The sequence below is a fragment of the Miscanthus floridulus genome, chromosome 10, assembly GCF_019320115.1.
Source record: "Miscanthus floridulus cultivar M001 chromosome 10, ASM1932011v1, whole genome shotgun sequence".
In the NCBI taxonomy this organism is placed as follows: Eukaryota; Viridiplantae; Streptophyta; class Magnoliopsida; order Poales; family Poaceae; genus Miscanthus; species Miscanthus floridulus.
Window position 1 is genome coordinate 128,318,820 of NC_089589.1, and position 72,089 is coordinate 128,390,908.

The 72,089-nt window shown below is 44.4% G+C and overlaps 3 protein-coding genes and 1 pseudogene across 3 annotated transcripts; 2 read left to right on the forward strand and 2 right to left on the reverse strand.

Annotated features, from left to right (window-relative positions):
* Positions 1–29,100: 29,100 nt before the first annotated feature.
* Positions 29,101–33,305, reverse strand: LOC136485664 (phospholipase D alpha 2-like). Its single transcript, XM_066482511.1, has 3 exons — positions 33,145–33,305; positions 29,952–31,914; positions 29,101–29,800 (listed from the first exon to the last, which is right to left on the reverse strand). The coding sequence occupies exons 1-3, from the start codon at positions 33,229–33,231 to the stop codon at positions 29,343–29,345; spliced, it is 2,508 nt and encodes an 835-aa protein (XP_066338608.1). The 5' UTR covers positions 33,232–33,305; the 3' UTR covers positions 29,101–29,342.
* Positions 33,306–35,054: 1,749 nt separating this feature from the next.
* On the forward strand, positions 35,055–36,900 carry LOC136485666 (glutathione S-transferase T3-like). Its single transcript, XM_066482513.1, has 3 exons — positions 35,055–35,193; positions 35,694–36,132; positions 36,219–36,900. The coding sequence occupies exons 2-3, from the start codon at positions 35,704–35,706 to the stop codon at positions 36,807–36,809; spliced, it is 1,020 nt and encodes a 339-aa protein (XP_066338610.1). The 5' UTR covers positions 35,055–35,193; positions 35,694–35,703; the 3' UTR covers positions 36,810–36,900.
* On the reverse strand, positions 36,895–38,392 carry LOC136485665 (protein ALP1-like). Its single transcript, XM_066482512.1, has 2 exons — positions 38,078–38,392; positions 36,895–37,992 (listed from the first exon to the last, which is right to left on the reverse strand). The coding sequence occupies exons 1-2, from the start codon at positions 38,317–38,319 to the stop codon at positions 36,951–36,953; spliced, it is 1,284 nt and encodes a 427-aa protein (XP_066338609.1). The 5' UTR covers positions 38,320–38,392; the 3' UTR covers positions 36,895–36,950.
* Positions 38,393–44,898: 6,506 nt separating this feature from the next.
* LOC136489588 (disease resistance protein RGA5-like) lies at positions 44,899–52,706 on the forward strand (annotated as a pseudogene).
* The last annotated feature ends 19,383 nt before the right edge of the window (positions 52,707–72,089 follow it).

Consider the following 72,089-nt stretch of genomic DNA (forward strand, 5'->3'; position numbering starts at 1 on the left):
TAGATGTCTCATAACCCGAAGACTACCCGCCTCAGCACTGCTGGCTACCGTGCCCTGTTCACCCCACGTGCTCCATAGGCGGAGAAGGAGATTGTGATCATCTTCGACGATGAGGAGATGGCTACCCCAACACCTGCTCCTGCTCCTACTCCAGCTGTCGCACCGGTCTATCATGTTGTAGCTACACCTGAGGAGTCATCGGCTACTTCACCTACACCTGCGCCATCCCCAGCTGTCCCTATGGTGGATGAAGAGATAGGCTAGAAGTGCAAGTACTACTTCAAGCCAGCCCCTGAGATGGCCTACTACCACACCCTCCTCACCCATGTGCTGGATGACTACTATCTCGATCTGCATGCCTCCATCAGCTACCATTATGCAGAGTACCAACATCCTTTGGAGGCAACCTTTTGGAAGGTAGAGCTGGTGGTTACTGCATGGAATGATATAAAGAATGGACATGAGGTGGAGACTATCCACCGTGCCACTGCCAGGAGGGCCCTTGCCTTGGATGGCATGGAAGATGCAGCGCAGGACGCCTACATCTACTACCACGGTCGTCGCTTTGAAGCCATGAGGGAGGATCGTTTCAGGTTCCTTCCTCACAATGATCATGAGGGTGTTTGGTAGGTCTTGGCTCCACCAGAGAGTGACCCAACTCTTGAAGAAATAGTGTAGCATGTCCATGCCATGCAGGGGGTGGATGAATAAGTCAAAGGAGAACTGTGTGCTTCACAGAGGGCCGAAAGACGCCTCCAGAAGCAAGTTGATGAACTACGTGCTCAACTTGGGCAGCCATCGATCTACAAGAAGAAGCGCCGGTCGTTCACCATGATTGACACCGCCCCATAGGTGTTAGGTGCCTTGATTTAGATTACCACGTCGTTAGTTCGTGTTTCATATTTAGTCTTGTTTGGTCTTGTGAACTTGGATGATTAGATGTTTTAATTTGCGAACTTGGTTGATTTAGAGTTTGGTTGTTTGCTGGAAGTTTGTGGGCATGTCCACAACTTCCTTAGATTGGAACCTTAAGTTTAGAGGAAATCTTAATGCAGATGGTTTGTTTTATCTTATCTCTGCTGTGCTGTTTTCTGGAGCAGTCTTTGTTCTTTATCTTGTATCTCGAAATCTGGGCTGTCAAAAATTCTGAAATTTTTGTGGAGATAACTAGACTTCTGTATCTTTCAAATGTCTCTAGAATCACGTCAAAATCTGTTCAGGTTTGTGAGATCTAGCTGTCACAAGTTGTGGTTGCTGCGCAGACTGGAACCCAGAACAGATTCGGTTTAGCTCTATTTTTGACCATGTGTATATCAGAATCTGTAAAAGGGATCTAAATAAAAGTTGTAGCTGATCTCCTAAGCTTTCCAACCGTTCTTGGTACACCTCTGTTGGATCTCTGAAACTTGAGTTATAACAGTTTTACTGAACTGCTGAATTTGAATCTTGTCCAGAAAATTCTCAGCATTGTTTCTTATCTTTTGTAAGCTCTCTATAATTTAGAAAATCTCTAAATTTTGCGCATTTGTTGGAAAACAAATGGCCGCAAGAGGAGAAAGAGGCAGAGGCCATGGTCGTGGGCGTGATGCTCTCATAAATCCACCACCACCGCCACCTGTGACCTTGGAACAAATATTGGGAATGCAAGCGCAGTTGATGCAAGCTATGATGCAGCGCTTGGACAATGAACCTGCAAGAGGACCACCGCCTGTTCAGGTCAGAGACAAGTGTGGAGAGTTTATGAAGGGTCGTCCACCGGTGTTCACTCATGCCTCATACCCTATGGAGGCAGATGATTGGTTGCGTGCTGTAGAGAAGCAACTTAACATAGCACAATGCAACGATCTTGAGAAGGTGTTGTATGCTTCTGGTCAACTCCAGGGAGCAACTCAGGATTGGTGGGATTCTTTCTAGTATGGACGTCCCAACAACGCTCCTGCTATCACTTGGCAGGAATTCAAGGACAATTTTCGGTCTTATCATATCCCTGATGGACTCATGGAATTGAAGCAGGAGGAATTCAGGTCCCTCAAGCAAGGATCCATGACTGTGGCGGAGTATCATGACAGGTTTGCTCAACTGTCACGTTATGCTCCAAATGATGTAGTTGAGGACAAGGATAAGCAACGCTGTTTCCTCAAGGGACTCTATGATGGATTGCAGCTTCAACTGATGTCCAACACCTACCCCAACTTTCAGTCATTAGTGAACCGCGCTATTGTGATCGATGATAAGCGCAAAGAGATGGAAGCCAAGAAGAGGAGGCTTCAAGGGCAAGCTTCTGGAAGTAACACTCGCCCGCGTGCATATCCACAGTAGGGTTTTCAACAAAGGAATCAAGGACCATCCAACCAGGGAAACCGTGGTCAGTATCCTCAACGTAATCAGTTCTAGCAACGCTCTTAGTACCAGCAACAGTATGGTAATCAGCGTCCCCCGCAATAGACTGGCAATCCAGCAACACGCCAGGGACCATCCAACAATGCTCCTATGAAGAGTGGTGCACCCAATAACCCCAATGCATGCTATCGCTGCGGAGAAGTAGGTCACTATGCTCATCAGTGTCCTGAGAAGCAGAACCAATAAGCACCTCAGAACCAGACTGGCAATCAGAAGTTCAACGCCCGACCACCTCACACTGCGAAGGTGAACTATGTGTCATCTGATGCAGCTTAGGAGACACCAGAGGTCATGTTGGGTACATTCAGCGTCAACTCTATCTCTGCTACAGTACTTTTGATTCTGGTGCTTCACGTTCTTTTATTTCCCAAGCTTTTGTTAGAATGCATAGCATACCTTTGTGTGCCATAAAAAACCCCATACTAGTAAATTCACTGGGAGGTAGTATGCCCGCTTCATATTGGAGTCCCTCAACTAGCATTTCCTTAAGGGGGGCAGACTTCAAAGTGAAACCAATTGTGTTGAGAACAGTGGGAATTGATCTTATTCTAGGAATGGATTGGATGAAACAACACCGGGCAGTGATTCAGTGTCAGGAGAAATCTGTGGTTATGACATCACTTAATGGAGATAGAATCTGTGTAGAAGTGGTAGTGCAAGCTTAGCCTACAGCCACAGTGAATTAGTTGGACGGTGAAGCGAATGAACAAGATCATGTCATGGAGTTCTCGGATGTCTTCCCCGATGACTTGCTAGGTATGCCACCTGACCGAGACATTGAATTCATTATTAAATTATTACCTGGAACTGCACCAATAGCTAAACGTCCATATAAAATGGGGGTTAATGAATTAGAAGAGCTTAAGAAACAACTAAAAGAGTTGCAAGAAAAAGGTTTCATATGCCCCAGTTCTTCCCCATGGGGGGCACCTGTGATCTTTGTGGATAAGAAGGATGGTAGTCAATGGATGTGTGTGGATTACCGTTCACTTAGTGAGGTTACAATCAAGAATAAATACCCTTTGCCTAGGATTGATGATTTGTTTGATCAGTTGAGAGGAGCCCATGTGTTCTCCAAGATTGATCTCTGCTCAGGGTACCATCAGCTAAAGATTCGAAACTCGGACATACCCAAGACAGCATTCACTACACGGTATGGATTGTATGAGTATACTGTTATGTCTTTTGGATTGACCAATACACCTGCATACTTCATGTATCTGATGAATAAGGTGTTCATGGAGTTTCTGGATAAATTTGTGGTTGTATTCATAGATGACATACTGATATTCTCTAAGACTGAAGAAGAACATGCTGAACATATAAGGTTAGTCTTGCAAAAGCTTAGAGAACATAAGTTGTACGCTAAGCGGAGCAAGTGTGAGTTTTGGCTGAAGGAAGTCTCTTTTCTGGGTCATGTTGTCTCCAATGGTGGAATAGCAGTGGATCCAGGCAAAGTGCAAGATGTATTGAATTGGAAACCACCAACCACTGTAAGTGAGATTCGTAGCTTTTTGGGATTGGCTCGATACTACAGGAGGTTCATTGAAGGATTTTCCAAGCTTGCTAAGCCTATGACAGCTCTGTTTGAAAAGAATGCTAAATATTTATGGTTGGATAAATGCCAGGCAAACTTTGATGAGCTAAAGAAGAGATTGACTATAGCTCCAGTATTAATTTTGCTCGATTTAAGCAAGAACTTCTCTATATATTGTGATGCATCCCGTTTGGGCCTTGGATGTGTGCTTATGTAAGAAGGAAGAGTGGTGGCATATGCATCTAGACAATTGAGGAAGCATGAGTTGAATTACCCTACTCATGACTTGGAATTGGCAGTTGTGGTACATGCTTTGAAAATCTGGAGACATTATCTAATTGGGCATAAGAGTGATATCTATACGGATCACAAGAGTTTGAAGTATATCTTTACCCAATCAGATCTGAATCTGAGACAACATCGTTGGTTAGAATTGATCAAAGACTATGACTTGGAAGTGCATTATCACCCGGGAAAAGCAAATGTCGTAGCTGATGCACTTAGTAGGAAGAGTTATGCTAATGGACTTGGGATGACTTTTATGTCAGTAGAGTTGTGTGCTGAAATGGAGCATCTCAACTTGAGTTTTGTCATTAATGCAATGGAATTGGTGATAGAGCCTACATTAGAACAAGAGATACGCAAAGGTCAGTTGGAGGATGAAAAACTAAAAGAGATAGCGGAGAATGTAGTGCTTGGAAAAGCACCAGGATTCAGGATGGATGAGAATGGTACTCTTTGGTTCAGAAAAAGGATATGTGTACCTGAAGTGAAGGCTATCTGTGATGCAATTCTGCAAGAGGCCCATGAGTCTGCTTATTCTATACATCCCGAAAGTACCAAGATGTATTTGGATCTCAAGGAGAAGTATTGGTGGTATAGTTTGAAGAGAGATGTGGCAGAGTATGTGGCTTTGTGTGACACTTGTCAAAGAGTGAAAGCTGAGCATCAAAGACCTGTAGGGTTGCTACAACCAATGGGAAGAAGTTGGTATGGATTTTATCGTGGGATTGCCCCACACTCAAAGAGGTTATGATTCAATATGGGTAATAGTGGATCGACTCACCAAGGTTGCTCACTTTTTACCAGTCAAGACTACCTATACGGGTGCAAGGTTAGCAGAGTTGTACATAGAAAGAATAGTGTGTTTACATGGTGTTCCCAAGAAGATTGTGTCAGATAGAGGCACTCAGTTTACATCGCAATTCTGGCATAAAGTACATAGATCTTTGGGGACAAAGTAGAATTTCAGTTCTACTTACCACCCGCAAACTGATGGACAGACTGAAAGGATTAATCAGATTTTGGAAGATATGTTGAGAGCCTGTGCACTGTAGTATGGTGATAGTTGGGATAAGAGTCTGCCATACGCAGAGTTCTTGTACAACAACAGTTACCAGAAGAGTCTTAAGATGGCACCTTTTGAGGCGCTGTATGGACGTAAATGTAGAACGCCTTTGTTCTGGAATCAGACTGGTGAAACTCAAGTGTTTGGACCTGATGTCCTTAGAGACGCAGAAGAACAAGTGAGAATGATTAGAGACAACTTAAGAGTGGCTCAGTCCCGACAGAAGAGTTACGCTGATACTCGTAGAAGAGAGCTGACTTTCGAAGTTGGTAATTATGTGTACTTGAAGGTGTCGCCAATGAGAAGTGTGAAAAGATTCAATATGAAGGGAAAGTTAGCACCAAGGTATATTGGACCATTTAAGATCCTAGAGAGACGTGGAGAAGTAGCCTATCAGTTGGAACTACCTGAGAGTTTGTCAGGTGTGCATGATGTGTTCCATGTTTCTCAATTGAAAAAAGTGTTTGAGGGTACCAGAAGAGCAGATTCCTTTGGAAGAACTTGCTGTTAAGGAAGATCTTACATATGAAGAGTATCCGATAAAGATCTTGGAAACTACTGAAAGAGTTACAAGAAGCCGAACTATAAAGATGTGCAAGGTGCAGTGGAATCGGTATACAGAGGATGAGGCTACTTGGGAAAGAGAAGAGGATCTGAGAAAGTATTATCCCCAACTATTTGAGTAAGCAATCACCCGAATCTCGAGGACGAGATTCATCTTAAGGGGGTAGAATTGTAACACCCAAAATTTCAGTCTTTTTGAAATAAGAAAAATTCGATTTAATTATGTTAATATGTGAGCATTGAAATATAGGAAAGAAATATTTTTTTTGAAAATAAAATCAAATATAAGGTTAGTAATATGTTGATGCATTCATGCTGCTGCACATTTGTTTTTGTAATGAATGGCTTTGACTAGAGTTTGAATTGGATTCAAATTCAAATTGAAAATGGAATTGGAAAATTTATTTGAAAAAAGGGGTTTTCTCTTCTTCCCCTTCCCTTCTTCTAATTCGGCCCGCTGGCCCCTTCCTTCTTCCACGTTAGCCCAGCCCAGCTCGGCCTCCCCCTAGCGCATCGCACTGGCCCAGTTCCGCCGGCCCAGCCGAGCCGAGCGGCCTTCTAGCAACCACTGCCGCGTCCTCAGCCCTATGCCCAGCCACTGACCACCTAGCCCCGTGTGTCAGTGCCGCCCCCTTCCTCCCGCTCATCCCGCAACCGCAGCGGCGGTCAAGCTGCAACTGCCCCGTGCTCCACTTGCGTCGTGGGAGCGCCCCCCCTGCGCAGGCGGTGCCAAGCCCGTTGCCGCCCCTCTCTATTGCCCCCGCTCCATTTCTTCGCGCTCGTCGTGCACGGAAGCCGCAACCATCGAAGAATGCCGGGATCTACCGAGCTCGGAACCACCGCGAGACCCGCCTTCCTAGAGCCGTCTTCGACCCCGTTTGTTACCACGGTGAGCTTCATCGTGCTCCCCTCTTTCTCCCCATGTAGTTTATTTCGCGTTTTGTGGCTTCTAGCGCCCAATCCGTGAGCGTCGTCAACCTCCTTGCCGCCGGTCATGGCCACCACCTTGCCAGCCGCGTTCCCTGGCCGTGCTCTAGACCTTGGCGAGTTCCCCTTCACGCCCGCAACTCCCCGGTTCCCTCGGTTGTGAAAACCATGGACCCTAGCCCCTGAACGGCGCGCTCCGGTGAGTCCTTGCCGTCGGCCATGGAGCTTGTCGCCGAAGTCACTGTGCCGGCCGACGTCTCCTCCTCTCTCCCCCTCACTGATCTGATATGGCCGTTCATTTCAAATCCGATGGCCACCAGAGGCCGATACCCCTTCGTGGGTCAAATTTCTAAAGAGCCCCCCTATTTTCGCTTAATTGTACCCGTAGTCCATAGCGCAAACTCCCGAGTATGCTTTCTTCTTTTGAAAACGTAAACTTAATTGTTTTAGTCCAAAGTACGTTTTCAGTATTTACAGAAATGTCATTTGTACTGTTTTGCTTATAAAACGTCATTTTAGCTCCGAAATGATCCGTTCAAATTGTGTTAGCTTCGTAATTTCGTAATCTACATGTTAGTACCACTGTTAATCAAGTTTGCAACTTTTAAATTTCATGATTAGTTTTAATTACATAAAGTGCTATAGAAAACCCCGTTTAATTCATAACTTTCGCGCTTTAGCTCCATTTTTCATGAACTTCGCGTTGACGTGATCGTAGCTAGATGTAGATTATTTTCATAAACATTTTATCTTGTTTTCTATACTGTTGGTGTACTATTCTAACTGTAGGATTGTTTGCTTTACATGAATGCCTATGGAATGTTGTATGTTGTCGTGTTTGTCGCGTTTAGACGGTGAGGAGAACGTTGGAGATCAAGAGTTCTTCGATGACCAGCAGGACCAGCAAGAGTTTGTGAACCAAGGCAATTATAGCATGGGCCTACCTTGATGTCCTATTCACTTTAATCATTTACTCATGTGCATGTGTCTAATTTTGATAACCATAAGGACATTCTAGTCATTTGATGACTTGTTCCCTTGACTCCTATGGGTTAATTGCATATGGGTAGATTGCTAGTGCTCTAACTGAACATGATCTATACGATGGTGAATGGTTCTATGGAACTAAAAGTATAACATGATTGATAACAACTGATCCATAGGGCGAAGGTGCAAATGACTTTTGATCATGTTGCTCCCGACCCTCCATAAGGACTTATCAGTCGACAAAAGCTGGGACTGACAGTGCAACTGTGAGAGTCATATGGCTCTGACTTTAGCTCAGTAATAGGATCTTTTCTAGCTTGTTAGAGGTTACCTTTATGGCGCAAAAGGGGCTTGCCACGTTGGGTATAGGGCTGCCTCTGTTCCAATGTGTATAGCCACAATGGATATGTGACATAGGTAAGGGGGGTTCCTACATCTGCCTGCTGAGGAAACCTAGCGGCCCTAACTTGTTAGAGAAACCTATGAAATGGCTTTATAGTGTACCCTGCCCGCTCACCTTGGCAGTGACATGGGAGTAATTAACCCGGGCATATGGGAATCACGACTCGCGGTGAATGTGCACCACCTCTACAGAGGGTTACAAATTGTTATAACAGCCGTGCTCACGGTCACGAGCGGCCCGAAAAACTCACAGAATAATTGGATACTCATTATGGTTCATTTATGATGGTTTACGATGATAATATGATGCAAATAATCTGATATCTGATTATGTGGGTTTAAATGGGAGCTTAAGCATAACTTGATAATAATTGGTAATAAAATTCTGACTTACTAAAAGTGCTAACTATAGTAAGCCAGTGTCGTACTTTTTGAGCTACATAACCCCATATTATCTTGTTAAGTACGGGAAGTACTTACGCTTGTTTATTTCTTTATTTGGACGAAAATCCCGGTTGGGTAACAGATGACAACGGGTATGAGGAATTTCCTGTGGATTATTAGGCTTGTGGTCAACTAGTTGACCTTCCCTGTGATGAAGTCCCACGAGAGAGTTATCTTTTTATATTCCATTGTGTGATGTAAGACTAAGTTATATTATGGTCCTTGATGTAAGAGACACCGTGATGATATGTTTTGTAATTTGTCAGCTTGTGTGTGTGATTGATCCCTGGGCACACATGAGTTAGTGCATTCAATTTTATCCTTAAAATTGGGTGTGACATTGCGCTTCCATTCTACCTAGGAGTCACGCTACAAGCCCTCCATGGCGATAGCAGCATTCATCATCACCCCAAAGGTCTGATAGTTCCCAATATATAACTCCTTCTGTAGGCTACAAGAGAGGCCGTGATAAAAGCGGTCCCTCTTCTTCTCATCTGTATCAACATGAGTCCCAGCATACTAGGACAAGTGGTTGAACTTATTGACGTTGTTCATCATGGACATACTCCCTTGCCGAAGGTCCAGAAACTCTATCAATTTTCTGTTGAGAACACCAATAGGAATATAATACTCTCTGAAGGCCGTAGTGAACTCCTTCCAGGTCACCCAATGATCCACCTGCTACATGGCATTGAATGTATCCCACCATGCGCTCGCGGACCCCAACAATTGTTGCGCTGCAAAGCGCACCTTCTGCTCATCAGTCACGGTGAGCAGCAGAAACTTTTGTTCTAGAATGCAAAGCCAATGCTCTGCATCCAGGGGCTCAGCCGTTGGTGTGAACATGGGTGGGTGCATCTTTAAGAAATCCTGATAAGAGCAGGGTCCCTCAGGACCGCGAACACCACCCCATTCCCACCATTACCCTCGTGGCCTCCACGGGCGAAGCCACCGATAGCTTGTGCCGGTAGCTCCATGGCATGAGCGGACTCCCGATGAGCAGCCAACATCTCCACCATCATCTATGCATGAGTCATCAGAGGTGGCGGTGGTGGAGGAGGAGGAGCTAGACATGGAGCCTTATGGCTCTCCCCATTGTTGTGCTCATTGCCCCGGCCACTTTCACACCAATAGATAGATAGCATTTTTATGAACCTAACAAATTTTGTTTCACTATTTTTGGACACCTATATATTTTACTACAATTTTACAAAGATCAGCTCAAAACTAAATTGAATAAACATTTAATAATTCACTGGAAAAAGGAAAACTGAATCCACCCGTGCGGCCCACTGCACAAGGGGCTCGGCCCACTCCGATGCCTCGCGCGCGCACACGCGCAACACTTCAGCGCGGCCCACGGGGCTTAGCCCATGCACGACCATGGCCCATGGAAGGGAGACCCGAGCGCACCGACGATTATGCAAAACAGACCCTGGCTATCAACCAAATGGACCCACAGTCCTTTCTACTATTTTCCCCTCTCTCTAACGCTTTCACGAACCCCCTGACTTACTTTGAATTCCCATTCCCAAGTCCCCAGCTAGAACTAAATAAGGCCGCAGCATCTCCAGCCAAACACCGGCGAGCATGGACCTCTCCGACCTCAATCATCACCTCACTAGCACTCTACGAGCGAAGCGCAACTAATCAAGGTATCGAACACCAAAAATGGTGCAGCGCGTAGATGTGGCCATGTGCCATGGCGGGGTCTGGCCATGGCAACACCATCGCCGGCAAAATCACCTAGCCCAACACCTCTATCGCTACCCTTTTATCCATCTATAGGCTATGAGCAACAAGATAGAAGCCCTATTTGAATCGCTACTACACCCAAACACACTGGCCATGGGAACGGCATCAAACCTAGTTCGCCGGCGGCAGCGAACGCGTCCCAGCGATCCTAGACCTCAACCGGTTCAACTGTCTACCCTAGGAGCGGAGGTGCCTCACCAGAGACATGAAGGGCGGCCTAGATGAAGTCACGAGACTCAGCAAGGTGGTTGGCTACAAGCATGGGGTGGCTTTGGTTAACGGCAAGCGTGGCGACGGCGTCCTCGGTGACCTGTTGCTCTGCTGATGAAACTGCTAAACGGGCAAGGCAACCAAGTCAACACGACACAAAAGCTCTGCTCAATTGAAACAACAGAGCACGGAGCGACACCCTGGTCAAGCATCCACCTCAACGGGCATGGCGGACCATTGTGAGGAAAATGCCCCGCATTACCTCACTAGAGGATGAAAGCTCGTCAGGTCGACTCCAATCATGAGCTAACTACCAGAGCTAGTTGGGTGCATGGTTAATTGAACGAAGGTGGACGATGCGAGGCCAATTAGGTGGATGATGCCATTCGGTTTTAAGAGGGGGGTCGACGGCGGGGGAAACTCAAATTGAATCCTGACATCATATGGCTGCAGCAGTGGTAGGCTTGGCACGAGGCTAGACTCCAAATCAAGCTCCAGGCATGCGCAATTACATGGATGGGGCCAGGCGATGCGGGCTAGCTTTGGCGTGGCTTGACCGGCCGGCACGACTCCATTTAAGGCGACTATGATAGGAGCGTGGCGTGGCGCAGTCACTAAATGGAAGAGGAGAATGTCATGATAGATGACAGCTCCATGTACGCCTATGAGGATAGCACAATGACGAGTGACCACAGCGCATTGACTCGCAAAACAACGGTGACCAGGCCACGCGACGGCACAGTGAGGGGAGCAACTCCACGTGCGGCAAGGCGACGGTTCGGGCAGGACCATGTACCAGCCGTAGCAGGCCAAGCGCGCATGGACCCATGCAGGCAAGCATGAGGTGGCAGAGCCACTAGGTAGACGTGATGGTGGTGGCAGAGCGGCTAGGCGAACGTGTCAGTGGTAGCGGGACACACGCATGTGGCTTTGACGTCATAAAGGCAGAACGACAGCACGACGATGAACGACGCTGGCGGTGAGAGCGCACGTGGGCAACCCTACGAGGTAGACGACAGCGGCGGAGCAAAGCGGTAGGACCCCGCCGGCCCTAGCTTCCTGAGTGCGCGTGAGTGCATGCTTGGGTGTGGTAGCGGGTGGCAGTGACCAGTAGCGTGGCCCCAGCGGTAGTCCCGGCCAGCGCGGTGGCACGCGTGCGGGCGTGCGTGCACGTGCGTGTCGGCGGTGGGCACGGCGACACCGACGAGCATGGTGAGCACACCCACACAAAGGACTCGGCCCAAAACATACCACGCATGCTTTTTAAAGCACCCCAAAAACCCAACTCGATGATCCAATTGCTAAACCACCAATTCTATACTCGAGATGGCATGTTAGGCTACTAAAACAAGCCCTAAGACCAAGCCACTACTTAACCCGACCCTCCTACAAAAATTACCAAACTTAACTTCATCACAGCGTTTTCCGACTTAAGAAATTTGACTAAGCCTTGATTGGTTCGCGTCGAATTCAATTTCCAAGCTACCAACCATGCTAGCTAGGGAATTCTGTTCTCGACCACAAGTATTTCACTGCCACCTACGAAGTTTGTACTATAAACTTTATTAAAGTTTCGTATATGCATTCTATAGCATTTTCGCTCAATAAAAATTCGTTTAGAACCCTAAGCGATATAACGCGACATGAAATATAACATTCGTTTCGCGTTTCTGATGAACGTTTCAAGTTACGTACATTGCTTTACAACCTATATTACACATGTTTACACACAAATATGATGTTGATGTAGTGTTTTAGCAAAAGACTTTATAGTGTAACACCGTGGGTGTTACAGACGACGAGCTAGGACAGCGGCGCACGGTCGGAAAAGCAGAGGACCTTGCCGGCGTTTACCAAAACGGTGATTTCTAGGCTCAATTGATTCAGTGAATAGCACGGGAAGACAGAGGGGAAAATGGTGAACTTGATGGGGGTATTGGTTGAGGTCAGGACATGACGGAGGCGGCGGCATGCGTGATCTTGCGGCTCGAGTGTCCGACGAAGCTCCAGCAAGCGTGAACAGCAGATAGGAAGCAAGAAGGCGAGAATTTCTAGTACTTGCGGCATCCTTACCACGGTGGGAAGGCCGGAGAGCAGCTTAGAGTGTCAGCGGAGCGGCAAGGTGACGGGGACGTGTGCGACAGCGGCAAGATACAGTTCGGCGTGGCTAGGGCTCGAGCAAGGCGACAACGCTGCTCTAGGGCTAGGCGAGGGAGAGGCGGTGAGGTGCATGTGCTATTTATGAAGCCAAAGGGCGTGGGGCGCACGCCACCGAGAGGGCATGTAGCTGAGACGGACACGGTCACAGCGTGGTGTCCGGGTTGGTGACGAGAGGTATGGGACGGAGCTGATAGGTGGGTCCCATCTGTCGATGAGAGAGAGGATGCGGGGCCACGGTGCAGTGACGACGCGAAAGGGAGGCAGGTGCGCAGCTTCGCGCAGGCTACGGGCTGGCTCTTGGCTGGGCCAGGCCTAGTGTTGGGCCGGTTTAGAGGGGAAGGCGTGGGCGCGGTTGTGGGCTGCTGACGCATAGTCGCCAGTTGGGCCGTGCAAGAGAGAGGGGGAAGAGGGCCGCACGGGAGAGAGCGCACTGGGTTGCGGGGGCTGAGGCAGAGCTAGGCCAAGAGAGGGAGAGCAGGCTGGTTGGGCCAGAAACCGAGAAGGAAAGGGGAAGTAAAAGAAATTCCTTTTTAATTTCTTAAACCCAATTTTCAAATCCAAATTCAATACAAATTTAAATTCTTTTGAAGTTTTGATCAAACCCAATCATCCAAATAAATCAAATGCACCGGCATGTATGCACAACCATGTTGCTACCTTATGATAAATTTTAAATTAATGAAAAATGTTATTTTCCTGTGTTTTCATGAGCACATAATTTCCAAATTAAATCATTTTAGCTCTATTTCTAAAAATTCAAATTTTAGGGTGTTACAATCATTACGAATATATTTTTATATACATTTGGCAAAACTTTGAAAGATTTGACTTCTTAAGAAATGAGATGTATGTTTACTTTGGGACCAATGGAGTATGTAGTACCCACTAGGTCCACGGTTAGTTAATCTAATCTGATGGAAGGTTAATATGTTAATAAAATATGAGAGACGAACAAACAAGATTTTACCTATGCTATTGGACTGTTTTATTATATAAATGGTAAAGAGGTGGCATTTTTCGTCAACCACACACAAACTGAAATTAACTTTCCAAATTTACATCTAAAATATGCACCATTTAGAACTAACAGAGATAATATAAAGTAAAACTTTTGATTACCTAAATTATCCACCTTGACAATTCTAAAAATAAATAAAAATACCTCTAAATCTTTGTGTAAATACTAATATTATTGCGACAAATAAATTAATAACCATAGTCATTTTAAATAAGTTTATTACTGGTTGACCAAAATATTATGCCATATAGTAATATATTTTTAAAACAAATAAAAATAACTCTAAATCTATGTGTAAATAATAATATAAGTTATTTTGATAAATAAATTAATAACCATTTTTATTTAAATAAATGTATTATATATTGATTAAAAAATTGTGTCCTAATAATAGTACTACACAATATTTAATTATATCATATAATAAATTAAACATCTTGATTTTCCCTTTCCAAGCTGTATTGACTTTTTATGCCATTATAGTAGCTAGAGTTAGCCTAAAATCTATACTATTTTTCAAAAGAAAGATATTATACTAACATGTTGAATCTTCCAGCCAATTGGATCTTAAAGAATCAACGTATTCATGTGGAAGACATCCAATTAATAAAAGTGAACCAACATCTGACAAAAATCTTAAAAAACACTGCCACCAGCCAAAAAAAGTGCTCTCTCTATATCCTTTAATACAGTGTACTCTACAGATTTTAAGATAACCTAAGATATAATGCAAAAGAAAAAGACTTTCATCCGCGTGATTTGAGGTACCTACCATTTTTATATTTTTATTTTACAAATCCTTTATACTATAATGCACTATATATATCACACGGGAGTATGTCCAACCTATACCTATAACTAACTAATCTATGCTCCGAATTTGGTCAAAAGAATCTAGAAAGAAATATATCTGACAGTTGTGGAATCGAATCCCACTAATAAATACGGACTACAAGCAAACATCAGTAAGGCTTCAATGGCACATTGATGCACAACAGTCACATGTGACCTTCGAAAGTTGAAACTACAACGATGTTGCCGAGATGAGCGAGGTAATCTACCAATGCTCCTGCTTTCTTCTACATGTAACTTTTCCATTAAATACTACTTTAATTAATATGAGGATCCAATTATTGTCATGATATCTATTGATCATATGTATAGTAAAAGCAACATTGGAGAGCATCATGGCAACCTAAGAAGTCAATCTACATCACAAGATGATTCTGAAAGAAGCGGTAGAACATTTGACCAGGATGGAAATATAATAATGTTGCCACATCCTTTTCTAGGATGCAAGAGATACCTATCAAATAATTTCAAAGATGCAAGGAAAATGCACCAAGGAGTTCAGAGCGACCACTTAACAATGTCAACAACAGCTGTTCACAGAGCAAAAGATTAGAAACCAACAAATGAGAAGCCAAACACCAATGGTATGGACTTTCAGATTAACCAAAAAGATTTTATCAGACAAATCAAACAAAGACTACAATTTATGAAAGGGCCAATTGCATTATTGCACTTGTTTTCAACTCTAACTACACATTTACCCCTGTTTTTCTAACTTTGCAGATTTGCCCCTGTTTTTTTAATCTGAAGCTGCCGTCTGCCCCTGTTTCTCAACTCCGTATGCTGCTGATAAATAATGAATTAAAAAATGTTTGGAAAAAACAAAGGAAGGGGAAAAATGTTTGGATTCAAAAAAAAAAACATGCAGACTTAAAAAATAGGGGCAAATGTGCAGTTAGAGTTGAAAACGAGGACAGTAATGCAATTGTCCCTTTATAAAAACAGTAGAAGGAACGAACCTGAATATCCAATACTCAATCATGTTATTAATTAGTAAAAATTACTTCATACAATTAACTTTGATTGGAATCCAGATTGAGTTACACACTGGTCCGCCATTTCTATTAAACATGAATTTCTATTGCTTAAGTATCTCAAAGATAGTCCATGCTCACGGGTTTAAATTGTAAAAATAGAATTCAAATAAAATGACAGGAACTGATTTTTTTGAATCTAGAAAGTAATTAATGGAGGCGCACGCCTTAAATGTGCCCCCTCTATTAATCCATCAATGGATATGGTCACCCTAGCACGGTCGCCTTTGTTTAAGGTCTAACGGAGACGCACGTCTTCTGGCGGTCGCTTCTGTTAGTTTTATTAATGCAGGCAGTCGACTTAAAGGGACTGCCTGTGTAACTGTGTTATAACTGAAGCGATCAGGATGCCTGCCTATGTAAAGTGCAGGCTTTGTATTGCAATGGCGCTAGTAGACCCGTTTTACAAAACAAGCTCATCGCCTCATAACAAAAGCTGACTTATGAAACAGGCTCATCATTGATTTGTTTGCATCTCGGTGATTAGTATAGCAATCCAAGTGACGTGGTGGAGAGATTAGTCTGCAATTTTAAGCTAGCCAGTCCAATTTTTATGTCATCGTATTCCTGCTCTGCAGATGAGGACTAACTCCCGGTGCTGCACGACTGGGTTCAGCGTATTAATTGGGGAAAAAACCACATTATTTATTGAGGCTACCATGTACGTTCCTGCTCTGCAGGTCTACACCAGCTCTGCAGATCTACACCGGCGAAACCGCAGCAGCAAGAAAAGTACAACGATCTAGCTGCACAATTTGGCGAGCCATTTTATTTATTTTTTGAAATAAGATGATACATATATTAATACTATTTGTTAGTTCAGTGGATCGACACAATAACCACATTACTCGAATGTTCATAAACATGAAAGTAGTAGCTCAGAATCGCCGTACATACAGCCTTAGAATACACTTGCGCAGCAAATGTAGAAGGCGGTACTGAACTGTTTATCAGGACGCCCGCCTTTTTAAAGTTCAGGCTTTGTATTAGAGACGGACGCCTTAAGCTCCTCTGTTAAGCTAAAATGGCTGCTGCGATAATGTTTACGGTAGTAGTGCTAGTAGTAGTCCCTTTTTACAAAACAAGCTTATCGCCTCATCAAAAAACCTAACTTATGAAATAAGCTCATCATAGATTTGTTTGCTTCTCTGTGATTAGTATAGAAACCCAAGTGACATGGAGAGAGTAGTGTGTAATTTTAAGCTAGCCATCCAAAATTTTATTGGGGGCCTTTGGATCCTAGAGCAAACTGTTGGGGGAGCCCATATGGAATATGGGCCAACTCCCCATTGAAGAGGCCCAATAGAATTTAGTGTAGTAGCTTGAGATCAGTCGAAGTCCGTGGTGCCAAATCAGAGGCCGGGGCACTATGAAGATTAGTCGTAGGCTGTGGTGCAAAATCAGAGGCCGGGGCACTATGAAGATCAGTCGAAGGCCATGATCCAAAATCAGAGGCCGAGGGAATATGAAGATCAGTCGAAGGCCATGGTGCAAATTCAGAGGCCGGGGGAATATGAAGATCAGTCAAAGGCCATGGAGCGACGAATAATGGGCTGAAGGCCCACGCTCGATAACAACCCATCAACAAAGAAGGTTGCAAAAGAAAAAGACAATAATACCCTGGAGGCATGAGCACAGTATACAGGATCATACCGGAATATACGTTAGTTGCCCTACGGACATTTCTTTACTCGACGGATGATGTAACCGTACCCTATAAAAGGGGAAGATAGTCATCCCCAAGAGAGGATGGTGTGTAATTCGAAACCCTAATTATTGCCTCGGTAATTGTGTGAAATCCATTTTTGTACCCGTGCCACCGCTAGTCGAAGGCCTCCGCCCCAAAGTGGAGCCTTCAACCCCTTAGTGTCGAGCTGCAGTGAGCTCGCCCCTCTCTCACTCTCACTCTCTGTCGGGATCCCCATTTCCAACATTGGCACCCAGCGTGGGGCTCAAACCCACGACCACAAGGTTTCCTCAACATTTCCCCAGTTTCCTTAGCTACACCAACAACCGGCGCAGGAGCCTCCGCACCGCGAGACGACACGGGAGCCTCTGCATCAACAGCTGATGCGGGAGCCTCTGCACCAACAGCCGACGTGGGAGCCTCTGTACCAATAATCAACATGGGAGCCTCCTCACCCCGAGCCAACGCGGGAGCCTCTGCATCAACAGCCGGTGTGGGAGCCTCGACACCAACCGTTGACGCAGGAGCCTCCGCACCAAGAGATGCCATGGGAGCCTCTGCATCAACAGCTGACGCAGGAGCCTCTACACCAATGGCTGATGCAGGAGCCTCTGCACCAATAATTGACATCGGAGCCTCCGCATCGTGAGCCGACGCGGGAGCCTCCGCATCAACAGCCGGCGCGGGAGCCTCTACACCAACAGCCGATGCAGGAGCCTCCGCACCGCGAGACGGCGCAGGAGCCTTTGCATCAACAGCCGACGCGGGAGCCTCCACACCAACGGCCAACGCGGGAGCCTCTGCACCACGAGACGGCGTGGGAGCCTCTGCACCAATAGTTGACACGGGAGCCTACGCACCACAAGACGCATGCCGGAGGCTTTGCACCAACAGCCGACCTGGGAGCCTCCGCACCGCGAGATGGCATGGGAGCCTCTACACCAACATCTGACACGGGAGTGAAAGGTCCTAATGGCTAGAGGGGGGTGAATAGCCTATTAAAAAATCTACAAAAACACTTAATAAACTGGTTAGACAATTATGAGGCGAAGCAAGTGTTGCGCTAGCCTACTAAAATAGCAAGCCACCTACCACAATTCTAGTTTATATAGTTTCTATTCACACAATAGCTATAACACTACACTAAGTTAGTGTGCTCTCAAAAGCTAACTAAAGAGCCACACTAACCAAACTAACAAGCTCTCACAACTACCTACACTAAAGAGCTTGACAACTAGTTTGCAGTAATGTAAAGAGAGTGAGCAAGATGTTTATACCGCCGTATCAAGGAAGGAGCCAAACAATCACAAGAATAAATACCAATGAAGACCAATCACCTCGGAATCAAATGAAGAACACAATGATTTTTTACCGAGGTTCACTTGCTTGCCGGTAAGCTACTCCTCGTTGTGGTGATTCACTCACTTGGAGGTTCACGCGCTAATTGGCATCACACGCCAAACCCTCAATAGGGTGTCGCACAACCAACACAAGATGAGGATCACACAAGCCACGAGCAATCCACTAGAGTACCTTTTGGCTCTCCACCGGGGAAAGGTCAAGAACCCCTCACAATCACCATGATTGGAGCCGGAGACAATCGCCACCCTCCGCTCGATGATCCTTGCTGCTCCAAGCCATCTAGGTGGTGGCAACCACCAAGAGTAACAAGCGAATCCCGCAGCGAAACACGAACACCAAGTGCCTCTAGATGCAAACACTTAAGCAATGTACTTGGATTATCTCCCAATTTCACAAACATGATGAATCAATGATGGAGATGAGTGGGAGGGTTTTGGCTAAGCTCACAAGGTTGCTATGTCAATACAAATGGCCAAGAGAGTGAGCTTGAGCCGGCCATGGGGCTTAAACAGAAGCCCCCATGAAATAGAGCCGTTGTACCCCTTCACTGGGCACAACATGGGGTGACCGGACGCTCCGGTCATATTGACCGGACGCTGGACCTCAGCGTCTAGTCACGTGATGCGTGCCACGTGTCCCCTCTCTTCAAATGTTGATCGCCTGATCTCAACAGTCAAGTGACAATCGGACGCAGCAGCTCAAAGTAACCGGACGCTGAACCCCAGTGTTCGATCGTTTCCAGTAAGCATCCAAAGACGACTTTTCACGACCGGACGTGTCCGGTCATGCTCGACCGGACACATGCAGCGTCCGGTCACTCGGTGACTCCTCTATCCACTGCCACGTTAGCAGGACCGGACACACCCAGTCAGCGTCCAGTCACTGAGTGACCTAGCATCCGGTCAGAGACCGACGCTACACGCCCTCTACTGTCACTGACCAGACGCGTCGGTCCAACCAAGACCAGTGCCCGGTCACTTACCGTGACCTCCATCTTTTCTATCTAGGGCGTTGGTGGCACTGTCGGACTGTCCACACTCTATGGGTGGATACTCCGCCGGTGAAGTTCCTAACCCTTGCTCAAATGTGCCAACCACCAAGTGTATCACCTTGTGCATATGTGTTAGCATATTTTCACAAACATTTTCAAGGGTGTTAGCACTCCACTAGATCCTAAATGCATATGCAATGAGTTAGAGCATCTAGTGGCATTTTGATAACCGTATTTCAATACGAGTTTCACCCCTCTTAATAGTATGGCTATCGAACCTAAATGTGATCACACTCTCTAAGTGTCTTGATCACCAAAACAAAATAGCTCCTTTTTATACCTTTGCCTTGAGCCTTTTGTTTTTCTCTTTCTTCTTTTCAAGTCCAAGCACTTGATCATCACCATGGCATCACCATCATCATGTCATGATCTTCATTTGCTTCACCACTTGGAATGTGCTACCTATCTCATGATCACTTGATAAACTAGGTTAGCACTTAAGGTTTCATCAATTCACCATAACCAAACTAGAGCTTTCAGGGAGCCTCTGCACCGCAATACGACATGGAAGCCTTTGCACCGGGAAACGACGCAGGGAGCCCAAGACGACGCGGAAGCCTCTGCGTTGATAGATTTGACAGTTTTGGCTTTATACTTGACATGCGCAGGTTTTCACAAACAAGGCCGGAAATGCGAAGGCTGGGTCTTGAACAATCAACCTTCGACAACCCAGTGCACCTTTGGGTGTTAGCAAACCTTCGAGCTGCAGAAATGTCTCCATCAATCAGATAAGTCAGTTTAAAGACTATCAAGTTTCTACGCTAACTACTTCATTGCAGCTATGTTGTTCAGAACGTGGCCCTGACTCCCTGGTTTGAGAAGCTAGAAGCTGCGAAGCCTAGATACTCAGGTCTTCTTCCTGAGCTCCGGACATCAGCCTTCGATCAGTTTGAGTGGCTTTCGTCAATGAAGCCGAAAATTTTATTATTTCTTTTGGAACATCACCCTTCCATCCGTTTCCTCAGCTTTCGTCAGCAAATCTGGAAATTGAGATTTTTCTCAAAGCCTCAACTTTCTATCAGTTTCATCAATGAAGCCGAAAATTGGATTATTTCTTTTGGAACAACAGCCTTCAATCAGTTTCCTCAGCTTTCATCAATGAAGCCGGAACTTGGGATTTTTCTCGGAGCATCACCATTCGATCAGATTTCTCAACTTTCGTCAATGAAGCCAAATATTATGATTTTTTTGGAGCATCAGCCTTCGATCTGTTTCATCAACCTTCGTCAGCAAAGCTGGAAATTGAGATTTTTCTCATAGCCTCAGCCTTCGATCAGCTTCATCAGCCTTCGATCAGTTTCGTCAGCATGATATTGGATAATTATTTCAAGAAGGCTTCGGTATTGGACCTTTGGAAAACCTGACATGATATTTTGATACCTTCGCTAACTCTTTTCAGGGCTCGCTAACTCTTTTCAGTTTAATATTTGTCTTGGGTGTTTCTGGAGCCCGAGCAACACGCCACTAACCAAGAGGAAATACCCGATCGAGAAAGATTTCAAAACCTAAGTCGAAAGTGGCTAGTAATGGAGCCACGACATTTGACCATAGCTTTTTCAGCGGAAAGAGGACCTTTCGTCACCCCAAGCCGAAGGCTCATGGGTACGAAACGACCTCCATGGCACAAAGTGCCTGAACTCAGCGAGGACCTGGGCGGTTCACAGGCATCGAGGTTTAAATCCAAATGCCCCAAAAAGCCACACACCCGATGACAACCAAACCTACACAGTGGATATTTCTCACCACTTTTAAAGTCTCACCAGCTTATAATGCCTAATGATTTTGCTCTTGTGATTTATTTTGCCACATTCTTGATTTGACCTTCACCTCTCATGGCAAATTTCAAAAACTAACCATTGCCCCTCATGGAAAAATTCAAAATTTAACCTTCGCATATACAACCTGTCACCAATGTGACAAAGAACGTTATTGTGGCCTTTGTCGTGTGAAAAGCATGGTCGGAATGGCTATAGATGCTTGGCTTTAATAGCCTAACTCAAAACACTTTTCATTGAATTTCTTTTTTGTTACTAACATTAAGGTCTCCACCACTGTGAGTATGTCTTACCCTCCCAACCTACCTCTCCCATAGAACATATTTGTCTTGTTGTATACACGTTTCCACCATCCCAAAAAACATTAGTGTACATTAATTAGTAGTCTTAACGAAACTCAGCCTTCGTCAGTCAACGGTTCTCACTAAGCGTTATGTCTTCATCAATATCTGTCCAACATCTCTTGAGTTTGTATCTGTTAGTACTCTCCATCAATCAGCGGTTCTCATGAAATATTCAACCATCATCAGATACCTCAGTGATCCTCTATCAGCTAGTGGTTTTTCATCAGTTATTGGCCTTCAACAGTTAGCGGCCTTCACAGTTATTGGCCTTCTTTAGTCAGCGCCCTTCATTCGACAGACATCGACCTTCATCAGTCAGCGACCTTCATCAATCAGTGGTCTTCATCCATCATTAGCTATCATCAATCAGCAATCTTTATCATTCATTGGCCTTCGTCAAGTCATTGGCCTTCATCAGTCAACAGCCTTCATTTGTCATCGGCCTTCATCAGTCAACTGCCTTCATCATCATCAGTGGCTTTCATCTATCATTGGTTCTCAACAGCCTTAGTCAGTTATTGGCCTTCGTCAATCAATATCTTTCATCAGCAACAACCTTCATCTATATTTGGTCATCATCAGACAACAGCCTTCGTCAGTTATTGTTCTTCATCATCTGTCAGTGGACTTCATCTATCATTAGTTCTCAGCAGCCTTCGTCACTTATTGACCTTCATCACTTGGCAGCCTTCGTCATTCAGCAGCTTTCGTCTATCAGCAGCTTTCGTTATTCAGCAGCATTCGTCAGTTGGCAGGCTTCGTCATTTAGCAGCCTTCGTTATTCAACAACCTTCGTCATTCAGCATCTTTCATCTGTCAGCAGCCTATGTTATTCAGCAGCCTTCGTCATTTAACAACCTTCGTCTGTTAGTAGCCTTCGTCTATCAGCAACCTTCATCAGCAGCTTTCGTCTATCAGTAGCCTTCATTATTCAGCAACATTCGTTAGTTGGCAGCCTTCGTCATTCAGCAGCCTTCGTTATTCAGCAGCCTTCGTCATTCAACATCTTTCGTCTATCAACAACCTATGTTATTCAGCAGCCTTCATCATTTAATAGCCTTCATCTGTTAGTAGCCTTCGTTATTCAACAACCTTCGCCAATTGGCAGCTTTCGTCATTCAACAGCCTTTATCTGTCAGCAGCCTTCGTTATTCAGCAGCCCTCGTTAGTTGGCAACCTTCGTCATTCAACAGCCTTCGTTAGTTGGTAGCCTTCGTCATTCAGCAGCCTTCTAATCAACGGCCTCCATCAGAAATCAACTTTCGACAACCGCCCAACCTTCGAACCCATAAACACTAACATGTTTTCCTCTTTTTTGCAGGTTGTATTATTTAATTTTTTTTAGACTTTTATAATATGCATCAACCAAATTTTATCTGAGCTAACCTTCGTGGAAGCCTGATCCTTTTTATGTCATATCTATGCCTATGTAGGTTCTTGAATGGCAGCCTTCGCTAGCCACCCAAAACTACAACCCTCTCATTGGAATGCATTATTTCTTATATGCAGAGCTTATCTTTTGTTCAAGCATAACTATTATTTTTGTAGGGTGCATGACATGTTTACCCCTTTAATATTTTCATACAAATGCATTCACTTGCATCAACACATATAAACATGCATTACATAAATGCATTCCACTGCAGTAACTCGACAAAGACGTGTCCGCAATCAGGCATCAGTCGTCACTCTCAAAAGCTTCAAAAGACTTGAGATTCTCAAAAGTTTAAAAAACCTTCTCCCAAAAAAGTCATGTCCATAATCAGGCATCGGGACCTTCGTGTAACACCCTAAAATTGCATTGCTTTAAAATAGGTTAAATTGATTTAGTTATGCAATTTACTTGAGCATACAAACCTAGTCAAATAAATAATTTTATGAAATTATCAAATATAAGGATAGCCACATGTTTATGCACTCATGCCGCTGCATTTTAATTTTTGGTTTTAATGGTTTTTGTCGAAACTCAAAAGGATTCAAAATTCTTTTGGAAAATAGTTTGCAAAAATTCTAAAAAGAAAAAGAAAGGCAATTCTTTTCTCCCTCCCTCTCTCTCCCCCTTTTCGGCCTGCTGGCCCAACCCCTCCCCCCTCCCTTGGGCTCTCTCTTTCTCTCCCTCCTCAACCTTTTGGCCCACGTGGCCCACTCCTTTCCCACACGCACAGCCCGCAAGACAGCCCTCGGCCCACCTTGTCGAGCCGGCCCAAGCATAGTCGTAGCCCAGCTGCAGCAGCCATCTCCCCTCCCGCCGACAGGTGGAGCCCACTCGTCACCCCCCACCTCCAGCACTTCCTCCCACATGCCATCGCCATCACCTCCGTGTTCACCGACGCCCGCAGACCAAGCGAGGCCGCCCGACCGAGCCTCCTCGATATGTGCCCACCGGGTCCACGCACCCCGCACACCTCCCTCCATGCCCCCGTGACCCTTTCCCCCTCGCCTCGCAGTCGCTCGCCCCGGTCAGCGCTACCGCCATGAGCGGCGAGCCGAGCTCGCGAACCCGGCCACCCCGCTCCTCCCTGCCTCTTCACTAAGAGTGCCTTGGCACCGCAGGCTTGTCCCGCATCCACTCGACCCTTCCCTACTCTCTCTCCCGCGCCGTAGCATCGCCGCTTCAAGCTCACCGGCGAAACTGCCGCCGCACCGCCGTTCCACCGCCACCACACCTCCTTTGGCCGAGTTGAGCACCGAGGTGAGCCCGCAGTGCTCCCCTCTACCTCCCCATGCCATTGGTTCGCCCCGTTGTGGTGCCTAAGGCTGTTTCCGCGCTCGTCGGTGACCTCACCGCCGCCGGCCATGGCAAGCCGCCGCTCCTGGCACTGTTACGGCCGGTAGGTTCCCCCTCTCCACCTCCTTCTTATCTAGGCCGTTCAGATTGGATCCAACGATCCCTAGTGACTGATACCCCTTCGCGTGGAAAGTTTTCTAAAGAGGCCCTCCCTTTCTTCGTTTTCAAACCCACCGTCCAAGGCGCCTTCCATAATTACATTTTAAGCTTTGAATGAGTATTTCAATTTCAGGAATTTACAAAAATGCCATCCCGTCTTGTTTTATTCATAAAATCTCCATCTTTACTCCTTTTTGACCCGTTCAAGTTGCGTTGAATTCATAACGACGTAATCTATGCATTAGTAATAATGTTTACCTTGTCACCAACTCTTGAATTTCATGGTTTAAATCCTAACTTGATTAATGCTCATGCAACAAGTTTATAAATAAACTTTTGGTATCAGTATCTTCACCGTTCTAGCTCCGATTTAAGTGATTCTTGCGTCTATGTGTTCATAGTGACGTGTAGAATAGTTTTATAAGCCTTTCATCTTCTTTTTCCTCTATTGGTGTACTGTTCTAATTATTGTTCTTGTTTGCTTCGTGCATGATTGTCTCTGGATGCTTGTATGTTGCTGTATTGATCGAGTATAGATGGTGAGCAGTTCGTTGGTGATTAGGAGAAGTACTTTGAAGACCAGGACCAGTAGGGAAACTTTGATCAAGGAAAGTGTAGCATGGGATCATCCTTGTTGTCATATTCACCTAAATAACATTAATCATATGCATGTGTCTACCTTGATAACCGCAGTTACTTTTCCTATTTATTGAATCTTGATTCCTTATCACCTATGGGGATACTTGCATATAGGTAGCTGATGCTAGTGCAATCGATTATGATCATGAACCGTGACTTGATTAATGGAATATGCAACAAAAATAAAAGATGCTTTTTAGCAACGTGAATTAAAGGGCGAGAGCATTTGGCTTTATACATGATGCTCTTGTCCTCCCTAAGGACATATCTGTAAGTGATCACTCGAGACTTACTGTACAAACATGAGTACTATATGGCTCTGGCTTTAGTCAAGTATGAGGGCATTTTCTAACTTGTTAGTAGTTACCGAAAGGCGCAAATGGGGTTTGCCGAGCTAGGTATAGTGCGGCCTATGTTCCTAAGAATACCTCTGCGTGAGTATGCCTATCAAAAGGGGAGCTCTACATCCCCTTGCCACTGAAACCATGCGGCTACTAACTTGTTAGACACGCCTTTGAAAGACTACATAGTAAACCCTACTGACCTTCCTTGGAAGTGGGTCAAGAGGCTAGCTACCTCAGGCAAAGTGTTAAAAAATTGTTATAACAGCCGTGCTCAAGGACACGAGCGGCATGGACTCCTTTTGGAATAGTGACAAATGTTTCATCGATGTTTTTCTTAAATGCTATTTCATTATTCATGTTATCAGTTCCATGTGATTAATTATTGCTAACTTGTTGCTACTTAATGGATAAAATTGTGACTCATTAAAAGCTAATCGCAGTTAAACTAGTGTCAGCCTTGTTGAGCCTCATGAACCCCATGTTATATTTGTTAAGTATGAGATGTACTTATACATGTTTATTTTCATTACTTGGACAAAAATCCCAGATGGGTAACAGATTATGGCGGTTATGATGTCTTTCCAGAGGATTACTAGACTTGTGGTTCACCAATCAACCGTCCCTATGGAGTTTGGAGGCTTTACATGAAGAATAGAGATTCAGTTTCTGCTACATTGATAAACTTTTGTTCCCATGTATGGATTATTATATCAATATGTAATAAACACTCGTGATGATACTTTGTAATTTGTCATTTTATGTGTGTGACTTTCCTGGGCACACATAGAATTCTACATTCGATTTTTTCCTTAAAATCGGGTGTGACACTTCGTTCTTTCAAAAGCTTCAAAAAAACTTCACCCCTTATGCATACTATATGAAATGATTAACCATCTTTTGCAGCAAGTAGAAAACTAGTGTCTTTCTGAGCATCGAAAAACTCGCCAGCAAGTTGATATTCAATGAAGTTACAACGCTTAACCTAAGTCCCTGACAAATGCACCCTATCAACTCAGGCACATTTCATGTGACTTACATGGCCTTCGGCATGCGCCATTGGCGTCTACATCGGCTTTGCCTTCACCTTCGCCATGCTCTTCGGCATGAGGGGCTTCACAACCATCTTAGGTGACTTCACCAACATCACCTCCGGCAAAACACATTTATTTTCAGGAGGGCCTTTGACAAAACCATGATGACTCGCCTCCGCCAACACATCAGCACGAGGGGGTTTCACCGACACCTTTGGTGTCTACACCAAAATCGCCTCTGCCAAACACCTTTTGCATGAGGGCCTTCGCAAACATCGTCAACGAACCTCTACGACTGGCCTCCACCAACACTTTTGCAAGAAGGGCTTCACCATCATCTTCACCCACTACAAACAGCTCGAGAGCCTCCATCGACACCTTCGACATCAACACCTACGATGACTTGCCTCTATCACCAAACTCGAGGGGCTACGTCAATGCCTTCGGCACCAAGGTCTACTACACCTTCATCAACCACTCTAGCTCAAGGGGCTCACTAACAACTTCTGTTTAGACATCTACTTCCACTACTATGACTACATCGACTACACCAAGCGTGGCTGAGGATTTAGTCACGACCGCCAGCTAAGAGGGGCTAGGGGAGTGCACCGGAGGACCATCCACTCCGAGGAGTGAAGTCTTGCCCGGCGCTAATGAGCGAAGATTTGAAGGCCTCAGAGACAAAGACCTCCACTCTAAGAAGACCCAGAGACGAAGACCTCCGCGCCAAGAAGACCCGGAGATGAAGACCTCTGCGCTAAGAAGACCCAGAGATGAACACCTCTATGCCAAGAAGACCCAGAGACAAAGGCTCACACATCAAGAAGGCCTTGGATACATACCTGCACGCCGAGAAGATATCAGAGGCAAAGGCCTCGAGGATGAGGACCTATGCATCAAGAAGGTCCTAGAGATGAAGACTTGAGCACTGAGCGAAGCTGATGAAGCATGTTACAAAAGTAGCAAAAAGACCCAAAGGCCAAAGATAAAGAAATCCGGAAGATCAAGGCACTTGGAGCTAAAAGCCTCGAGAATTAGAGCATGTATAGGTTAGAGTCATGCATGTGCTCTTGTCTCCATGCCCTTTTTTCCCGATAGCGTTTTTGGGAAGGAGTTTTTAGCAAGGCGCGCACGTACAGGTTGCGAAGGACGATCCTTGCAACCAAGGTTTGAGTTGTATTGTGCCTCTTCTTATATGAACATATACTAGGTCATGTAGTACCGGCCATAACCTAGTAGCTGAGGGGCAACTGTTCAGGGAGTCCATATGGAATATGGGACAACTCACCCTTGAAGAGGCCCAATAGAATTTAGTGTAGTAGCTTGAGATCAGTCGATGGTCGTGGTGCAAAAGCAGAGGCCGGGGGAATATGAAGATCAGTCGAAGGCCGTGGTGCAAAATCAGAGGTCGGGCATTATGAAGATCAGTCGAAGGCTGTGGTGCAAAATCAGAGGCTGGGGCACTATGAAGATCAGTCGAAGGACATGGTCCAAAATAAGAGGCCGGGGGAATATGAAGATCAGTCGAAGGCCGTGGTGCCAAATCAAAGGCCGGGGGAATACGAAGATTAGTCGAAGGCCGTGGTGCGACCAATCATGGGATGAAGGCCCACGCTCGACAATGGCTCATCAACAAAGGCGGTTGCCAAAGAAAAAGACTCTAATGCCTGGTACGCATGGGCACAGTAATATACCGGAATATGCCTTAGTTGCCCTAGGGACATTTTTGTACTCGACAGATAATGTAACCGTACCTTATGAAAGGGGGAAGTCAATCATCCCCAAGAGAGGATGGCGTGTAATTCGGAACCCTAATTATTGCCTCAGTAACTACGTGAAATCCATTTTTGTACCCGTGCCTCCGCTAGTCGAAGGCCTACGCCCCAGAGCGGAGCCTTCGACCCCCGGGTGTCGAGCTGCAGCGAGCTCGCCCCTCTCTCACTCTCACTCTCTATCGGGATCCCCGTTTCCCAACACAAAACTCACCTTGCCTTACCCAGCAAGGATGCACTGGAGAGGTCCTTGTTTGGTTGATAGGTTGGCTACCTTGGAGTCTGCGCAGGCAAGGAAAATCCTTGCTAACTCAGGTGAGCCAATTTGGCTCACCCAACCTGGTAAAGGAAGGCTTGCTCTTGCCAGGAAGACAAGGCAAAGCTAGCCTTGCAACCAAACTGACCCTACGTTGCCCTCAGTCTCAATTCATGCCATCGGCCATCGCGTTCCTGCTCTGCAGATGAGGAGTAACTCCCGGTGCTGCACGAGTGGGTTCAGTGGTATTCATTGGGGAAAAAACGACCCTATTGAAACCACAACAACAAGAAAAGTACAATGATCTAGCTGCACAATTTGCCGAGCCACTTTATTATTTATTGAAACAAGACGATACATATATTAATACTATTTGTTAGTTCAATGGATCCTAACAATAACCACATTATTGGAATGTTGGTAAACAGGAAAGTAGTAGCTCAGAAACGTCATACATACAGCCTTAGAATACATTTGCTCACCAAATGTAGAAGGCGGTACTGAACTGTTTATGGGATAGTGTATGTCTTGCGCCTGCATGCTATTTTTTGGCCCCTCATGTAGTAAAGACATAATCTGTGAATGGACTGCCAAGCTGTACATGCAGGGGTACCGTGCCGAGTACTGGAGCTTCTGTGTCTGGGAAAAATTTCACCCCTTTACGCTCTGTCACCATGCCATCATTGGTGACATCAATGGGGTAACTCAGCAGGTGTCCATGTAGGTTATCCTCCAATTTATCGCTGGTGTAGATCTTCCAGAACTCCTCGGCCCTCTTGTTCACCATCTGAACGCACTTGAGGGTACCCGGGTCCTGGAACTCCTCCTGCAGCTCGCCAAGGTGCTCGTACCACAGCGACATCCGAAGGCCATGGACCTGTCCTGTGGCAACATCACCATTGGTGTTGAGGTGGGACGGCTGATACGCACCCATGGCGATTTCAGAGTCCCTTGCTCCGTCCATGGACCGCTGGTTGATGTTGGCTGATCCGATAATGATGTATTCGTCGTCCACTGTAACAAAAACAAGAAGATGGATTACATGTTACATATATTAAATGTGAGAAGAATAATTACAACTTGAACCACACGATGATTAATCCAATGGCATAGTATGTAGTGACTCTAAAAAGAAGATATGGTGAATATATGTGATTTGGCATACCGATCATTAGTTTGGAGTGGACATAGATCATAGAGCGCCGTGCCTTCTGGGCCCGGTCATAGTCGGTCCCAGGTGTCGGATGACGTTTAGGTTCATATTCACCTGGTACCTTCACCTCCCTGTTACCCAAGCAGAAGAAGGAGAGGTAATCCTTTGGGTTTGCATCGATGTTCTTCGCCTTGAGCGCTTTGGAAATGTCGGTGTACATCATCTCCATCGTCCTACTCTGCCAACTCAGCATAGCCTGGATGTTCCAAGCCGTTGGAACGCCTTCCGGCCACATTGGAACAACAATATACACTGCAAAGGGTTCGCCGGCTTCGATCTTGCTCACAATCTTCAATGACAGCTCTCTGGGCACCAGCTGCACTGCTCCGATATCCTCGGGCTTTATGCCGTCGGGTTTCCAGGCAAACGAGCTGCCAAGGAAGTACTGGTTCTCGATGTAGATGAAGCGCTTGGCGCGGCGAATCGCGTGGATGTAGGCGTCCTGGATGCTCCTGTCAATGACGTGGTTTTTGCCACTGATAAGCCCTGACTGAGCCGCCTCCTGCGGGGTTTTGGGAAAGCCCGAGCAGGCGCTGCCGTCGATGGACCTGAACACTTGCACGTTCCACGCCTCCTGGTCACCGTCGGCGCCCGCCGGCGATGACTGCGGCGCGATCACGTTCTCCATACCTTTCAGGTCGACGAGGAGGTCACCTTTGTTCTTCCACGGCCAGAGCACGTTGTGCAAGATGTCGTCCTTGCCGCCTTGCTTCCTCCACCGCTGCTCGAAGTTGTGGAGCACGTCCCACGCGGCAGGGCCTTCGATCCTGCAGTGGATGTCGTGCCACGGCTCCCTCGGCCCACCCTTGTTGATGGACGCGCCGTCGATGTTGTTCTGGTAGAAGTCGTTCGAGTGCGCCGTGTTGAGCGTCCTGAACAGGGAGTGGGACTGCGTGTCGTAGCGGCCGTTGGTGAGGTCGATGCCGCCGACGAAGCTGACAACGCGACGGAGGCCGGAACCGCCGCCGCCGTCCTCCGCGTCCACGATGACGGTCTTCTGGTGGTGGCTGAGCGCCACCGTCTTCCGGAACTCGATGGGGTACTCGCTATCGTCGAGGTGGCGAGGGCAGGGGACGCAGTGCACGCCAGTGCCCCTGAAGTAGTTGAACGTCTGGGCATCATTGGTGCCCAGCTGGCTCGGAAGAATGCCAAGGTTGAGGAGCGAGGTGGGGTCGTCCCACACCAGCATGAGCACCCGCACGCCCTCTTTCGCCTTGCGCTTGAGGAGCTCGCCGAGGGTGGTGCCGCCGCCGGGGTGCTTCCGGCTGCCGTCCCGCACCAGCGTGATCTCGGCGTACACCGACCAGCCGGTGACGTACACGAAGTGGCGCGCGCCGTCGATGGCGTCGTAGACGTCCTCCCAGCAGCGGCGCGGCTCGTACGCCCGGCCGCCGGCGAGATGGATGTCCGGCCTGAACGTGTCCAGCACGTGCGCGTCCTGGTACAGCGTCACCCTGCACCCCTGCCGCTGCTTGAAGAAGGTCCCCGGCACGCCGGCGTACTGCGCGCCGCCGACGCCCCTGCCGAAGCTGGAGTCCACGGCCACGTCCGTGAACCGTGCCCGCACGTGGATCTTTGGCCCGTGCGGGAGTGGTTTCTTGTGCTCGTCCAGGACGTCCAGCCACCTGTCGATGTCCTGGTCCTTGGGGGTGAGCGACAGGAGGTCCTGAACGGGGAGGTAGGCGCGGCCGATGAGCACGGCGTCGATGGGCAACCGCGCCTTGATGGAGAAGACGATGTCCGTGCTGTAGTGCGCGCAGTAGACGTGGAACGACTCGTTCCACCGTGGATTGTCGGGGTTGCTGTCGTCGATCCGGGTGCGGCCCACGCGTGCATTGTTGAGGTCCACCGTTGCGTACATCTGTGGCAGCCCAGTGGGCCGGCCCTCGATGTGTGGCACCAGCCCCTGCAGAAACTGGACACAAAGCAAATACATTATTATTATACCACATCCTGTGAGACTGGTGAGCATATCACTCCCATCTGTCAAACAAGACCCATCAAATACTGCACACGAGTAGTATAACTGAATACAAATAATATTCGTTAGAGCATCTCTAGGTGTCTTGTAAAACAACTCCCTAATTTAATATTTTAGTAAAAAGACAAAAAAAAGTGTCCTTCAACAGTTTTATAAAATAAAAGAGATCTTTAAAAATAAAAAGTTATCAAATATCCTCTCTAAATCCTAAGTTTCCGCAGTTAAGAGAAACTCCATATCTGCTCTCCATCCGGCATTATTTTGGGGGTTCGAAGTAAATTGGACGCTTGTGTAAATTAAGAAAACAAAGGATTAAAGATGAGAAATTAAAGCGGTAAGAGACAAAGAAACTATTAGAAAAGATTTGATTGGTTAGAATGAAACTACATGAAATTATTAATGTGATAACAATATCATTAGATTTGTCATATAAAAAATATATATTTTTAAAAGGAGATGGAGTGCCGGTTGAATCTGAGAAAGAAGAGGAGGTTAAGTGCGAAATGTGCTTGGCTGTCCGTGCTGACCAGGTCATTGCAGACTTGGCCTACCACATGGCGCGCTGTAGTTGGCTGAAGTTTGTGAACTGGTGGTTGACTCAGACAGTGGACCGGTTCACGGTGGGCTAATTTCACAGATTGAAAGAGTATGACATCAGGGTCTTTTGATCTACAGATGAACTTTAGCTTCAGCATGCCTAGAATAAAAATGGCAGAGAAGGATATTTTGACAGCATATACTGGAACCAATTACCAAACATAGTACATTGTATTAAATAAAATATCCAATGCCTGTTAGAGTCTACTGAATATATGGATCTGTGTTTCTGATTCTTGGGGTAATTTTTAGGATTTACTCAATCCTGTCACTGTCACGTGTCATGAGGATTATCGTGAGGCTTCAAAAGGAGTCTCTACATAGTAATAGTAAGATATTAACTTGGCAAATAAAAACATTTTCGCACCAAAACGTGTAGGGTGTAGTTTTCACAAGCTGAAAAACATGCATGGCACAATAATGATAGTACTAGCCGGTGTTTCGGTTTCATAAATAAAGAAATTACAGCTTCTAAATAAGTTGGGTAATTAACAAAGTGAGATTCTAGCAAAGGACGTGCGTATGCAAACATGGGATGTACAGGCGTGAGGGATTAACTGAGCTCACCTTGCTAACTTGGTTGCTGTTGTTGAATTTGGCCTCGAAGATGGTAGCATCGAGGGTTCCATGCAGCAGTGGCATTGCATCAGCCATTGCTAGCTACCTCCTCCTCTCTGGTACTTCCACGACAGATCAAGATCAGGTGATGAACGATTGTAGTGAGCACTGCTACTACTGAAGCTTGTGGTGTGCTCGGTAGCAGGGATGGCTTGCCAATTTATAGTGACACGTACGGCGCCTGGTGATGCTTCAGAGGAAGCTAGCTGCATGCCTTCACATACACTTGCAGTCAGCGAGCAAAATGATCACGTGTTTCTCGTCCGGCAAGCCGTGTAGCAGAAGGATCGAGATAAGGGAGTTGACACGGATCTAGTGGTCTGCACGCGCTATATACATCTGGATCTAAAACCCACTTGCACCCACGCATACGGAAAGGTATCTACTGGCATTATTGAGATTGATGCTCTTCCTCTGAATTGCATCTGCCATTTGAGTTTTAAAAATTAACTAGTACTGGGGAGACTCAAATCAGCCAACTTTTTTTTTCCTAACAATCATCATGCAAGTGGATAGCATATAAAAAATTATGATTGGCATTCCCATGGATCTGTCTGCAGCTGCACCTCTAGATTGCTGCCAAGCAATTGAGAATATTACAAGTTGCCTATTGAAATCTAGCAAGAGATACTCCAAAGGGCCAAGGCTACACAAGTTGCCATATTTTTTTAATTTTAGGATAAGGATTCTACACGTGAAAAATGCTCTGGATGAAATGAAAGGGACAGTTTAGGGCTCGTTCGGTCCTCCCGAAATCCACTCAAGAATCGTTCTAGCTGATCAAAGGTTATATGAATTAGCCAATCCATCCATGTAGGAATTGTTCGAGAGAATGGTTCCCTAGGAACTGAACGAGCCCTTAAGCGAAATCCTCCCCGTCCGACTGGTGGGATAGGAGTCTCCCGCTGATCAGCGCGCACGGTTAGAGCATCTCCAAGAGATAAGCCAAAAAGACTAGCCAAATTTGCTGATTTAGCTACTCTCTAAACTAGATTTGTCAAAAAAATTACTAGAGTATTCCAACAGACTATGTAAAACTAAGAGTCTGGATGGCTAGTGAGGTAGGGCTAACACTGATGGGCTGGATGGAAAAAAAACATAGCCAATTTGCCACGGTGAAGACAGCCCAGTTTACATATATATGTTTGTGCCTAATATAAAACAGTTGCAACCATGCATGTAATATATGGTCCTAACCAATCAGCCAATTTTTTTTCCTACACAAACAATGCAACTTGTACAGAATAAAAAAAATTTAGCATTGGTGTTCACATGGATCTGTCTGCAGCTGCACCTCTAGATTGCTGCCAAGCAATTGAAAATTACAATTTGCCCTGTTGAAATCTAGTAAGAGATTCCAACGAACGGGCCAAGGCTACACAAGTTGCTGTATTTTTTTTTTTAATTCCAGAATAAGCATTCAATAGAGTAGCAGCACACGCGTCACATGTATAAATGACGAGATGGGGCGGGCTAAATGGGCTGCATGAGGTTCATAATTTCGGCGTCGCAGTAAGCACGTCCTAACAAGACCCTAATATAGTGATCTTGGCTGGCACGGCTGGAGTCGTAGTGCTGCTTAGAGCAACTCCAACAGTTTTGCAAATGAGGTTGGCATCCTTGAAAATTTGGCAAAACATGCAAAATTCCTCTCCAACAGCTTGGCAAATGAGGTTGGCAAATTTACGAGCTTGGCATTCTACCCCTCCGCGTGCGTATCTTTCCGCGCGCGGACTCCACTCCGCATCCCTCCCCCGCGCGTCGCTGGCATCGTTCCCGCGCGCGAGACGAACTTTCACCTCCTCCTTCCCGCGCCCAGCTGAGCCCTCGCCATAAAGATCGCGCGCCCGCCCCAATCCTCGCGATCCTGCATCGGCGACTGACTCCACCTCCCCTAGCGGCGACGGACTCGACCTCCCCTGGCGGCGACGGACTCCACCTCCCCTGGCGGCCGTGATCTCCCTAGCTGCATCGGCGACGCGGCATCAACAACCCCTGGTATGTGGCCGCGATCTTCCCCTGCACCATTGACGAACTTCGGCAGCTGCTAGGGTTTAGGGTTTGGTCCTCCGCTTGTGCCATGTATCGATGATGTCTAGCCCAGCCAAGTATACTAGTATTTGGATCAGATGCAAGCCGCCTAGCCGAAGACGTGAAAAACTGCCTCTGATCACCTCCAATCCAGCCAAGTATACTAGTATTTGGATCAGATGCACATATACTGGTATAGTAGTATATAGTAGTATCTCACATGCAGGATAATATATGCCGTACAGAATACAGATCATATGTGCTGCAATTGTGACAGGAGTTGGTGATCATGTTCTTGGATTAGCGTAATGATTGTATATATATATATATATTCTTTCCTGAGTATTCATTCATACAGCATATACATATTCTTTCCTGAGTTTTCAATCGGTGGTGATCATGTTGATGTGTGGGTAATTTCAATTGTGCAGTAATAGGCGTGTTCACATTTGTCATATTTTTTGTAGACTCATTGAAATGGATGGAGATGGTTTTTTGTCGGACATTCTTCTCGATGGACGTGATGCTGAAGTTGGAGGCTTGGACGACCTCACCATTCCTATGACACAAGACACTCAAGAAGTCGATGCGCAAGTGCAGCCAAGTCGCAGTACAAGTAAGGGATCGAAAAGGTCAAAAAATTTTCATTGGAAGGAAGACGAAGTTGTATGCGCCGCCTGGTTGTACGTTAGCAAAGACCCCATCAACGGGGCCAATCAAGCTCGTGGCACATTTTGGGGTAGAGTACGTGCATACTTTGAGGAGCACAAGGAAACCGAAGCTGTGCGGACAGAGAGTTCGATTATGCATAGGTGGCTTACAATTCAGCATCAAGTGAACAAGTATTGTGACTGCTACGAGGCGGTTGAGCGTAGGAATCAGAGTGGACAAACTATTCAAGACAAGGTATATATGTAATTTGTGTTCAATTAGTACCTTAAATTTGTTTTTTTTTTTGAAAAGGTATATACATTGACCAATTCCCTGGACAGATTTCAGAAGCATCGAAGATGTACACCGGATTAGACAAGGACAAAAAGCAATTTACTCTTCTACCTTGTTGGAACATATTGAAGGAAGAAGACAAGTGGAAAGCCAAGAGGATTGAAATTGCCGAGATGGATAAACAAGCACCAACCAACAAAAAACAGAAGTCCACAAAGGTGTCTAGGCCAAGAGATGAAGAAGGCACCAGCAATCAACAAGGTAAAGATGATGTTCCTCAAGAAACCCAAGCAAGGAAAAGGGCAGATGGGATAAAAAAGGCAAAAGAAAATCTTAGGCGAGGAGGTGGGGAAGCTTGCTTGGCTGCGTTGGACACGATGTGGGCAAAGAAGGAGGTTTCTGACAAGGAAAAAGAGAAAGCAAAACATGATAGGTTCATGGCGTCAATTGAGCTAGACAAGGAAGCACTGGAGCTAGAGAAGAAGCGCGCAGCAACTGAAGAGAAAAGAGCTGAAGCGGAGTTGATCAAACAGGAGAAAGAAATCATGTTTGCGGACACGACCTCCCTCAACCCGCTGCAGCGTGAATGGCTTGAGACGATGCAGAAGGAGATTGTTGCTAGGCGTGTTGCAAAATAAATTTAGTTGGTGTCAAATCATGGTTCAAGTACCTTTAGTTTGTTTTTAGTTCATCCGAACCTTTATTTATTCATCTCATGTTTAGCTAATATTGATTTGTCCATCACTATAAAAAATAAAAGACATAAAATTATTATGTAGCTAATATAAATCTGGATGATGGTTCCATAGGTGTTCGATGAGGTCTTCTTTCATTTGCACGTGTGTTTCCTTGTTTCTGATCATTCTTTGCGCCTCAATATATTCATCAAGTGTACGAGTACCCCGGCCACGAGCAGGTTGGACATTCTCACCACCATAATCAAAACGCTCGTTAGGGTCGACCACGAATCCTTCATCTTCCACAATCATGTTGTGCATGATCACACAAGCCCTCATGATCAATGCTAACGTCTCGATGTCCCAAAAACGAGCTGGTCCTCGAACAATCGCAAACCTAGATTGAAGAACCCCAAAAGCTCTCTCGACCATCTTCCTCGCTGCTTCTTGCGCTTTGGCAAAATATTGCCTCTTGTTCCCCATAGGAAGAGTGATGGACTTGACTAAAGTAGCCCATGACGGATATATACCATCTGCAAGATAATAACCCATATTGTAGTCATGGCCATTAACGGAATAGTTCACTTCTGGAGCTCTACCTTCCGCCAGGTTATCAAACAAAGGAGATCTATGAAGAACATTGATGTCATTATGAGACCCGGGCATTCCAAAGAAGGCATGCCATATCCAAAGGTCGTTCGAAGCAACAGCCTCCAAAATTATAGTGGGCTTGTTCACATGCCCCTTGTACTGACCCTGTTTATCATATGGACAGTTCTTCCACGCCCAATGCATACAAACGATGGACCCTAACATTCCTGGAAATCCTTGTTGCTCACCCAATGCAAGTAAGCGTGCTGTGTCCGCCTCATTGGGATATCTGAGGTATTCATCTCCAAAAATTTCAACAACTCCAGCAACAAACCTACGTAGGCTCTCAAGTGCAGTACTTTCGCCAATGCGAACGTACTCATCTGTCGCATCAGCTGGAACCCCATAAGTGAGCATACGCATTGCGGCAGTGACTTTTTGGAAGCAACTCAACCCAAGAACGTTGGCCGCATTCCTTTTCTGCACAAAGTACTCATCGTGTGCTTCAACAGCATTCATTATGCGTAAGAAAAGTTCCCTAGACATCCTATACCTGAAGAAAACAAAACTAAAGTTTGACAACTCTAATAATATTTGAGCACATAAAACAAATTAATCCGAAGTTGAAGAACAACAACCTTCGACGGAATATTTCGGGGCCGTATGTTGGATTGTCCGCCAAATAATCTCGAAACATCCTGTCATGGCCACCTTCTCTATCCCGGTAAAGAACTCTATGACCTTCGACAGAGCCACCGTGTCTTCCTTTGTCATTGGAAAAGGTTTGCACAATTCGAGCAGCCGATAATATTAGGGAGTCATCATCATCGGATGATGAATCATCCAATTGTCTTCGCGCACGGGACCTCTTCCTAGGCATGATTCCCAGGACCGGCTGGTGGAGGAGATGGGCAGCACACAGGGAGGAAAAGATGCCGGCACAGGGAGGAGGAGATGGGCGGCTTCTGTTGGTGTAGGCCGGCAACGGGAGAGGAGAAGGATCGGCAACGGGACAGGAGAAGGATCGGCAACAAGAGTTCCCGTTTTTCTGTTGACCAAGCACAAAAATAGAGAAGGATCGGCAACGGGAGATCGGCGTTTTGCGTGGCGGCGTGGAAGAGGAGATCGCGACCTCTCCTTCGCGGCGGCCTCCTACGTGCGACGAAGGAATCCAGGCGCTCGACCTCCCCACGTACCGGTCAACAGAAAAATATTGGTGGGCCCTTCTTTTTTTAGTTTTGCCAAGTCAAAAATAGGGAACTCTTGGAGATGGTCTATTTTTTCACTTGGCATATATTTTAGCAAGTTGCCAAATCACAAGATTTGCCAAGTTAATTTTGGCAAACTCTTGGAGATGCTCTTAGGCCTTGCTAGTGGCCCATGGGAGGAATCTGCACGGCTCCCATTAAAGGGCGTCTAATAGCGGCCCATTACCCTCATCCAATATATATAAACAAGCACCGACTTCCCCGAAACCATTCCCTAATCCTTGTCACCCACTACGCCAGCACCATAGTTGGCCATGCAGCCCGAGCCCGTCGGCCTGGCCCGAGGCCCATTTTTTTGGCCCGGCGACTAGCGGGCCCAGGCTGGCACGGCCTGGAGGAGCAGGCCATGCCTGGGCCTTACCCTAGGCACGTGGGCCGCCACGTCACGGCCCGCTCTGGAACCGGTGGCCTGCTGGCGGCCCGGCCTGTTGCCTCCCCGCGGCCCCTGCCCGCGCCCCACTCCACGCTCCCCGCTCGCCCCCTCCCCGCGCCCACTCCCCGCTCGCACCCACCCCCGATTCCTCGAACCCTAACTCCCTTCCCCTCCCCCTTCCCGCCGCCCTGCGCAGTCCCCTCCCCACGTGGCCGCGCCGCACTCACTCCTCTACGCTGGTAGCGCCGCACTCCACCCTCTCCCACGACTTTGCTCCCCCGTCCTCCACTCGTCGGCAGGTGGCACCGCCGGCTCCTTCCCTCCTCACAGTCGCGCCTCGGGAGCGAGTGCGCCGGCCCCAGGCTCCACGCCTTGGGTGCGCTGCCACGGCCTGCGAGGCCGCCGGATCTGGCTCAAGCAGCTGCCTGCCTGCCTCGTTTTCCCCGCCTCTCTCTCGTCTCTGCGGCCTACACCGCCGTCGGCCTCGAGCACGGCAGCCGGCTTCGGGCGACCGGATCTGGAGTCCTATTGCCTGCTCCGACGATTGACACTATGGATCTGCCTCGAGGCCAGGGCGAGTGCGTCGGCGTCGACCGCTGCCACCGCGCTCCCGTGTTGCCCCTCCTGTTCTTCCCTTTCCTCTCTCTAATGCCGCCAACACGGTCGGTGGCCCCCTCGACCTTGACGCCGTCATCACCTGCAGAAGCGGACCTTGGGCTGGTCCGGCCTCCCTGACAGGCCATGCTTACCGGGCTGGCCCGACACGAAAAACAGCCCAGCAGGCCGTGCCTGGACTGTCGGCCAGGCATGAAGCCCAGCTCGGCACGGCCCGGGAGGCACGGCGTGCCATACCGGCCCGAACCCCATCGGGCCGTGCCTGGCATGGGCCCGTGTCGTGCCGGGCTGGGCCGGCCCGTTGGACATCTATAGCCAGCACTATTTTTTAGGGACGACTCAGGATGATTTGTAGGGACGGTTTTGGCAGCAGCCTCTACCACAGCGTTGCTAAAATTTGCTGATTTGTAGGGGCGGCTAGCCAACCGCTCCTACAAATCGCATTTGTAGGGGCGACTCTAGATTCAGCCGCCCCTACAAATTAATATCTAGAAATTCACAATTTTCGGTCTAAAAATAGCAGAAAAAACAATACAATTTTTTAATCCAGGGAGGCCCCTATCGGTCAGCCACTTACCTCCTCCATCTATTTTGCAAGTCACGGCATTATTCCGGCGTTGTGTGGCTGTGGGGTTTCGAACCCACGACTTGCAGCACGTGCGCAGCCTCCTCTACCACTGCACCTCACACTCACTTATTATAATAATCCACTGTGGTTCTCTAAATATTATACTAAATCGAACATAAATTGATTGTTTGAGGCCGTAAATGAACTCAAATGAAAAAGTTGTCAACTACAAAGTTTTATAACTTTTAAAGGTCTAGAACGTTCATTTTGGTAGTTTCTCCATCCAAGGTCTTTTACAAAATTTGAATTTCAAATTTGAAAAATTCAAATATAGTTTTCCATGACAAGATGATTTCAAATGAAAAAGTTGTCAACTACAAAGTTTCATAACTTTTCGAGATCTACAACTTTTGTTTTTGCTGTTTGTCCATCCGAGGTCGATTAAATAATTCAAATTTGAAATTTTTTGAAATTCAAACATAGTTTTCCTTGTCAAGATAATTTCAATTAAAAAGTTGTCAACTACAAAGTTTCATAACTTTTTGGGATCTACAACTTTTATTTTGTAGTTTCTCCGTCCGAGGTGGTTTACAAAATATGAATTTCAAATTTGAGAAATTTAAACGTAATTTTCCTTGATAAGATGATTTCAAATCAAAAAGTTGTCAACTACAAAGTTTCATAACTTTCTAAGATCAACAATTTTTTACTTTGGTCATTTATTCATCCGACATAGTAGTAGTAATATTGTTCATAAATGTTACATATTCTTTTATATTTTATGAAACTATAAGAGAGATATGTAAATTTTAGAACAATGTTACTACCAATTTATCGGATGAAGAAATGACCGAAAATAAAAGTTTTAGATCTTGATGAGTTTTACAACTTTTATGTTCATGACTTTTTCAGCTGAAATCATTTAGTATTCCAAAATGACGTTTGAAGTTACCATTTTTTGAAATTCAAAATTCAAATAGATACAACACAGTCACATGAAAAGATGGATAAAATAATAGCCGTAAGAACACAATAAATTGATAGAGCATGATTTTAGAATTTTTTAGAAAAAAATCATCAAATTTAAAGTTAGTATGAGGGAGAAAAACTAGTTACAAGTTTTATCCAAAGATTAAAAGAGAAATCAAAGTTCTTCAACAATTTCAAAATTTAATTTCAAACAATATTTTGAAGTAGTAAATGATTTCAAATGAAAAAATTGTAAATAACAAAGTTTTTCATTATTTTTTGAGATCTACAACTTTTATTTTGGTTATTTCTCCATCCAAAGACATTTGAAAAAATTTAAATTTTAGTGCTTAATTTTTATTATACGACGTTTATTTGTAGGGGCAGCTCCCGCCCCTATAAATTAGGTCATTTGTAGAGGCGCCTGGTTTGACCACCATTTGTAGGAGCGGCTTAATATTGAGCCACCCCAGGGAGACATTGCTACAAATCTTTTCCAGCCTCACCACTCGATGTGCTCTAGTCTTAGACCCGTTCAACCTTCTCCCCCAGCTTATAGATGTGCCAGCTGGCCCCATTCTTGGCATGGCTCCCTCCCAGGCCCCACGCATGGCGGCAGCGCGGCACCCCACGGCTCATGCCACGGTGTCGACGGGGCTCGCTCGAACCTACGCCCAGACGGAGACAGAACCCTAGTGCTTGGGTTATCGTGTCCCAACCATCTCGCTTTGGAAGTGCAGAGGCATAATGGTAGATGTCAAGTGGTCTCGGTTGTCCGGGACCCAGAGGTACGACGATTATTGCCATCCTGCCAATTATTTCTTTTTAATAGTTTGTAGGTTTTACTACAAATTATATGGTGATGTTATTTTGTTTCTCCTTCTCGTATTTAGGGACCAGTACAGATATCGTTCTATCAAGACTACTAGAGCAATGCAATGCAACTCCTCGCCAAGTAACAATTGATGGCAGGTGGTAGTTTAGCAACCGGACTTTCTCGTCTTGATAACCAACTCTTTCTCTCACCTTATATTCTCTCTCCAAATAGTACTTGATAAGTCCCAAATATATGTGTCTCCACTCAATGCTACTGTACTTCATCTGTTCTAAATTGTAAGTCATTCATGCTTTTCTTAGATATACATAGGTTTTACTATGTATATAGACATAATGTAAATTTAGGTGCATACTAAAATATATATACCTAGAAATTCCAAAACAACTTACATTTGGATCGGAGGGATTACTAGCCATGACGGATAGGTGGTTTGTTTAGATGGGTGTTAAGGTAGACTAAATGATCTTTTGGAAATCGCACCTGGAGAACATTAGTGTCTAGATACTGCACCTTTCTTGATAATTTGTAGACTTCACAAGAAGTTGTATGTCCTGTTTCACGCATGGGCATGTTTGCTTTCTCAACCAAAAGATGCATGAGAAACTGAGCAAAGAAATCCAGAGCTGGTCCTCGTCGTTGTTGGTCAGAGTTGTTTGTCTTTGTTGATGGAATCTGTGATATCTACGATGGGTTAAATTATATCCCACAAGTCAGAGATCCGCTATAATCTATAAAGTGGCCTGAGTGCATATGACATTGGTTTCCCTGCGATTAAATTACATCCAACCAGGCAGAGATCCGTTATTAGCGCTGAAGCAGCGTGCTTGCACATGACATTGATTCCCTAAACCCTACTTGTAGTATATATATTAGTACCATAATATCAATGTACCATTCCAGCAATGGAATCATGATGAGGCCAAAACGAGGTGCCACATAATTATCGTTTGTTTCATAAACCTGCAAGTTCTCACTCCTGTTCAATGGATATTGAGCTCATTGGTTTGTGATTCGGATTGCTGTAGTTTGTGCTACCGATGAGCTTTTACCCATTTTATGCATTCATGTAATGTGCATTTCTTAATAGAAGGGTCTGAATGAACGATCATGGTGAGTTTTCTTTCTTTCTTGCCCCAACGCAGTCGTGATGGCAAGCACAATATAGTTGATCAATTAGGTAACAAGCTAGGAAGAAAAGTTCGTCTGCAAGTGGTAGCCCAAACAATCTTTCCGAGCTGAGTCGTCAAAAAACTGTGTTCACATAAAGTTCAGTGAAATACCAAAGTACTAAATTTTTGCGGGATTCAGACCTTCGGAGCAGGCCTTGCCCGCGAGGGGATGTTGTTGGGGATTCGAACTCAGACAAATGCAATCCTTGAAGCTTAATCTATCATTCTCAGACTAATTATTTCTTTATTAAATGCTCGCCTCTCAGTAATGTCTTCTCCTAGCAAAACCGAAGAAGACTTCATATTACGTGACAGGAAGTATGCGAACGGGCTGAGTTACTTCATAGAAGAACGAAGACAAAGAACGAAGGACGAAGGCAACTAATCCACTTCGCTGTCAAGCGAAGTCAAAAGCAAGCAAAGGAGAATTAATTTGTCTTCAGGTTACGAAGACTCATCATCGACGATCCTTCTGCCGGAGTTTTTTAGAACAAGCTGAAATATTGTATCGAAGATGTAGTTGCCCTTAAACACAAAAGGGGTTGTAATAAGTAATAGCATTAGGGGTATTTTAGACATTGTAGTAGGATTAACGAAGGCTTAGACCTTTATAAATACCCCCAACATGTACTGTACATGGACATGAAGCGAATACTCAATTGAGTTTAGTCTATCTCACAATGCTTGTGTGATCACTTTCACCCAGCACACCCCTAAGGCGGTACACTAAATGGGGGATCAAACGATCCCACCAGGGGATCGACCGAACTGCCTTTCCCCTAGGGATCGCCTCATGCATTGCACCCATAGGCAGTGGATCCAACGCCCAAGATGCCCCCTGTCTTCGGTTGATGAACCACCTCCGAAGTTAGGCCTCCAAGGTCGGCCTAGGGGTTCGACCGAGCAGCCCCCCACCACACGACATTTTGTTTGGGATTCCCTGGGCCAAAGAGATATAATTGTTCCATTCCAAGTGAAAAGACCAGCAGCTCCGCATACTATTGAATGCTTGTGGCAGGTTTCAATTCCACTTTTCCTGAGCAAACTAGAAAACATGTACCGATGTTAGGAGATGGAAGTCATGTTGACGTAGGATAAGGCTATTTGGTGAACCAGGCTTTGTCTATCTTAGAGATCAAATTGGATGGTATATTTTTCTTTTTTTGTTTGGAATGGTCAAAACCTTTCATGGTTGAGCAAAATGTCTCCGGTTCGAAAACAGAGATCAAAGACTCTGTCCTCGCTTCAATAGCTCTAGGACAGAGTCTGCATCTTTGGCCACCCCATGGAACTCCTCTGCAGCTACTCCTACGGTCTCCTTGGTGAGTTGAAGCATTTTTCATTTCAAAAATATACACTGGCCTAGATTTTTCTTCAAGTTGAAACAGAAACAATTTAACCTAGCTTTTTGAAAAAAATTGAGGTTGATGTCTTTGTTGTTGAGCTATAAACATTTGATGACCTCAAATCTTTCTTTACAAATCGCTCCAACTTAAAGTTTCTTTACCTTGTTTCAGTTTGATTGAAACATAAAACAAGTGAGGGGGAGCAACTGGAACAAACTAGGAGCACTTGCATTCCCACAACACCACCATACCACCACCTTCAGCCAAGAAGATAACTAGCAGAATGATTGACTAATCTTGAGATACTGTGAGTATGGACCTGGTGACGGGTGCGATGGGCAGGCTTCCCTCCAAGCTGCTCGAGCTGCTCAGGGAGGAGTACAAGCTCCAGAAGGGTGTCAGGTTGAAAGTCCAGTCCCTCTCCCGAGGGCTCGAGTGCATGCACGCCGCCCTCCGCAAGGTGGCGGCAGTGCCATGGGACCAGCTCGACGAGCAGGTCAAGATCTGGGCACGCGAGGTTAGGGAGGCTTCCTATGATATCGAAGATATACTGGACAGCTTCCTCGGGCGTGTTGATGGCCATGAGCAGGCTGATCTGAGCAGACTCAAACGCGCCATGAAGAAGATGGGAGAGCTGTTCAGCAAGGGCAAGGCTCGCCGTGAAATTTCGTGCGCCATCGAAGACATCACGAAGCAACTTCAGGAGATGACAGAGCGGCATGACAGGTACAGGGTCGATGATCCTGTGACCAAGCCTGCTGCCACAACATGTATCGATCCACGACTCTCGGCTCTCTACACAAAAGTGTCACAGCTTGTTGGCATCGAAGAACCAAGGGATAAGGTCATAAAAATGCTGACATCAGTAGCCGGAAGGCATGGAGACGAAGATAGTCTCTATTGTTGGGTTTGGAGGGTTAGGCAGGACTACTCTTGCTAAAGCTGTATATGAGAATCTGACAAAGGATGTCCGTTTCAAAGCTTTTTGTTCCAGTTGGTCAGAATCCAGACTTGAAGAAAGTGTTAAAGGACACTCTCATTGGTCTTGACAGGTGGCATTATACGAAGGAGTTCAATTTAACTATATGGGATGAAAGGCAGCTAATCGATGAACATCGGGAATTCCTCAAGGATAAAAGGTAGTCATATTCTTAATCAGAGACTTTTTGTTAAGATTTGCATGTTGAACAATCATTTGGGGAATCTATAACATGCAGAATGAATCTACTAAAAAAATAAATATATTAGTTTTCATTTTTTTGTTCTTATCTAATCACAAGATAGTATTTTCTAATGTTTTTCCTGTATTTAACTGTTTGTGTCATCTAGAATGATTTATTCCATATTTTTCATTTAACTATATGACACCTTCGTTTCCATGCATATAGGTACTTCATTGTTATAGATGACATATGGGACGTACAATCATGGAACATAATAAGATATGCTCTTGAGGATAACAGACTGACAAGTAAAATAGTCATAACTACCCGCAATCATGATGTTGCCACGAAAGTTGGTTGTTCTTATAGCATGGAACCCCTTCTCTATGAGAGTTCGAAAGAATTCTACGGGAGAATATTTGGCTCCAACAAAAATGTCCTAAATTTTTTGTGGAAATATCTGAAGAAACACTATCGGAAACGTCAAATTTGCCGAGTGTTTTTATGTTTGCCGAGTGTATTCACTCGGGCACTTGACGAAAAAGTTCTTTGCTGAGTGCCGCGCTAAAAACACTCAGAAAAAAAAAACACTCGGTAAAGAGGGGGTTTGCCGAGTGTCAAAAAAAACACTAGGCAAAGAGGGGTTTGCTGAGTGTTTTATTTTTTACACTCGACAAAGAAATAAAATCTTTTTCCTGGGAAGGAAGGAGAAGAAAAAAAATTAAAAAAAACTTTGCCGAGTGCCTAGATCTAGGACACTCGGCAAAGGACAAAAATCCTAATTAATTCCCCCGCCCTTCCCCCTCCCCCTTCTTGATTCCCCCGCGGGCGCCCCTCCCCTCCCTTCTTCCCCCGCCGGTGGCCCGCCCCTCCCCCTCCCCCTTCTTCTTCCTCGACGGGCGTCCCTCCCCTCCCCCTTCTTCTTCCCCGGCGGGCGCCCCTCTCCTCCCTTCTTCCCCCGCCGGTGCCCCGGCCCTCCCCTCCCTTCTTCCCCCGTCGTCGGCCCGCCCCTCCCCCTCCCCCTTATTCTTCCCCGACGGGCGTCCCACCCGTCCCCCTTCTTCTTCCCCGGCGGGCGCCCTCCCCTCCCTTCTTCCCCCACCGGCGTGGAGGGCCAAGGCGAGCTCCAGGCCGACGGATCCATGGTGGGTGGTCCTCGTGATGGCGGCTAGCATTGGATCCGGCGAGGAGGGCCAAGGGGAGCTCCACGACGGCAGATCCGCAGCGGTTGGGCCTCGCGACAGCGGCATGCGTCGGATCCGACTACTGGGGCTCGGATCCGGCGACGATGGGGTTGCGGCGGCTGGCGTGGGTCCGAGGTAGGTCAGCTCTCCCCATCTCCCTCTCTTTTCCACTCTTCATCTCCCTCACTCTCTCCCTCGCCGGTGATCAGATCCACGGCGGCGGCGGGCGGATCCGGTGGGGACCAGCAGCGTGGAGGCGACTGATCCAGTCGGGAGGTCCCCTCCAATGGTGGATCCGGCAGGGAGGAGCGCGTCGGCGGGCGGCGTGGTGGTGTCCGTCGGCGGGGCGTGGTGGTGGTGGCGTGGTGGTGGTGGTGGTGGCCGGCGACTTGTTTTTTTATTTTTTCCTGAAAAATGTTTGTCAAGAGTTTTTTGGGGACTCACATAGTCTTTGCCGAGTGCCCGACGTTTGACACCCTGCAAACAACTTTTTGCCGTTAAAACCTTTGCCGAGTGTTGTTTGCTGAGTGTAACACTCAGCAAACGTTTTGCCGAGTGTTTTTGGGGCGGCACTCGGCAAAGCTCGTGTATCCCGTAGTGAAATAATTAAGAAATCTGGAGGTGTGCCATTAGCTATCATTACTACATCAAGTTTGTTGGCAAATAAGTTGGGAAATATGAAAGAGTGGTATGAGTTTTGTGAGTCTATTGGTTCGGGACTTGGAAGCAATCCTGATATGGAAAATATGGGAAAGATATTATCTTTGAGCTATTATGATATACCAGCTCATCTGAAGACCTGCTTATTATACTTAAGTGTATTTCCAGAAGACTATGAGGTTGAGAGTGATAGGCTGATATGGAGGTGGATAGCTGAAGATTTTGTTGCGACTGGAGAACGGGGCAAAAATTTATTTGAGCTTGGAGAGAGTTACTACATTGAGCTTCTAAATAGAAGCCTCATCCAGTCAGTATACATGGACGAGGAAGGTATACCGTGGGCCTGCCGTGTCCATGATATGGTGCCTCATCTCATTTGTTCGCTGTCAAGAGAAGAGAATTTTGTTGCACCTATATTTGGGGACACCAAGCAAAACACACCTTCTTGGGGAAGCAAGGTTCATAGGTTGTTGTAGCACCCGGTTTTAAGAACAAAATCAGATATGCACCATATATGAGTTCAGGAAGTCAAATCTAACATATATCTACAAATAAGGGTAATAGCAATAGACAATGCTCAATATATAACGTACTTAGTATAGAGAATATAACCTTAGACAGCAAACAACGGAAAGACAACTCCGATCTTAGGGTGAAAACTCTAATTCCACATGGATAACTGACTGGTTGATCACAAGCCTAATTCCTTCAAACTCTAGCAATCTGGTACCCATCCGGGATTTTTCAAAAGATTTAAAAAGTAAAGCAAGCGTAAGTACATGCCGTACTCAACAAATATAACATGGGGTTTATGAGGCTCAAAAGGCTGACACTGGTTTAACCACGATTAACTTTTAATGAGTCATGATTTTAAGCAGTTGAGTAGCATCAAACTTATCATAAGCCCGTATAAACACATGATCAGGTAAACATGAATAATGAATAGCATAAACAATTAACCATTAATGAGCATCTTTATCATCAGTATCATCAGTGTTCATCATCTATTCCGTAAATGCTCCAAGGTCGCTCGTGACCATGATCACGGCTGATATACCAGTTTTACACTCTGCAGAGGTTGTACACTTTCACTGTGAGTCATGATTTACCCTTTCGTCCGAGGTGATCAGACTCTTGACCCACTACCAAGGAAGGTCGACGGGGTTCACCATGAAGCCTTTCAAAGGTTCATCTAATAAGTTAGGGCCATTAGATTCACTCGGCAAACAGATATAGGAACCCCCCTGTCGAATGGCATAATTCCATCATGGCTATACACATAAGAGTAGAGGTTGTCCTATACCCGATTCATCAAGCCATTCTTACGCCAATAAAGGTAACCTCTAACAAGCTAGAAAAGGTCATCATACTAAGCTAAAGCCAGAGCCATATAGCCCTCACAGTTGTACTATAAGTCTCGGATGATCACTTAAGATAAGTCCTTAGGGAGAGGAATCTAGAGCACCATAAAATAGCCCAATGCTCTAGCCCCCTTATTCCATGTTGCTAAAAAGCATCTTTTAATGTTTATTGCATATTCCATTAGTCAAGTTACAAGATCATGGCTTTAGTTGAGCACTTGCATCTTACTACCTAATGCAATACCCCATAGGTAACAAGGCACAAGGTACAAAGTTCTAGGAAATCCTTAGTGGTAATCAAGGTAGACACATGCAGTATGATAAGTGATTAATGGTGTATAGGACAACAAGGAAGATCCCATGCTATACTTGCCTTAAAACACCAATCCTTCGGTAAGCTTTAATCTTTAACGTTCTTCTTCTTCTTCTTCTTCTTCTTCTTCTTCTTCTTCTTCTTCTTCTTGATCACCACGTATATTTCACCGACGGGACGTAATCATAAAGCACCACACAAGCATCTATACAATCATACACGAAGCAAACAATAGAACTAAATCAGAATAGTACATCAATCATAGAAAAATAAATAAAAGAGTTTAAAACATTTGCTTTAAAAAAACTAAAGTCAAACAAATCATATTCGGAGCTACGGTTTAAAAAAAGCGGCTACCAAAAGATTTGCTTTATACGTGGAAAAGAAAACTATAGGCTTCATTTATTTTAACTTTATACATTCATATACATAAGATATTTTATAAATAATATAAATTGAATCAAGTCAAATTTAGATTTGAATTATAAAACTAAAGTCAAACAAATCATATTTTATTTATAAAATCCAGTTGCATAATTATTATTTAAATTAGAGTTTAAACCATAAAATTCTAGAAATAGTGTCATGATAAACATTGTTACTAACACGTAGATCTCGTTGCAATGAATCTAGCACAACTTGAATGGGTCAATTCAGAGCTAAAACATAGAAGATATGAATTAAACAAGATTTCCTTTAATAAAATAATAAATTAAATCTAACCTCGAATTTTAAAAGTTGAAAACATATCTAACAGTGGTATAAACATGTAGACAACGTAAATACGAACCTAACGCAAGTTGAACGGGTCGAATCGGAGTTAAAATGGAGAAACTATGAACAAAAGAGTTTCAATGGCAAAACTGTGAATATTTTGAACTATTTTCGGATTTAAAATAATTAAAAATCAATTTAAAAACAATCTCTGGACCGAGCATCATTTTTGGAAAAGTGCAGGGGTCAAAACGCATGATCCATGTCATTTATTGAAATACTTTTGAATACTACTGGACCGCGGGTATATTTCGGGGAAACATAGGGGCCTTTGTGCTAAAGGTAAGGCAGCGGTCGGCGCTAACTGGGTCATCGCCAGCGTGGAGCCAAGTGGAGGACTGGCATAGGCGGGTTCACAGTGAACCGGCTGGCGTGGCATGGTAGGCGAGGTTCACGGGTCCACCGTGGACCGGTTACGAAGGGGTATGGATCGGATCTAATCTGGATCATTCATCTAAGATCGGACGTATGAGAGGGGACTGGCGAGGCCGGCCGGCCGGAACAGGACCGAGCGTGGCGGCACCATGGCCGAAGGTGGGCCGTGCATGCGGAAAACGACCTACGGGTCACGGTTAACCAAACCGATAGCACCGGTAGAACAAGGAGATGACGGCGAGCTCGGCTAGGTGGTTTACCTCGGTGCGGGGCGGACGGAGCCGACGTGGCGCACGGCGAGGCAGATGGTGGCGGTGGCAGCCTAGGTCTACGACGGCTTGGCATCTCGGCGAGGCCAGCTGCAGTTCCGAAGCGTGGGATGGAGGCGGCAGGCACGGGGCTAGGTATTTATGAGGCGGGGGCGGCATGGACAGCAAGGCAACGGACAGCGTCGAGGCGAGCGCGGACTCCCGGGCGGCGGCGGCGGAGTCTGGGCGGGACACAAGCTGGAGAAGGGGGACGGAGCTAACAGGCAGGCCCAGGGTGCCAGCGGGGCAAGCGGAGAAAGGAGAGGCGCGAGCTCGGCTTGCTTGCTGAGCGGCGAAGCGGAGTTGGGCTGGCCTGCTGAGCTGCGCGGGAGGAAAGGAAAGCTGGGCTGCGTGGACTTGCTGCTGGGCCGTGGGAGAAAAAGAGAGGGATGGGGAAGAGCAGTGGGCCGGAAGAGAAACTGGAGTGGGCCGAGGTCATGGAGGGAGTGCAGGGCAGGCCTTCGGGCCAGATTAAAGAGAAAGCAATTTTTTCAATTTCCAAATCTTGTTTTATTTCCCAAATTCAAATGTAAAACAAACTCAAACATTGTTTCAACTATACTTTTCAAAATGAGCACTCTTGGGAGGTTTCCAAAACTGAACTTTTGCAAATTTTTGAATACCTTTTTATTTTTCAAATTCTCTTTTATTTCAAAGCCATTTTCAAATTCTTTTAAAAAACATTTCAAATTACTTTGGAGTTTTGGATCAACACCACTCATCACAATAAACTTTATGCACCAACATGTATGCACAACAAGTTGCTAAAGCTTATGATGAATTTTAAATTAATGAAAATTTGTATTTTCCTAGGTTTTCATGTGCACAAAATTCATAAATAAATCATTTTAATCCTATTTTCAAAAGTGCAAATTTTAGGGTGTTACAGTTATCCCTCCATAATGTTACTTGGCCTACGGTGGACATGTCAAAACTAAGGTCACTTACTATCTCCAATGATGCTATAATTAATTCGGTTTCATCCCTTTCATGTCATCGTCTTCTTCGTGTATTGGATCTAGAAGGCTGCAATCTTGGGGACCATAAAAATTTGAGTTTTGTTGGGATCTTATTTGACCTGAGTTATCTAGGGCTAAGAGGTACTAGATATGCTGGTGAGCTCCCATTAGAGATAGGGAAGCTACAGTTTTTGCAGACATCGAGTATTGTTGGGCTAAGACGACTAATGTGCCTGGGTCTTAATTGGACTATATGTCTGCTAAATGGATTGAGGAATCAAACATCTTTAGAAGTGCTATGGTGTGCAATTGTTGATTTTGTGCACATTGCAGAAGAGCTAGGCCATTTGACGCAACTGAGGATCCTTACTCTCCAACTAAAATTGGACAAGGAAGCAGGATGTGATGATGAGGTCATTTGTAAAGCTTTAGTGGAGTCCCTAGGCAAACTGCAAATGATCAGAAAGACGTGGTGATGAATCTTGAAGATTCGCCGGAGTCTCTAGGCAACCTGTCCTATCTTCGTATCTATAGAACTAGTTTGTTGCCCACATGGATTAATCCTTGATTGCTTCTCCTCCTCTCCTCCCTGGACATTACGGTGGGTCAGGTGCGAAGGGAGGACATCCAAGTCCTTGGGATGCTGAAGGCTCTTCGCATCCTGAAAGTGAGTATATCTGAGGATAACATACAAGTGCTGGGAAGGTTCATGGTTGCCCCTGATGCCTTCCCATGTGCAAGACTATGCAGATTGTATGGTTTGCAAACTGTGCCGTCTATGTTCCCACGAGGAGCTATGCCCAGGTTTGAAAATTTTCATTTCCGTATCCACCTGGAGGATTTCGCTAATGGTGAATTTAGTACAGATGGCCTGTCCTTGGACCACCTCCCATCCCTTCGGAGGCTGTCTGTTTTCCTACATCTTGGAAAGGAAAAGGTCGACGAAGATTTGTTAATGAAAGTTCAAGAGAAGCTGAGGCACGAGGCGGATGTCCACCCCAACCACCCTTCCCTAGAAATATAAAAAATAGCGCCGATACTGATCGGATCGGATTCGACGTACGTGTCCCTGCCTGGAATACATGTAGTACGCACTCCTTTCTTCTCCTGTATATACATGCGTCTTCTCCTGCTGTTTGTCCACACCAACACTCATGAGTTGTTCACTGCATGCATGCTTGCTTTCCGTAGCAGTATCTAATTTAACTGAGCAAATTAATTAATCTATCAGCGGGTTTTCTTTTGTGTGCGGGGGCTTCAAAATGTCCTCTGCAAGTGCGTGGTGTCGTCCGCGGCAGCCTGCTGTGCGGTCAACGCCTACGGCACGCCTAGTACTCACGCTGTACGTGTTGTTGTACACGGAGGAATAACAAATTAATTAAGGAAACTATCATGTGATCACGCAAGGATGTTCCTTAGTTCTTTTTCAACTTCATGTTAGAGATTTATGTATGTATGTATGTATGTATGTATGTCGAGAATATTAAGGAAACTATGACGCGTGCAAAGAGGAGGTTCTGCACTACAAATGCTGCCAATAGTTCTCGGTATACAGTCAGTATTTTAATTTGTATAGTCTAGAACACTGTTCTAATTTGAAGCCTGAGATCTTAAAATGTGCCGCTACAGTCCTGCTTTACATCGAAACAGAGTAGATAACATCAATCTGAACACTATTGCTGAAACCTACTTGAACCGAGAGGAGGTGCTGTTTCTCACACGCAATGCAACATGTACAACAACCAATCTATTTTTGCAACATACTGATGAAACACTTGCAACATACGTTCGAAACAGCTGAAACACTTGCAACATACGACTGAAACACTTATAAAACACGAGAAAAACTGGAAAACACTTATGTAACCATTGTAAACATATGCAAACATCAAGATAAAACACTTGCAACATATGTCTGAAACAGATTAAGCATTTGAAACATATACTCGAAACATACGTGTATAGCCATTGCAACATGTGCAACATTCCAATCTACTTTTGTAACATCCTTATAAAACACTTGCAACATACCTCTAAAATATTTAAAACATTTGAAATGTACACTTGCAACATTCATCGTATCCTGGTGCGGCCTCCTCCGCTGTCTGCATCGGGGCGCCACGGCCGTAGCAGTTGGCGAGGTTAGAGGGCTTCCGCGCCAGGGCCCGACACTTCTCGTTGCACAGCGGCCTCAGTGGCTAGCTGACGGCCGAGGGAGCAGTCTCCACGCGTGGGCGCGGCGGTACCCACGCCGTCAGACGAAGCGGGCCACAGAGCAGAAGCAGCGGCAGGAAGCAGCGGGGTGACATGATTTGTGTGATTATAGCAGGTGAATGCGATGCATTTTGAATACGGTATCTTTTTTTTTGTTCATTTTCTCTTTGAACTTCGCCCCACCTATAATTTTTTTGGCTCCGTCGGTGTCCCCACCGGCCTGTGAACGGCCTGCACCACTCAAGTCTTAGTGAGCAGTCCAGTGCTCCACAGCAGGCCTATTGAGCAGGTGTGCTCCCCGATTGCTCATATGGGCCCGCGACTAGCAACTGAATCCTGGGCTGCAACACTAGACCTGGTGGCCAGACCTTTGCCCAGAGCGACACGTGCATGTTCACACTCAAAATTTTCCCAAAACAAAGTCCTATGAGCAATGTACACTACAATGACGGAGATCTGTAAGTATAGCAGATCATGTTATCAAGCTTGAAACCGAATGATGAGATGCTGGTGATTTCATTCAAGACATGAGCAAGGGTGAGGGCCCCCCGAATGATGAGATGCTGGTGAATTTCATTCAAGACATGAGCAAGGGTGAGGGCAGGGGCGGAGCCAAGATGAGCACCTCAGGGGGGGGGGGGGGGGGGGGGGGGGGCAATCAATAGAAATTTAGAAAAAATGTCGAAGATTAATGGTGAAATCATGTTTTTTTCTACGGTAAATACAAAGCAAAATCATGTGTTCCTGCACCGCCCGCAGAAAATGGCCCAAGCCGGTTTACGCCCCCAGTTTGCTAATATCTTTTCCATTTATTTTAATATAAAATTATACATATTGCTTTTATATATCTCCCTGGCGAGTTAGATATTTGTGAGATATGCCAACATTAATTAATGTGTCATTTACACCAAAAAATTTCACTATATATAAACGAGCACAAGCATCAGGCCATTTGCATCCCGAAACACTAGAATAGTACTTGCGAGTGTTGATACGATGAGGGCTGCTGCCATTTGCATCCTTCTCATCAGCGGCGGATCCACAGGCCTAATCACTGTAGCAAAAGCTTGATTTCACCATTAAATCTTCATGCAAATCAACATCTCCATTGTTTTAGCCTCCCCTTATCCCGCATCGTGCATCCACCACTGCTTCTCATGGTCATGTCTTGCACCCTCATGGCACCCACCAGGGCAGCAGGTATATATATACACATACACACATGAAGCTCCTTTAATTATTTATTTTGTTATATATATATATAGAGAGAGAGAGAGAGAGTAACTTATTCCGTTGTTCATTTAAATTGGTTAACAACCACGTGCACATGCATGTAAATACGTCTGCTGATCCATTGAGTTTTATTTTGGTGATACAGATACAGAGGATTGCTCTGAGCAGCACCCAACGTGCCAGGACGCCGCGTGCGAGAAAAAAATGCAAAGACGAATACAACTCCAAGCACACCAGTTTCAGGTGCACGAGCCGTGTGCACATCGCTCTTTGCTGCTGCACCCACACACGATGCAGTGATGGCAACTGCGGCTGGCGATGGCAAGCTGCAGGCATGCTGAAGTTGGTTAGAAAATAGTATATAGCAATAACTCTATATAGATATGTAACAGATAGACTTGCATTTAAGAAAAGATTGACAATCAACCATGACCAGAGTTGATATCCGAATCTTATTATTGGAGGCTTCAACCGAGGCACCACATTAATTTTCACCGGACATGCTAGAAAAAGGATATTCCTAAAAATTCTCACAATTATCAAAAATATATGGCCTTTAATTTCATAGATTCTAATCATCATCGATGATAATAGCCATTAGATATATTATAATTTATAAAAGAATTAAACTCCTATGTTATTATGAAAAATATATATGGTAACCTCCTAATCTTGCACCTAAAAATTGGAGGATTTAACTGACGCACCACGTTAATTTTTACCATACGCGCTAGAAAAAAAGAGAAATCCTATATATTCTTACAATAATCAGAAATATCTAGCCTATAATTTCATAATCATCATCCATTATAACAGTCAATGAATCTATTATAGATTATAAAAAATTACACATCTCCACCATTATTAAAGATAAGTTAAAATAACCACCTAAATTTGTACATAAATTACCCACGAATGCTATAATGGAAAATAAATCATACTAACCCCCTAAATTATCATAAAAAATACCCACGGTTGGCATTATCTATATCTATATCTACATCCATGTCCATATCTATATCTATATCTATATCTTATATAGCCAAATAGGAGATCCCTATTAGCTTATTTTTCCTAGCAACTCCTTAAGCGTCATCACCATTTTCCTTTGTACCCACTGTTCCTTCTTGTGCACCAACCACACAGGCACAAACATTATTGCACCATCGGTTCCTCTACCACAGGTTGGTTTGCCAAAAAGGCCCAGGGCGGGTTTTGCTGTGTTCCAGCACCGCCTGCAGAAAATGGCCCAGACCGATTTACGCCCCCCAGTTTGCTAATATCTTTTCCATGTATTTCCTATAAAATTATAAATCTTCCTTTATATATTTCCGTGGCGAGTTGGATAGGCGCACATTTACTATTTCGGTGTATAGTAGGATCGAGCAAAGATATAAAATCCTGGCTTTGAGATATGCCAGCATTAATGTGGCATTTACACTATCAATTTGCCTCTATATAAACGGGTACAAGCATCAGGCCATTTGCATCCCGAAACAGAAGAATAGTACTTGCGAGTGTTGTTGATACGATGAGGGCGGTGTACTCCGTAGCTGCTGCCATTTGCGTCCTTCTCATGGTCATGTCCTGCACCCTCATGACACCCACCTGCGCAAAAGGTATATATACACATACACACGAATGAGGCTACTTTAATTATTTATTTTATTATATATATAGTGAGAGTAAATTCTTCCGTTGTTCAGTTGAATGGGTTAACGTGCATGTATGTCTGCTGTTTTATTTTGGTGGTACAGAGGATTGCTTTCAGATGCCAGGATGCATGGACATCCCGTGCGAGCAAAAATGCGAAGACGAATTCCACTTCAGGGTCACCGGTTTCAGGTGCACGAGCCGTCAGCACATCGATCTTTGCTGTTGCACCCACAATTACGCGGGGACGACGACTGCGGCTGGCGATGGCAAGCGGCAGAGACATGCTTGAGCCATATATGCTGTGATCCAATAACCGTGCTGAAGATGGTTAGGAAATAGTATGTAGCAATAATAATTCTATATGGATATGTAACGAATCGACTTGCTCTTGCATGTAAGAAAAGATTGGCAATCAGCAAAAAACTGAGTTAAAGTTCAAATCGTCCTATTGCTAGTTAGATGCTTCAATGGAGGTCACTATGTTAATTCTCACTAGATGCGCTAAAAAAATAATTTTAAAAATTCTCACAATAATAAAAAAATATCTGGCCTTTAATTTCATAGATTCTAATCATCATCTATGATAATACAACCATTAGGCAAAATGCTACCAAAATTTGCAATTGAATGGGTTGTTTCTTGGTTCCTGAAAAATTCGGTTCCATCGGTTAGAACCGATTTACCTGAAACCGAAATTTCTCGGTTCCGCATTTTCAAAGTAACCGATTGGTCCCTTCTTCTCAGGTAACCGAATGTTTACACCAGAATTTGGAAGAAGAGTTGCAGGGATTTGGAAGCTCCCGAAAATCATGTCATCAAGGAATCAGCTGCGTGGAGATCGGAGCTAGTTGATTCGGACGCACCAGAATCGGCTTTCTTCAGATAGCGCCGGCAGATGACGACAGAGGCTACGATCGGCGTTGGGGCGAGACATGCTGGACTCTACAAAAAGGGAAAGATTAGAGTCCAAGTTATCTTAAATTAGGAATGTTTTCATTATACCAAAGATTGTATTGAGTCGTACACGAGTAAGGTTCGTTTTAAGCTCTGGGTATAAATACCAAACCCCGGCTATTGTAAATCATCAACCAATCAAATACAAAGTCAATTACTTTTTTCGGCTCCGGCCACCCCTTAGGAGTAGGAGTAGAGTAGATCTCGGCGAGTTCTTCAGTAAGTACGGCTGCATCGATTCGGTCGACCTCCACTGCTTGTCTGTTAGTACCGTCATGGTTTATACCTCTGTTCGTATGGCTGCATCGATCTGGTCGACCCCCACGATGACTCTGGTATAGGCAAGTTATCGACTCTTGTCTAATTCAAAGTATGACCTATGTGATTCTGCCTCACACCCCACTGCTTGAATTAGATCAAGGTCAAGTTATCGGCTCTACCTTAGCATGGTAGTCTTTGATAGATTCATTAAGTTACCGATATTGCTTATTGCTTTCATTGTTTATCTAATTACAACAATATCATTCTGCCCGATTGAGATTGATCCGGATCGGCCTTACATCTTGTTTAACTCATCGTTTGCTAATTTAAAACTGATCTAATCTACATCTTAAGCGATGAGTTATGTTTTTATTGGCTGTTTTGCGTCAATCTTAATCGTGCAAAGCGTGCGGTTAAGGCATGTCCGATCTTGAGTAGATCTATTAAGCTAATGAAAACTGTCCCATGGCCCGTCATCACGGCCTGTGGGATTCTACCTCTCACCCCACTGTTGGCACCGTGGAGTAGGTATCGTGAGTTGGTAGACCCGTTCCTAAGAAGGCATGACCTTAACTGTGCGCTATGCCTGAATCGGCACATGTTTAGTATTTCCCTGGCCTGTTGGATACGCACATGTTTAGTATTTTGGTGTATATAGTAGGAGCAAAGGATATCATATCCTGGCTGTGAGAGATATGGCAGCATTAATGTGGCTTTTACATTGACAATTTCAGTCTATATAAACGAGCACAAGCATCAGGCCATATGCATCCCGAAACAGAAGAATAGTACTTGCGAGTGCTGATACGATGAGGGAGGTGACTCCGTAGCTGCTGCGATTTGCATCCTTCTCATGGTCATGTCTTGCACCCTGATCATGATACCCACCTCGTTCAGCAGGTATGTACACACCTGAACACGAGTGAAGCTACTTTAATTATTTATTTTATATATAAAGAGAGTAAATTCTTCTGCTGTTCAATTAAATCGGTTAACAATTAAAAACCACGTGCACATATTGATCCATTGAGTTTTATTTTGGGGATATACAGAGGATTGCTTTCAACAGCACCCAACATGCCAGGACGCCGCGTGCGAGAAAAAATGCAAAGACGAATTCAACTCCAAACTTGAGAGTTTCAGGTGCACGAGCCGTATGCACATCGCTCTTTGCTGCTGCACCCACACTTGACGCCGGGACGACGAATGCGGCTGGCGATGGCAAGCTGCATACATGCTTCAGCCATATATACTGTATGGAGCAATAATAATTCTATATAGATATGTAACGGATCGACTTGCTCTTGCATGTAAGAAAAGATTGACAATCAGCAAAAACGTGAGTTAAAGTCATTATTACTAGTTAGATGCTCCAATGGAGCTACTACGTTAATTCTCACCAGATGCGCTAGAAAAAAACTAATTTAAAAAATTCTCATAATAATAAATAATATCTGACCTTTAATTTCATAGATTCCAATCATCATCTATGATAATGTAGCCATTGGATCTTATTATAATTTATAAAAAAATACACAGCCCTATAATTACAAAAAAATACATAAAGTGAAACCTAATCTTGCATCTAAAAATTGGAGGCTCCAACCGAGTCACTATTTTAATTCTCACCAGATGCGCTAGAAAAAAAGATAAATCCTAGAAATTCTCATAGTAATTAGAAACATCTAGGCATTGATTTGATTGATTCTAATTACCATGATGATAATAGCCATTGGATCAAATATAATTTAGGAAAAATTACACAACTATGTCATAATTAAAATTATATAAAGTAATCACATAATCTTGCATCTAGATTAGTCACCTGTGCCATGATTAAAGATAATCCGAAATATCCCCTAAATTTTCATATAAATTACCCAAGCATGCCATTGTCTATATCTATATCTATATCTATATCTATATCTATATCTATATCTATATCTATATCTATATCTATATCTATATCTATATCTATATCTATATCTATATCTATATCTCTTATAATCCTACACTCCATCAGAATTCTATCTTCACATGAGATCCTTACACATGAGCAACCCACTAGTTCATGCAATTTATGACACGTATGTATTGAAGCAAGTTATCCACATAAGCGAGACAGTTCATCCACCACAAGAATACATTCTGGATTCCTGCATCAAAATGTGGGGTATGGTTCTACTTATTAAAAAATTACCCTCTAACAATGCATTTAAGTTACCCACCTTCATCATTATGAAGATAATTTAAAATAACTTGTATATAAAACCCACATATGCTATTACAGAAAATAATTCAAACTAACCCTATAAATTTGCTTCTAAATTACCCACACTTGGCATGTCGGTGTCTGATGATCGGCAACCTTTCTATGGGGTTACCCGGAGCGAGGATTGGTGGGCTTCGGCATCAACTAGACTCGATGATTAAACACGAGACAACGATTTATACTGGTTCATGTCGCTAATTAGTGTAATACCCTATGTCCAGTGTGTCTTGTTGTCTTGCGTTGCCTTGTATGATATGTTACAAGGGGGTGCCCTGCCTCTCTTTATATAGTCCAGAGGGCAGGAGCATAAGTATAGTCCTAGTCGGTAACAACAAAAGAGTTCTAATCCACTGTCCTATAATCCGACTAGGTCGGTTCTTCTTAACTTGGAGAGCACGCCACCGTGTATCGCGCCTTCCAGTCAAATCGTGGGCCGGCCCATCTCCTTGCCAGGGAGCTGAGTGTGATATTACAGCTTAAGGTAACATGAAAGATTCCTCACGCCCAAGAGTTCACACAGTGGAAGTCTAAATCTCAAATACGACATAGAGTTTATGATACAACATCTGATTTATGCCATAACCCAAATTGTCTACTCCTGGAGGCCAGTACCCACAACCTAGGGAATAGACTCTTTGCGGTACGAAAAGCTTTAAAGTGGCACTTGGCTTATTGCTCACCTGCATCAACATAACGGCAACATCATAAGTGTAATACTCCACATGTCATATCCAAATAAATATACCAAAGGTTTTGAGTCCAAGCAGTTCAATAAAAAGGCATTTGGTACATGATGATTAACTGAAGCTAAGTCTTAACAAATTATATCAAGGTTTAATCATCTAGCAAAAACATAGGAAATCATGAAGGGCAAGTTTAATCTTCCATAAGTTGTCATAATGAAAACTCTACATTATAGCCAACAAGTTTTGGTGTTTGTTAGCAGCAATACCGCGATTCGAGTTAAGTCTTCCACGTGCCACATCCATCCTAGTGCTGACACCATGTACCAGCACATGTCGCCACTATGCCTCAATCTCCATGCCACGCCCTCGTAGCTACACACGATGCCCGCTACCAACATGAGCTTTGATCCGTGTCAACGTATACAACACACGAAGTTAGAGTACACAACGGATCCAGCCTAGCTCGCTATACCCATGGGCTAGCGCCCTGTAGCCGACAACATACCAAGGCCTTGGGCCTAACACAACCTAAAAGACTAGCCTGATAGGTGAGGGCTGCCCTCGCCTTATATGTTGTGTTGTGCTTCCGTTACTCATAGCATGTTTTCTAGATTCTATTTTCCTTATTAATAGATTTATTAGGTTTCTAGTTTTAATTTATTGCCCTGCTGCCAACGTTGTCTCAGTCTGATCCGATTGGTGGTGAAAATAGATTAAATTTAGTCAGTTTGTAGACTCCTTTGTATGGAAAATAGAAGATTGATCATATGCTATGCTTTACTATCTACTTCGCATCGACTTTGTAACCGATAGACTGCGCTTTCATGATTTATCTTATTTTATGTTCATCGATTCAATGCTCGTATGATCTTATACTTTGTTTAGCTGATGATGCTTATTTAGATTGTTTTATGTTATCAACTTGCTGGATATTGACTCTGTAGTAGCCTTATTCATCGGCTCTTTAGCTATACATTGGAACTGTCTGGATCAAAGCCGACATGTTCCATCTTAAATTACTGATCATCTTTTTCTTGTCAACTACAGGTCAAATTGATTGGCATGCCTACGAATCCAAAACCGACAGGGCCTGCATTGAAGTTAAGCAGATCTTCTAGGCTGGTCGTGCGTCCTGCGCGGTGACCAATTTTCTGTGTCCATAGTATTTTTGATAAATGAAGTATTCTAATAACTCAAGATAATTATATCGAGTTGATACAACCATCTTGAGATCACTTCCAACCTCGGCATTAAAGCACACGGCCTATAAAAAGTTATTTTCTCGATAAAAAAACTCCCTAGTGACTATCAATCCATAGACTAGACCGCCACCCATGTGCCTGGGTAAAAAATTACTTGGCCACGCGCTCCAATTGTTGCCATACCACTATGACCAAATCCTGTGAATGCACCTGCTGGAGAATAACCCAAGTACGGAGCCAGTGGATAATCAAGTAGATAACATGCAAAGGAGAGTCGATATTTTTTTATCAAAAACCATATCATTTCGGCATAGCCACAAAGACCAACAAGTTGCGGCCGCTCCTAGCAGAAGTAGTTATAGAAATAGAGTATGGATAGATGACCATGTCAACTAGATTATGACATTTATTATTTGGGTCCAAAAGATATCCTAGACTTGAGATACCAAACTCTAGTAGAGTATAACACACATTTAAGAGCTCCAATATAGATACAGAGATATAGGTATGTAAGTATTGAGAAAATAAAGACCAGTGGAAAAGATTTTATGACATATTTATTATTTGGTCTAAGCTAATTAATAGATATCCCACTCAACATATCAATACATTAATTCCAAACAAGGTGTTCCTCTATAAAAGCACCTACAAACGATGAAATAGATTAGACAACAAGCAATATATCGATTCTCACCTCTTCTCCCTCGCCGAAACTAAAGGAAACGACAGAAGAAAGGCAAGGATGGTGCACTACTTGATGGCTACTTCGTTCGTAGTTCTTGTGATGATTTCTTCCAACTCAACATCCTGCCAAGCCAGTAGGCACCCATACCTTCATACTTTGATCTGCTGTGCACTGTCATATTTTTAGACATTTTCGTATGATCATTTATTATTTTACCGATCAGTCTTGTTTCAGTGGTAACATTGCATTGCGTTGTATTATTGCATGTGCAGGCTTGTTCCCTTGGAGTATGAAGCTGCAGCCACCTTGCTTCGAGCCTCCGACTCACCGCTGTGTGGATGGCCGCAGCTGCGTATTTGTTTGCCAGTATAACGGAATCAAGACCTATAAGGCATTCTGCAAACATCCTACAAATGCTCAGGAGCCTTATTTGTGCTGCTGCCCACTATAGATTTGAATGGTGTAATTAACAATTAATGCATCCAGCATGTCCGGTGCAAATTAAATAAAATCTGCTCATCCATCGGTTGTTAGCAATCTTCTATCTATATGTCCGGTGTGTTTTGTTTCCTACATCAGAAAAAGTTGATTCCATACGCTGTACTGACCTTTTATTAAAAAAAATCAGTTCTCCTCCATAGGATGATTGTAAAATGGGTATTAATGTGAAGTCCAAGTAGAAGCACCACCCGAGTCCCCCGCGTTGCCCGTAGCTCATGGGCAGACCTGGTGTTGTGCCCGGGTATTCCTGGGCATACCCAACATTTTGCCACAAAAATTAGTAATACATTTTGCCACAAAAATTAGTTAACCAAAATCTGAGGCAACAACTCAAGTTCTTCTTTGATCTTGGCTCAATTTGTAATATATTTTCTTTAGCTTGGGGCTTGGGCATACCCAAGTTTGAAATCTTGGGTCCGCCACTGCCGTAGCTGCTTATATTCTTAACTGTTCTTTGCTCATTACTTAATTTAGAAAAATAGGGCTTCTATAAAGTTTTAAAATATCGCTGCATGCATATTGATGACATTAGTGATTTATTTCTTTTTCTGGCGCATGGATGTGGGATAGGCGGGAGATGCATGTGTGCATGCCGGAGGGCTGCAACATGCGTGCTTGGAACTTAGCATTTCCAATGTGGAGTATAATACAATACAATCGATATAGATATAGATATAGATATAGATATAGATATAGATATAGATATAGATATAGATATAGATACATATATAGATATGTAGATGTAAGGGCATAGACAGTATAGATGACCATATGTGAACTAGATTCTAATATTTATTATTTGGGTCTAAGAGATTGATATTAATCTAGACTTGAGATATCAAAACTATAGAAAAATAGGAAACATTGAAGACATACATACATTCCTAAGGAGTTGTTCTTCTATAAAAGCACCTACAAATGTTGAAACAAGTTTGCGATAAATTAGGACAAAGTGATATATATATCCTCACCTCTACGACACACTGGACGGACAGACAGACAGATATCACTTGCTAATAGATCCATGAGAAGAAGATTTTGTTCAATTTCCATTAGACATGATGGATGCATCATTATTACAACTTCCAAGTCAACGCGGTGGTGGGCAGCAGCACATCCATAAATGGCGACCTTTTTTGCAGTAGGCATGGTCTTATGGTCATGCAACGCACATAGATGTTCGCAGATATCATTCATATAGTAGTCATCATTTGTAGGCCACAAGCAAGGTGGCGGTGGCTGACCACTACGTCAGATTTGGACAATACTACCGGCCTCATTACTGTCGGATTTGTGAGAACCAGCAGTGATGTACCTTCACTGCCGGTTATGAGCTTGAAAATGAAAAAATGATTGGGGCTGAGCTAAAACCGACAGTGAAGCACCACATCACTGCCGGTTTGTGGCTTGAACCGGCAGTGTTTTGGCGGCCACTTATCACTGCCGGTTCAAGCTACAAACCGGCAGTGATTTGACTCTATCACTGTCAGTTCTAGCCAAGAACCGACAGTGATAAGCCTACATCACAAAAAGGCTGCAGCCGTTCTGTTCTTCCTCCTCTCTTCCATCCTGAGAACAGAGGCACGTGTTTGGGCCATTTCGTCCATTGTTGCGGTTGCTCTTCACCACGAAGCTAGCGCTTAGATTTTGAAGAATGGCTTGATCTTTTTGCTTTAAGGTTAGTAACAAACATCCACTCCTTTGATTTTATTGCTTAATTAGCTTGGTTTTGATGGCTACATTGCTTGATTCTCATTCTAGTTCTTTCTTCATTCTAGAGAACACTTTTCTAATTGGACATTTGTGCAAGGCTCAAATTGTGGTGAATCCATCATCTAAAAGGTTGGTGTCTATGAACACATTTAAATTCCTAGCTAATTATTCCATGGTGGTCAAGATCATCATTGTTAGAGTAGAATTGTTGTTCTACAATATTGTGCAATAATTATTTTTTACTATGATTTTCAATTTACAGGGCCAGGGCTACCAATTTCAATTTTCCAATAATTAGTGTACAATAATATTTTCCAAAAATGATGCTTTCGAGCTACAATTGTTGTTCATGAAGCTCGATTTCTTATTAATTCTTTGTTTTACTGTCTCAGTATTTTTTATGCAGAGATGGATCGAGAGTGGATGCACCTGTCCCAAACGGACAAGCGGTACATGCATGGCGTCAGCCAGTTTATCACCGATGCCAAAGCCCATGCTGAGAATGGGAACGCTGTCTTCTGCCCTTGCAAAGATTGCAAGAATCAAAGGAACTTTCATCAAGTTGAGTCTATACGATCGCACTTGATTACCAGGGGGTTCATGCTAAACTATACGATATGGACTATGCATGGCGAGGTTGGTGTGAATGTTCTGCGGGAAAACGATGATGATGTGGACATGCCTGACGTAGCCATCCACGATGCTGACGAGGAACCCGATGTCAACATGAAACATATGGCCACAATTAATAATGTGTTTAGGAACACGCTAGCTGACGACACCGAGGATAATGATGGCATTTCTACGTAATGTAGAGATCGGATGTCTTAGTGAAAGACAACTGAGAAAGCTAGAGAAAATGAGACAAGATGGCAAAACACCATTGTATAGGGATTGTCCAATGAGCAAACTGGAAGCCAACATCATGCTGTTAGAGTTCAAATCGATAAACGGATTGAGCGATAAAGCCTTCGATTAGTTGTTAGGTATAATAAGGAAAATGCTCCCAGAAAAAAATAAGTTACCAGAAAAGACATACTTGGCGAAGCAAATAATCTGCCCCATCAGCCTCAAGGTTGAAAAAATCCACATGTGTTCCAATGATTGCATATTGTAACGTGGAGAAAAATACAAAGACTTGAACAAGTGCCCCAAGTGTGAAGCTCTAGGGTATAAGGAAGGGCCATCAAATGAGGGTACCAAGACCAGAGGAGGTCCCATAAAGGTCATTTGGTATTTTTCTATAGCTCCCCGGGTGCGTAGGCTGTTTGCATATGCAAAGTTAGCCAAGCTATTACGCTGGCATAGCGAAGAGCGTAAGAAAGATACAATGATGAGGCACCCCATCGAAGGGCATGACTGGAGGACTATCAATACTATGTTCTATAAGGACATCGGTGGAGAGGTAAGGCACATTTGGTTTGCTTTGAGCACAGATGGGATGAATCCTTTCGACCAGGTTAGAAGCAATCATAGCACCTAGCCAGGGACACTCTGTAATAACAACCTTCCACCTTGGGTCTGTATGAAACGGTCGTACATCCAGATGGCACTACTGATCCAAGGGCCAAGACAACCTGGGAATGACATCGATGTGTTTCTAGAACCAGTGATCGATGGACTAGTGGAGATGTTCAAAAAGGGTGTGCCGGATGTTTGGGATGAGTACAAAAAGGAACATGTCACAATCAAGGGTGTACTTATCGCTACAATCACCAACCTGCCAGGTCGAGGTTTGTTGTCCGAAGACAAGACAAAAGGCTATACTGGATGTGTCGAGTGCTTGGACGACACCGATGCGGTAAATCTACCAAATAACTCAAAGATAGTTTATATGGAACATCGTAGGTTCCTACCTAAGGATCACCCTTACCGCAGGAACAGAAAAGATTTCAGCGGTACTATTGAGAAATGCTTAGCTCCAAAATATCAAGACAGGCCTGCGATACTTCGAGAACTCAATAACTGGAGGTTGTCCTTGGGAAGGGCGACAATGCAGTAGCAGCGCTTGATGGGAGCGTTTGGAAGAAAATTTGGTTTTCTGGAAACTACCTTACTGGCCATGTCATTATGACTCAGCTGCTCCTTGTTGCCCTGCGTGTTATCCTCGCCCCAAAGGTCCGTGCCCTAATCATAAAGTTTTGCTCGTTCTTCAATGCGATCTCAAAAAAGGTCATTGATGTGTCCACGCTAGAGCAGCTGCAGCAGGACATAGCCAAAACTCTCGTTAGGCTTGAGATGCATTTCCCGCTGACTTACTTTGATATCTCATTGCATCTGCTTGTTCATCTTGTTGACCAAATTAGAGCCCTTGGCCTAATGTACCTGCATCAGATGTTCCCTTTCGAAAGATTGATGAAAGTTTTCAGGAGTTATGTTAGGAACAGATTCAGGCCAGAAGGGGGCATGGTTGAAGGATGGTCAATGAAGGAGGTCATTGAGTTCTGCACATATTATCTATACATCAAAAGGGTCGAAGTTCTAGAATCTCGTCACGAGGGAAGACTACATGGCAAAGGAACGATCAGGGAGAAATCTGTTATAGTGGACGACCCTGTTTCTTTTAGACAGGCATAGTTCGCTGTTCTCCAGCAAGCCGAGGGTGTGATGCCATACATTGACGAGCATAGGCAATCGCTGCAAACTCTGTATCCGAGCAGGTCACTGGCTCGGCTGGATAAAAAACATAAGGAGGAATTTGTCAACTGGTTGCGACATCGCTTGCTTGGAATAAAGTTGGGCAATCAACTGGATTCCTTAGCCAAGGGACCTTCAAGTACATATCTTAAGTACCAAGGGTATGAGATCAATGGATTCACATTTTACACAAAAAAGTAAGATGGAAAAAGCACAACCAAAATTGTGGTGTTCATTTTGATGCTCACGATAAAAACAACAACGTGCAGGCGACATACTGTGGTTTCATAGAGGAGATATGGGAGCTAGCCTATAGTCCGTTGAAGACAGCTCTTTTTTTGCTGCCAGTGGGTCCGGCTTGAGGAAATCAACACTGACAGCGAAGGGTTCACTATTGTTGATCTCACTAAGACCGCATACAAAGACGACCCCTTCGTCCTTGCAAGAGATGTTATGCAAATCTTCTATGCAAGGGACAACAAGACAAAAGGAAGGCTAAAAGTAGTCCTAGAAGGGAAAAGGAAGATTGTCGGTATCGATGGAGTGACAGACGAAGAAGACTACAGGGGCTATCAGGAAATGCCTCCATTCGGGGTGAACGTACCCCCACTTATTCTTCAAGAAGGTGACAAACTTGCTTACGTATGGCTTGATCACAATGAGGCCCTCATTGTTGATGTACCTAAAGATAGTTAGATTATTGTTAACTATGTAATCATTATGCACATAACCGTGAATGATGTTTGATCCTGATGAAACTCTCATCTCCTCTCTCCTCCTCATTAATACTCTGCCAACTCAGCAAATACGCCAACGTATCATAGCAATTAATGAGAATGAAAGTTATTTAAAACTACCATCGAGACTGACCTTATTACTATTCAAACACTCGATTAGACACCTGACGTAACATTTCTAAACTTTACTCTCTGAATTGAAACACCAGCTAAATATAAATATAAATATATATGTCTAGACTTCCGATAGAAGGACATTGGGGCAGCCATTCTCTTCTGAGCTACTACTAGTAGTGAGGGATCCACAGCTCCTCGGCGCCACTGGTCCCCAACCAGTTTGTAGTCCCTGCTCGCAATACTCGAAGGAGCCCAACCCACAGTTAGCATTGAGAAAAGGTGTAGTAGCTCCATTCCTGCTCCAACCTTCATTGATCATTGATGTATGTGCTCCTGGAGATGTGAATGGGAATGCCTATGGCTTGTGTGTCGACTGTTGAGTGATCCATTTACTTGATGCATGTACTGTCCAGTCTCCAGATTAGGCTAAGATGAAGAGGAATGCTAAGAAGGCCACAGAAAAAGAAGGTGCAAAGGCGCCCCTAGCGACCCACGTTCGAATCTCAGGCGTGCCAAACTTTTTTGATTTTTCATTTATTTATTATGTAGTAGTAGTGCGTTACGATAGGATAAAAGAAAAAGAACAACTAATTCTAATGTAATCCTTATTCTAGCGTAGTGGTTAAGGCTCCAAAGTAAGAACCCCGAGACCTAGGTTCGAATCCTAGGCTCAGGAATTTTTTTATATTTTTTTACTAAAAGGCTGCGATGGTGGTAGGGCCCTTCACTACCGGTTTTGGTTTTAAACTGGCAGTGATAGCGCTATGATGGTAGGCTCCAAACCGATGGCGATTTTTTTTATATTTTTTACTAAAAGGCTGCGATGGCGGCAGGACCCTTCACTACCAGTTTTGGTTTTAAAACCGGCAGTGATAGCTTCTATCATAGTCGGTTGCTCGAATCGACACAAAAGGCCCCATTCACTGTCGGTTTTTAAACTAAAACCGATAGTGATGTGTAGATGCTCCTCACATGACAACATTGCTCCCACCGACCACAACAGTTGGAACACTGCTCACACCTACCCCGACAACTTTAGTTCAGAAATAAAAATATACCACGACTGCTAGCCCCTATAAAATGGGCCTTGGCTAGGAGCTAGCCTCTCCATGGATGTTGGTTTCAGCAAGGCCTTATCAGCCATGACACAATGTTTTCCTCTCGCAACAAACCACAGATATCGTTATGCGTCATAGTCCACCAAAATGGTGCACACAAGAGGTACTAGAAAAATGCTACTGAAGATAGAGCAACGCCGAAGATTGGAGATGCCACGAGGTTCACAGAGCCATCCACTGCGGTGCGCATCTGGAAAAAGGCCATGTACAGACAAGGCGGATTCATCGATGCCACCTTGTCATCTCCAACCGGTATAGCTCGTAGAACACCTCGGTGCTGCTGTTTGACCCTAGTTGGTGCTAAAAGAATGCTGCTGAGGTGGTTACATTATAATGTGTTGATACACATTGATTGTAACATTGACCTGTACGTAAATAGGTTTTTGTTATCATATATGAAATTTTAGTGTAAGGTCTTTGTTATCGTATATGTAATTTATTTCTAATATTTTTGTTATTTTTTGATGTATTTCATTACTATCTAAATAAATATATCATTGTTGTTAAAACTTTCCCACTGTACTATCTAAATAAATATATCCTTTACACATATGCACCTTCACTGTCGGTTCTACTTACAAACCGGCAGTGATATTAGCTTTCACTGTCGGTTCTATTTAAAAACCAAAAGTGGTATTAACTTGCACTGTCGGTTGTACTTAAAAACCAACAGTGATGTCCATGCCCCCCTATATAAAACAAACCGCCGGTCACATACATCGATCCCACCCACCCACGAACTCTCACAGTCTCATTTCTCATGTTTCACTCACTTCTCAAGAAATCCACTCTCTCTCTCTCTCTGTGTGTAATTTGGTCATGGCTCCTGTATTTTCAAGGGTATTGATATGTTGTCTTCTCCAATATTCTATCTATATTCATTTGATATATATTTATATTTATGTTTCTTTGCATTCTACATTTATATATATTCTTATTCCTTGCATTCGATGTATATTTAATTATGTTGCCACATTTTACTTGGAAATTTTTTTTGTGCATATATTTTATGTTCATATTATTTTGGCATTTTATCGATCAGGTGGTATGAACAACATACCTCCCCCACCATAAGAACTAGGTTTCCACCCTAGCGATGAGCCATTCGCTCCAAATGTGGCCATTCCACGGTTCCCTGTTCCAGCTATTGTATAAAATATTTTCCAACATCTTTTATTTTTTGATGCTAACAAATAAGTGTAATTAGCTTAATATCATTGTTGCATACATATATATCACAGACTATATCCCCAATAGATTGGCTGCGAATAGCACTTAGCTGGTTCTTTATCTCAGACATCATCGAGAACACGGCATCTAATGCAAGTGGTCAGCTATGGATGTGTGATCTCAGTTTTTCCATCCCTTTGAGGGGTGCAAATCATCGGAACCATTTCCACGAGACGGGAAGACAGAGCCCGGACATGATAAGCGCCCAATTCAGTGCCATGCGCATCTGTTTAGAGGCACTTTGACGTGTTTGCTATGATGTGCCTGATTTCTTACACTTCAAGGCACTTGCTTTGAATGCTGGTGATATCCCATTCTGCAAGCAAGCGAATGGTTTGCAAGCTACAACCGTGTGGATGTGGTAAAATGGTCACTTATACCTGAGTCGTGGTTATTTGTTGTTTATTATTGTAATAACATTCTCTACTTTTTTTCTTTTTCTCCACATGCAGATTGCGCTCCAGGACCTTACCTATGCTGCATGTGGCTTGTGGGCCGTTCTAGACCAAGCTACGGAGCAACTCGGGTACGATTAGGACTTCTACAATGGAAACCTCGGCCAACTCACTACGGAAGGACGTCAGTACTGCATAAGGATTACTAATAGGGGCAGTGGTCGTTCAGTAGGTTACATCTATGGCCGACCATTCTTTTGGCATTATGAGGCACGAGAGAGTGCACTCATACGGGCATTGGACTTCATCGATATAAGTGGATACATAATCCGTGACATCAATTACCATATATGGCTACAGGGGCATGTTAGTGTGCGTGGCTCGATTGAACTCGAAAGTGATTCCAATAGTAATTAATATTTATTTAGCTAGGTTTTGAAGGTCGTAGTTTAATTGGGTTCTGATTTTAATTTGTACGGCTTTTTGTGTTTAATTATTGTCATGTATGTAATTCGTGTAATATTTGTTGGGCAACTAGAAATATACATTCCAGTGTTATATTGGTCTCAAAATTTTTCTTAGGCTTGCACGTGCCACATGTGAAGGAAACACCTAGTTTGGGATTTCCCGGAGATGGTTTGCTACTTTCTGAGGTTTAATTGAATTTTTGCGCGACGACACTGATTTATTATAGGTTAAACTGAGTCTACCCACAAAAAGATCCGGAATGGTGTTAAACTTTTACATAGGCTCTAATGTGCCCTAGGGATAAGAATTTTGTGGAGGTCAATGAAAA

Coding starts and splice junctions, on each gene's coding strand:
- LOC136485666 (XM_066482513.1), top strand. CDS start 35,704: ATGGATGGAGATGGTTTTTTGTCGGACATTCTTCTCGATGGACGTGAT. Junction 36,133..36,218: donor GACAAACTATTCAAGACAAG/GTATATATGTAA, acceptor TTCCCTGGACAG/ATTTCAGAAGCATCGAAGAT.
- LOC136485665 (XM_066482512.1), bottom strand. CDS start 38,319: ATGCCTAGGAAGAGGTCCCGTGCGCGAAGACAATTGGATGATTCATCA. Junction 37,993..38,077: donor CCCGAAATATTCCGTCGAAG/GTTGTTGTTCTT, acceptor TGTTTTCTTCAG/GTATAGGATGTCTAGGGAAC.
- LOC136485664 (XM_066482511.1), bottom strand. CDS start 33,231: ATGGCTGATGCAATGCCACTGCTGCATGGAACCCTCGATGCTACCATC. Junction 31,915..33,144: donor ACAGCAACCAAGTTAGCAAG/GTGAGCTCAGTT, acceptor CTTTGTGTCCAG/TTTCTGCAGGGGCTGGTGCC. Junction 29,801..29,951: donor CCACTCCAAACTAATGATCG/GTATGCCAAATC, acceptor TTTTTGTTACAG/TGGACGACGAATACATCATT.